General features: G+C 45.7%; 1 protein-coding gene across 1 annotated transcript; it reads left to right on the top strand.

Moving 5' to 3' along the window:
- The first annotated feature begins 2169 nt into the window (after positions 1–2169).
- LOC137558392 (granzyme A-like) lies at positions 2170–45254 on the top strand. The gene is made up of 5 exons (XM_068271738.1): positions 2170–2240; positions 23537–23684; positions 25876–26020; positions 41937–42200; positions 44937–45254. Exons 1-5 carry the CDS (start codon positions 2192–2194, stop codon positions 45093–45095), a joined length of 765 nt encoding a protein of 254 aa, XP_068127839.1. The 5' UTR covers positions 2170–2191; the 3' UTR covers positions 45096–45254.
- Positions 45255–62694: the final 17440 nt, after the last annotated feature.

The raw sequence follows: 62694 nt of genomic DNA, 5'->3' as shown, positions 1-62694 counted from the left end.
CCATTTACTATCAGTCAGTCTGTCCTCTAAAATCCTGGACTGCTGCCAATTATCAGCATCCCTGCTGCAATTGTCCTAACCCTGCAGAACTCGGGACATTCTGCAATCACAGGGAGCAATGGCAGCTGGTGGGATGAATATAAGAGTTCCTATCCATCCTCTTAAAATAACTTACCAGTATGTTTTTGAGAGGCAGGAGGAAAACAGAGTTTGTGGAAGAAACCCACACAAACATGGCAAGAACATACAAACTGTCAGGTATAGCAGTATTACCTCATCAGTGGACAGTGCTGCTGCCGCCGCTTCCGCGTCTGACGTCACCCTGGCGGTGGCCGCATCCTCTCAGACATCTTGCACAGCCCCTGGCAGGACAGGTCTCTCCTCTGCACATCAGATTAGGTCAGCACGCTTGCGGACGGGGCGGCAGGACTTTTATAATCTGAGGAGACGGGTCAGCTGATCTTGTGGTCAGCTGACACCAGCCTGCCAATCACACGCGGCTGATTGGTTCAGCCCTCTGGGCAGGCGGCTTGAATTTGCTTTCTGTATTTAAGCTGGGAGATGTCATTTGCTCATTGTCTGTTGTTGCGAATACTTCGTGTTAGCGCTCAGATGTTTGATAGCTGTAATAATAACTTCATTACTGTATTATTTATCTGTGTATGACTCTTTGCCTGCTCTGAGTATTCTTTCTGCCTTGTGATTCTGTACCTCTGCCCATCTGATCTTGTTGCCGACTTTTGCTTGAACTCCACTTTGATTCTGCCTGCCGATTCTGTACCTTGTCTGCCCGTCTGTTGCCTACCTGATTTGTCTGACTATTCTCTCTCACCAGTGGGCCCTCGCCGCTGATGAGGTTACCGCTGTGGTTCTATCTGTAACCTCCATCGCCACTGGTGAGGTTACCGCTGAGAATCTATCAGAAACTTACTGTTTGCACCAATCACTACACTTTGTGTAATTAAGCTAGTGATCTTCGTCACGTCTTACACACCATTTGCTTACTATTCTGTATTGTTGGTGATTCTGCAGATCACCATATAATCAGATATAGTATCTGTATTATTGGTCATACTGCAGATCACCACATAATCAGAAATCTGTTATCCTGCTGACACTAATTGTGACACTAATTGTACACAAACTACATGCAAACAGTGCCCTGTCATGGAATCCGAATAGGACCAATCAAATTCACTGTGCAATGATTTGCAATTGATCCAAATGACAAGCAGTACACATTTGCATAAAATTAACATAAATGTTGTATGGAAAGCAAATAATTAGTATCTCATTGAGCATCTCTTGTGCCCATCTTTATTTGGAGCCCACAGATGGTATGGATGACTTCTAAAATCAAAGTAAAGCGGCCATTTATAATAAATGGCACACCAAGTCAGTTACGATTTTACTTACAGGACCACTATCATAAAAAAAAAAATGTAACATTTAAAATCCATAATATAAATGTACATTTCTTCCAGAGTAAATTGCATTATAAATTACCTTTTCCTATGTTGCTTTCACTTACAATAGACATTAAAAATCTGACAGATCTGGCAGATTTTGGAGTAGTCCATGTCTTCGTGGGGGATTCTCAGTGTTACCTTTATTCTTTAGAAAAGCATTTCCAAGAAAGGACCTATACAAAAGATGTCAGCCAACTTCCCTTCTCATTTGAATGTTATTTTGGCCTTTGAACTGACCAACTGCCTATTAATAGGTGCTTTTGTAAATAAAGAAATACTTGAGAATCCGCCACAAGGAGATAGACTAGTCCAAAACCTATCTGATCTTTCAGATTTTCACTACCTACTGTAAGGGACAGCAACATAAGACAACAGTCATTTATAGTGCATTCTAGTCTGAGAGAAATGTAAAATTTAAAATGCTGCCTGTATGCATATATAAAATAAAGTTTTTCATGACAATTGTCCTTCAAGTTGTTCTCTCCTCTGAATGAGGCAGTTAACAAACATTGTGAAATGATTCCTGTTAAGAAATCTCCCTCTCTGGTGATTTAGGAATGAGTGTCTTGGTAGTGGGCGTGAGAATGTATGAAAACCACCGTTATCATTATCAGTGCGTGACAGTCTGATGATATCATACTGCAGTGAGTGCATGGAATATATATATATATTAACAACACCCCTAAGCTATTCATAAAGTGCAGCATTTGTCCTGCTGAAGTATGAAACTGTTACTCCTTCTGTCTTCAGCATGCTTTCTCCTCTGCAAAGGTAAGGGAACGCCTACAATATTAAATAGAAAATTCACTGAATAACTATTAGGAGCAGCAATGAGCAGCTATCTGGGAGTGGCTGGATAGTGTACTGGTTAAGGGCTCTGCTTCTGACACGAGACCTGGGTTCCAATCTCAGCTCTTCCTGGTCAGTAAGCTTTGCAACCCCATGGACCACAGTAGGCCAGGCTCCTCTATCCTCTACTGCCCCTAGAAGCTTGTCCAAGCTCATGTTTGTTGCTTGTATGATACTATCAGGGGAGGACTGGCCAGGGGGGAAGGGGGGCAATTTCCCCCCAGGCTGCCTCTCATTTAATGATTTAGGGCTGGTACAGTGCCTGGTACATGTTTTTGTATAAGGCCACTAGGCTGGCCGAGGGAAATCAATGCCTAAATACAGAGTAATTAGAGGGTGGGCAAGTTGGTAAATATAAACAGCATGATGCAGAGCAGAGGCTTGCCTGCAGGGTCCATGGAAAAATATGTCTGATTTCGGGTGGAAATTGGTTGAAAGTATCGATCTGAGATGCAGTGAAATCTCGGGATGATGTGGTCGATCCAGTGCGATAATCACAAACAATGAATGCGACGGAAACCCTGGCCGTTGTAACTCAAAATGTTTTATGTGTCCCCCTGCCCCCCCCCCCCCCCCCCCATTGCCAGTGCATTATACTTTACCTGTCCCACTGTCCCTCATGTGTCCTTGCTGTATTTACCATGTGACTTTTGGCATATAGCACGTTGGGCACGTGTGTGATGTAATTTGGGCCTGGGCTGCCGTGAAAATGGGCCTCTAGTTTGTGTTTTCCCTCCAGGCCAAAAGGTCCCAGTCCTCCCCTGGATACTATATAGCCATCTCATTCCCTTCTGCCCCCTCCTCCTTTTGCCCCCGATCTTTCTGAGCATCAGGGTCTTCTCCAAAGAGTCCTGCCTTCTCATTGTGTGTCCAAAGTATGTCAGCCTCCTCTTCAGCATTTCTCCTTCCAATGAACACTCGGGGCCATATGTAATTCACCTTTTCATCTGAGTATTCTCGAAGGTGATATTTTTTAATTTGTCAATAAAATTCTTTTTAAGCCACCAGCAAGAAAGAAAATACTCAAAATAATTTTGATAGTACTTTTACACTTCTCATTACTTTTTCAGTTGAAAAGTGCTGGAAAATTATTTAAAAAAGAAGATGAAAAATTATCTCCTAGGAGAAAACATAGGAGAAAAGTGGAATTGCATATGGGCCTCAGAGTTAATTTCTTTAAGGATTCATCGCATTGCATTGGTGATTAATAAAAGGGGGCATGTGGGATGCCAGAGCTAAGGATGTGTGCACAGCAGATGAAGAAGAATGAGATAAAACCCAAATATTGGGCATCTACAATGGGAAGTGCAAAAAATGGAGGGCATCAAATGGTTGTCCTGTAAAGGAGAAACATGGACTGTTACAATAATAAAGTACTTAGCCTCACCAACTTTTATCGTAATAAAAAATAAATCCCCTCTCCCTCTAGTAATGCAGGGGCTCTTTGAGATTGCTCCAGAGTAAAAAGCTGCTCTATATTATTGCTACTGCCTGCAGAGCTGGCACTTTAAAGGGATACTGTAGGGGGGTCGGGGGAAAATAAGTTGAACTTACCCGGGGCTTCTAATGGTCCCCCGCAGACATCCTGTGTTGGCGCAGCCACTCACCGATGCTCCGACCCCACCTCCAGTTCACTTCTGGAATTTCTGACTTTAAAGTCTGAAAACCACTGCGCCTGCGTTGCCGTGTCCTCACTCCCGCTGATGTCACCAGGAGTGTACTGCGCAGACACAGACCATACTGGGCCTGCGCTGTGCGCTCTTGGTGACATCAGCGGGACCGAGGACACGGCAACGCAGGCGCAGTGGTTTTCTGACTTTAAAGTCAGAAATTCCAGAAGTGAACTGGAGGCGGGGCCGGAGCATCGGTGAGTGGCTGCGCCAACACAGGATGTCTGCGGGGGACCATTAGAAGCCCCGGGTAAGTTCAACTCATTTTCCCCCGACCCCCCTACAGTATCCCTTTAAGTCTGCCAAGAGAAAAGCGCTATATACAGGGGTGAAGCTAGAAATCACTGCCCCACCCCCTGCAAAACTTTGGATGGGGCCCCTTTACACCCCCGCCCCCTCTTGCTTTCTGCACATGTAAACTAAGAACCAATGTTATTCGATTGGCTTGTAAACACTTGAATGTGTTTTCCCCATGCAGATAAAAACAGACAGCAGTCAAGCACTGCTCACATTTTCTTTTACATTAGATTCTGTGATAAAACGTGCATGTTTTCACACCTACAGACACACATGGTGTTCAGAAAAATGTATAGGGACTCTCTACAAATCATTGTCTGCAAAACTTTGTAGGATTCCTTATCAGTGGTTGAGCAGATGCAGTCATTAGAACAATTGGGCAGAGAGCAGAAATTTTTTTCTCTCCATGCCCTTAGTTGTCAGTCTCTCGGGACAGGGAAAATACACTTCTCCCTCATTGGAGCCCCCTGCAGCTGCATCCCTTGCAGGGTATATTGTTACGCCCTGGCTATATAAATGTTATTTGTCTTGTCTTGTCAATGCAATACAACTTCTGCCTGAAGTAGGCATGTAGAGGCTGTTTTTGTTTCCCCATATTCCTTTGCCATGGACATCTAAAAGGCGTTTAGCACAGCATTTTGGCTCAGTGCCAACTCTATACTTTATTTGAAATAAACAAATAATTTTAAGATATTGCAGAATTATGCAAATGCTAAGGTAAGTCTATGCAGCTTGAAAATGGACCAAACAAATACTTTCACTGAAAGATTTGGTTAGTCCATTTTACAATAGTTACATACCTATTTAGGTTGAAAAAAGATATATATCCATCGAGTTCAACCAGAAAACAAAGTATAACACCAGCCCAGGGCCGGCGCTACCGTAGAGGCAAAGGAGGCAGCTGTTTCAGGGCCCCAGAGCTTGTAGGGGCCCCTAGTGGCTACAAGAGGAAAAAAAAAATTCAAATCGGCCTTATAGTTTTTGAGAAAATCGATTTTAAAGTTTCAAAGGAAAAAAATACACATTTAAAAACCTGCCAACTTTAATGGTTAATAGAAAATCCACCTTAAATTATAGAAACCCTAAATTTGCAGAATATGTTAAGGAGATCATTAGTAATAAGAGGAAAAAACAATTTTTCAAAAAGACCTTATAGTTTTTGAGAAAATCGATTTTAAAATTTAGAAGGAAAAAAGTATACTTTTAAATGCGGTAAATGTCACTTTTAGTAGCTAACATAACGGTAGTGTAATTTTACATGCATCAAGCGAAAGTAGTGATGCTCAAATACCCCTTTTTAAAATTCGAGTTTGGTCGAATTCGAATAGTAAATTATTCGAGGTCAGTCGAATATTCGAGTCGAATAATTTTTACTATTCGATTCGACCTCGGACTTCGAGCTCACTATTCGAGTCGGTATTCGAGCTCACTATTCGAGCTGACTATTCGAATTGTCCTTAAATAGCTTCCAACACTTGTTTTGAGGGTGAATGATGCAAGAAACATCTTTTTTTCCAAGTAACAACAGCAAGTGATTATGTGGGGATGTTCCTTTAAAAAAAAATGTGGAAAGAGAAGTTGTGTCCTAAATTTTGTTCAGTAGTGTTACTGTATATACTTGTTCTTCTTCTTCTTTATCTTTCTTCTTCTTCTAGATCTTCTTCTTCTATATCTTCTTCTTCTTCTTCTTCTTCTTCTTCTTCTTCTTCATCATCTTCTTCTTCTTCTTCTTCTTCATCATCTTCTTCTTCATCTTCTTCATCTTCTTCTTCATCTTCATCTTCATCTTCTTCTTCATCTTCATCTTCTTCATCTTCTTCTTCTTCATCTTCTTCTTCTTCTTCTTCTTCATCTTCTTCTTCTTCATCTTCTTCTTCTTCATCTTCTTCTTCTTCATCTTCTTCATCTTCTTCTTCTTCATCTTCTTCATCTTCTTCTTCTTCTTCTTCTTCATCTTCTTCTTCTTCATCTTCTTCTTCTTCATCTTCTTCATCTTCTTCTTCTTTTTCATCTTCTTTTTCATCTTCTTCTTCATCTTCTTCTTCATCTTCTTCTTCTTCATCTTCTTCATCTTCTTCTTCTTCATCTTCTTCTTCTTTTTCATCTTCTTCTTTTTCATCTTCTTCTTCATCATCTTCACGTATTTCTCTTTTCAATTTTTTTTTAAAGAAATGCAGCTATTTTTGAGCGTAACAAATAGCTGGTGGGCGCACGCATGTTGGAAGCGCCATTGTATGTGCTCCCTGGCAGTGGAAACACAAAGACAGCAGGAGGTAAATTCAGCAGCAGGAGGAGGAGGATGAGTGTGTGGCAGCAGGCAGTCAATGAGGCAGGCAGCTCGCCGTGACATAATAGCCCTGGTACCTAGCGGTGATACCAGGGCTGTAAATAAACACAACAGGAGGTCCCAGACAGCGGTCGTGCAGCCCACATTGTGTCCAATACACAACTGGGACAACACAGTTTTCAACCCGGGCACCTCAGAAAAATTAAACCTTTTTTTTTTTTTAATGGTTTTTTGGTTTTTGGTTTTACAACCAATATAGCTATTGTTTGACGTAATAGCTGGTGGCAGAGTGGCAGCAGAAGAAGGTAATTCTGTGTACCCTGGCAGTGGGAAACACAGACAGACAGAAGCAGCAGGAGGAGGAATGGAGGAGTAGGCGAGCAGCTATTGTTTGACGTAATAGCTGGTGGCAGAGTGGCAGCAGAAGGTAAATCATCTGTGTACCCTGGCAGTGGGAAACACAGACAGACAGCAGCAGCAGCAGCAGGAGGAGGTGTGGAGGAGCAGTGTGAGTGTGGCAGCAGGTAGGCAGCGTGACATAATAGCCCTGGTACCTAGCGGTGATACCAGGGCTGTAAATAAACACAACAGGAGGTCCCAGACAGCGGTCGTGCAGCCCACATTGTGTCCAATACACAACTGGGACAACACAGTTTTCAACCCGGGCACCTCAGAAAAATTAAACCTTTTTTTTTTTTTAATGGTTTTTTGGTTTTTGGTTTTACAACCAATATAGCTATTGTTTGACGTAATAGCTGGTGGCAGAGTGGCAGCAGAAGAAGGTAATGCTGTGTACCCTGGCAGTGGGAAACACAGACAGACAGCAGCAGCAGGAGGAGGAATGGAGGAGTAGGCGAGCAGCTATTGTTTGACGTAATAGCTGGTGGCAGAGTGGCAGCAGAAGGTAAATCATCTGTGTACCCTGGCAGTGGGAAACACAGACAGACAGCAGCAGCAGCAGCAGGAGGAGGTGTGGAGGAGCAGTGTGAGTGTGGCAGCAGGTAGGCAGCGTGACATAATAGCCCTGGTACCTAGCGGTGATACCAGGGCTGTAAATAAACACAACAGGAGGTCCCAGACAGCGGTCGTGCAGCCCACATTGTGTCCAATACACAACTGGGACAACACAGTTTTCAACCCGGGCACCTCAGAAAAATTAAACCTTTTTTTTTTTTTAATGGTTTTTTGGTTTTTGGTTTTACAACCAATATAGCTATTGTTTGACGTAATAGCTGGTGGCAGAGTGGCAGCAGAAGAAGGTAATGCTGTGTACCCTGGCAGTGGGAAACACAGACAGACAGCAGCAGCAGGAGGAGGAATGGAGGAGTAGGCGAGCAGCTATTGTTTGACGTAATAGCTGGTGGCAGAGTGGCAGCAGAAGGTAAATCATCTGTGTACCCTGGCAGTGGGAAACACAGACAGACAGCAGCAGCAGCAGCAGGAGGAGTTGTGGAGGAGCAGTGTGAGTGTGGCAGCAGGTAGGCAGCGTGACATAATAGCCCTGGTACCTAGCGGTGATACCAGGGCTGTAAATAAACACAACAGGAGGTCCCAGACAGCGGTCGTGCAGCCCACATTGTGTCCAATACACAACTGGGACAACACAGTTTTCAACCCGGGCACCTCAGAAAAATTAAACCTTTTTTTTTTTTTAATGGTTTTTTGGTTTTTGGTTTTACAACCAATATAGCTATTGTTTGACGTAATAGCTGGTGGCAGAGTGGCAGCAGAAGAAGGTAATTCTGTGTACCCTGGCAGTGGGAAACACAGACAGACAGCAGCAGCAGGAGGAGGAATGGAGGAGTAGGCGAGCAGCTATTGTTTGACGTAATAGCTGGTGGCAGAGTGGCAGCAGAAGGTAAATCATCTGTGTACCCTGGCAGTGGGAAACACAGACAGACAGCAGCAGCAGCAGCAGGAGGAGGTGTGGAGGAGCAGTGTGAGTGTGGCAGCAGGTAGGCAGCGTGACATAATAGCCCTGGTACCTAGCGGTGATACCAGGGCTGTAAATAAACACAACAGGAGGTCCCAGACAGCGGTCGTGCAGCCCACATTGTGTCCAATACACAACTGGGACAACACAGTTTTCAACCCGGGCACCTCAGAAAAATTAAACCTTTTATTTTTTTTAATGGTTTGTTTGGTTTTGGTTTTGCAACCAATATAGCTATTGTTTGACGTAATAGCTGGTGGCAGAGTGGCAGCAGAAGAAGGTAATTCTGTGTACCCTGGCAGTGGGAAACACAGACAGACAGCAGAAGGGCAGTACACAGCAGCCCACTGTAGGTGTAAAATGTGTGGCTGCAGGCGACGTAATAGTCAAAGTGAACCAGGCTGGCTTAGTGAGCAGGAGCCAGGAGGTGGTAAAGGGTGGTAAGGCACATTAACGATGGTTCCGGCAGCCAGTTCATGTCCCCCTCTCGCCGACAACAGGGGCCAGGAACTCGCCTTCCACCCATGCCTGGTTCATCTTGAGAAACGTCAGTCTGTCCACAGACTTGTGAGACAGACGTGAGCGTTTCTCGGTGACCACGCCACCAGCTGCACTGAAGCAGCGCTCGGACAGCACGCTGGAAGGGGGGCAGGACAGCACTTCCAGGGCGTACTGCGCCAGCTCGCTCCAGATCTCCATGCGCTTGACCCAATACTCCATGGGATCAACAGGGGCATCGCTGTCAAGCCCGCTGTACGACCCCATGTAGTCAGCCACCATGCGGGTCAGGCGCTGGCTGTGACCGGAGGAGGATGCTGCTCCATGCATCTCCTCTCTAGTCACTGCTGCCGGAGCCTCTACAGTCCTGTAGAGCTCGTGGCTGAGAGACAGCAGGTCTGTGGGGCGCTTGCTGCTGCTGGATGCAGGCACCTGCTGCTGCCTCTGTGCTGGCTGCTGGACAGTGGGGGTGGAAGGCTGGGGGAAGGCTTCCTCCAAGCGCTCAACAAGGGCCTGCTGCAAGCTCCTTATTTGTTGCGCTGGGTCTCCTCCTGCAGGCGGCAGGAACTGGCTCAACTTCCCCTTGAGGCGTGGGTCCAACATCATGCTGATCCAGATGTCCTCCCTCTGCTTCATCTGGATCACCCTGGGGTCCCTGCGCAGGCACGTCAGCATGTGCGCTGCCATTGGGAAGAGGCGGGCCACGTCTGCTGGCACATCGACGTCAGTGCTGTCCTCATCCTCCTCCTCTGCCGCCTCATCCTCTCTCCACCCCCGCACCAACTCAGCTGCGCTGTGCTGATCCCCCTCATCAGCAGCCAGGTCAGGGACCTCCACCAAGTCCTCCTCCTCCTCCCCCTCAGAGGTGGACTGCGCAGCTGGTTGCCGCTCCTGCTGGTCCAAGGCTGCCGCTCCCTGTTCCAGCAAAGCATCGAGGGCCCTGTTCAGCAGAGAAACCAGGGGCACCCACTCGCAGACCATAGCATGGTCCCTGCTCACCATGTTTGTGGCCTGCAGGAAGGGAGCCAGCACAAAGCACACCTGCTGCATGTGCCTCCAGTCATCATCGGGGACGATGGACGGGATGTTGCTGGTCTTGTCCCTTCTCTGAGCTGCGGAAACAGTGGCCAGGGCAAGGTACTGGTTGACAGCGTGCCTCTGTTCAACCAGACGCTCCAACATCGCCAGGGTGGAGTTCCAGCGAGTCGGAACGTCAAGGATCAGCCGATGGCGTGGCAGATCCAGCTCCTTTTGCACGTCTTCCAGGCTCGCACAGGCTGCAGCCGAGCGCCGGAAGTGACGCACAACATTCCTTGCCGTTTCCAGCAGTTCGCCCATCCCCTGGTAGGTGCGCAGGAACTTCTGCACCACCAGGTTCAGCACGTGGGCAAGACAGGGGATGTGGGTCAGGTTTCCCCTGTCTATTGCGGCAACCAGATTGGCCCCATTGTCGGCCACCACCTCTCCGACTCTGAGGCCTCTGGGGGTCAGCCAAATCCTCTCCTGCTCCTGGAGTTTGGCCAACACATGGGTTGCCGTCAGCTTGGTCTTCCCAAGGCTGACCAAGTGCAGCAGCGCTTGGCAGTGGCGGGCCTTCACGCTGCTGCTGAGGCGGGGGGTTTGGCCAGGTGTGCCGGAGGATGGCAGAGGATCGGAGGAACCTGCTGCAGTTCCCCTGACCCTGCGGGGTGGCACCACCCACTGTGTTGCTGCTGCTGCTGTGCCCGCTGCTGCTCTCCCATCCTCACCCCCTTCCACCAAGCTGACCCAGTGGACAGTGAAGGACAGGTAGCGGCCTGTCCCGAAGCGGCTGCTCCAGGAGTCCATGGTGACGTGGACCCTTTCACCAACCGCGTGCTCCAGCCCTCGCTCCACATTGGCCATCACAAAGCGGTGCAGTGCAGGAATGGCCTTGCGGGCAAAGAAGTGTCTGCTGGGGAGCTGCCAGTCTGGGGCTGCGCAAGCAAGCAGCGCACGAATGTCGCTCCCCTCCTGCACGAGCGTGTACGGCAGGAGTTGGGAGCACATGGCCCGTGCCAGCAAGCCGTTCAGCTGCCGCACGCGACGGCTGCTGGGAGGCAGAGCCCTAACCACCCCCTGGAAGGACTCGCTCAAAAGGCTCTGGCGTGGCCTTTTGCTGGCACGGGAATCAGCAGACACAGCGGAGGAGGCCACTGAGGACTGGCTGCCAGAACAGGCCTCAGTGTCGGCGGCAGGAGTTGCAGAGGGGGGAGGAGCAGTGCGTTTCCGCACTCCTGCTGGTGCTGCTCTAGGAGCAGGAGGGCGGGTGGCTGCTGTTGCTGCTGCTGCTGCTGAAGGCTGTGCAGTGATGGGTGTGGTGCCACTGCCAGCACCAGATGCCTTCAGCCTCTGGAACTCCTCATGCTGGTGGAAATGTTTAGCCGCAAGGTGGTTGATGAGCGAGCTGGTGCAGAACTTTAAGGGGTCTGCACCTCTGCTCAACTTCCGCTGACAGTGGTTGCAAGTGGCGTACTTGCTGTACACAGTGGGCATGGTGAAATATCGCCAGATTGGTGACTTAAACATCCCCCTACGGCATGGAAGCGCTGCTGCCTGTCTCCCTGTGGTGGTTGGGGGGGGGCTTGGGGGGCTTGGGTGCGGCTGGTGGTGGTACTGGCAGATGCTGCTGCTGCTGCTGCTGAGCCTGAGACACCAGCAGGCTGTGGGACCTGCCTACTGCTGCTGCCAATGCTTGCAATGATGCGCCTCCTTGCAAGGCCCACAAGAGCATCCTCCTCCTCCTCCTCAGAGCTGCTGAGGACGACATCCCCTGGAGGTGGTGGCACCCAGTCTCTGTCTGTCACCGGGTCATCATCATCCTCCCCCTCCTGAAACATGTCCTGCTGGGATGAGGACCCCCCAAACTCCTCTCCTGATGCATGGATGGGCTGCTTGACTGTCGCCACAGTCTTGCTGTCCAATCCCTCATCCCCCAAAGTGCCCATCAGCATCTCCTCCTCAAGATCGCCAACAACAGCAGACAATTTACTCATGATGCCTGGGGTCAAAAGACTGCTGAATGACAGGTCGGCGAGTGACGGTGAACTGGCCTCCTCCCCAGACCCTGCTGGGCGGCTGCTGCGAACAGGGGTGGTGGTGGTGGTGGTGGTGAGGGTGGAGGCCTCGGATGCAGAGCTGATGGCGGGCTGCTCATCCTCCGTCATGAGTTGCACCACAGTGTCTGCATCCTTTTCCTCAATGGGACGTTTCCGACCCAACTGGAGGAAAATGGGAGCAGGTGCTACACGCTGCTGCTGCTGTGTCTCTGCAGCGTGAGTTGCAGATGCTCCTGCTGGGCGGCGCCCAAGGCGTCCATGGCCAGTGGCTATGGGAGGAATGTTAGCCACTGACGCTGCTGCTGCTGCTGCGGAACTGTGCATGGTGGCGCGCCCGCGGCCGCGGCTTGCCACAATGCTGCTCCCTCTCCTCCTGATTCCCTTGCTGCCCTTCCCCTTGCCCAAACCGCGCTGGCTGCCACTTCCAGACATCTTCAATGTTTTGGGCGTATAGAGAAAAGTTTTTTAAAAGGGCGGCTGAAAAGTGGGGTACTTTAATGGAGTGGGATGGTTGGTGAGGTGACTGAGTGAGTGTCCCCTAGTACAGTAAGTAAGTAGTAACAGTCAGGAAGTACAACTAGCAGTTACAATAATCAGTAGTAATCACAAGTAAATTTAGTGTGTGTACACTCAGACAGTGAGTGCACGCACGCAGGAGCTAGTAGCCTATGGACAGTGACTGAGTGTCCTAGACTCCTAGTACAGTAAGAGTAAGTAGTAACAGTAAGTAGAACTAACTAATTACGATAATCAATCAGCGATCAGAAGGAAATAGAGTGTGTGTTGTGTGTGTACACTCAGACAGTGAGTGCACGCACGCAGGAGCTAGTAGCCTATGAACACAGTGACTGAGTGTCCTAGACTCCTAGTACAGTAAGAGTAAGTAGTAACAGTAAGTAGAACTAACTAATTACAATAATCAATCAGCGATCAGAAGGAAATGGAGTGTGGGTGTGTGTACACTCAGACAGTGAGTGACCGCACGCAGGAGCTAGTAGCCTATGGACAGTGACTGAGTGTCCTAGACTCCTAGTACAGTAAGAGTAACTAGTAACAGTAAGTAGAACTAACTAATTACAATAATCAATCAGCGATCAGAAGGAAATGGAGTGTGGGTGTGTGTACACTCAGACAGTGAGTGCACGCACGCAGGAGCTAGTAGCCTATGAACACAGTGACTGAGTGTCCTAGACTCCTAGTACAGTAAGAGTAAGTAGTAACAGTAAGTAGAACTAACTAATTACAATAATCAATCAGCGATCAGAAGGAAATGGAGTGTGGGTGTGTGTACACTCAGACAGTGAGTGCACGCACGCAGCAGCTAGTAGCCTATGAACACAGTGACTGAGTGTCCTAGACTCCTAGTACAGTAAGAGTAAGTAGTAACAGTAAGAAGAACTAACTAATTACAATAATCAATCAGCGATCAGAAGGAAATGGAGTGTGGGTGTGTGTACACTCAGACAGTGAGTGCACGCACGCAGGAGCTAGTAGCCTATCAACACAGTGACTGAGTGTCCTAGACTCCTAGTACAGTAAGAGTAAGTAGTAACAGTAAGTAGAACTAACTAATTACAATAATCAATCAGCGATCAGAAGGAAATGGAGTGTGGGTGTGTGTACACTCAGACAGTGAGTGCACGCACGCAGGAGCTAGTAGCCTATGAACACAGTGACTGAGTGTCCTAGACTCCTAGTACAGTAAGAGTAAGTAGTAACAGTAAGTAGAACTAACTAATTACAATAATCAATCAGCGATCAGAAGGAAATAGAGTGTGGGTGGTGTGTGTACACTCAGACAGTGAGTGACCGCACGCAGGAGCTAGTAGCCTATGAACACAGTGACTGAGTGTCCTAGACTCCTAGTACAGTAAGAGTAAGTAGTAACAGTAAGTAGAACTAACTAATTACGATAATCAATCAGCGATCAGAAGGAAATGGAGTGTGGGTGTGTGTACACTCAGACAGTGAGTGCACGCACGCAGGAGCTAGTAGCCTATGGACAGTGACCGAGTGTCCTAGACTCCTAGTACAGTAAGAGTAAGTAGTAACAGTAAGTACAACTAACTAATTACAATAATCAATCAGCGATCAGAAGGAAATAGAGTGTGTGTTGTGTGTGTACACTCAGACAGTGAGTGCAGTGCGCACACGCAGGAGCTAGTAGCCTATATGAACAGTGACAGTGAGTGTCCCTACGGGTACAGTAAGAGTAAGTAGTAAGTAAGTACAACTAAATAACAATAATCTATCAGTAATCAGAAGGAAATAGAGTGTGTGTACACACAGACAGTGAGTGAGTGCACACACGCAGGAGCTAGCTAGTAGCCTATAAACAGTGACAGTCAGTGAGTGTCCTACTCCTAGTACAGTATAACTACAATACTATTAGTAAAGGACAGCAGAAATACTGGTATAGATGAGAGAAATAAACAGAGGACAGCTGCCCACAGAGGCAAGGCCCCCCTGAGGCCTAAACCTGTAAGCTTGCAGCAGCTGCCTGTCTCTAATGTAACACACAAGCTACTAACTAAAATACAATGTCTATCTAACTAACAACAATATAGGTGTATATGGCAGGTGTAGGTGAGCAAAAACGCTAGGTAAATGATCACAATAGAGCACTTGCTAAGCCAAAGCACAAAGGAGCAACTCTCTCTCTGTACAAGTCTCAGGCAAGCATGGAGAAACGGAACATGGCGGCCGCTATTTATAGGGTAGGGGCTGGCCAGGGTCCCCCTCTGTGATTGGCTGCCGTCAGAGGGCCTGGGAGCCCTCTGATTGGCTCTAAGGACATCAATCTGGGCTATGACGCTATTCGAGCTCGGTACCGAGCTCGAATAGCGCCGGGTTGCTCGAATAGCTCGAATAGTGAATGGGCTATTCGAGTGTACTCGGATAGCCCATTCGAATAGCTCCAGCTATTCGGAGCTCGAATACCGAGCTCGAATAGCTGGAAAAGAGCTCGAATATTCGAGCTACTCGAATATTCGAGCTCTGCTGAGCACCACTGAGCGAAAGCGCAATAAATTTCTTGACGGGGTTTCCAGGGGGTCTATACGCAGCCGCAGCGCTTTGGCCAGGGATCGCTATACAGCCGCAATATGGCTGTATGAAGATCCCTGGCATTTCTTCCTATTTTCCCCCAAAAAAAATTATGTTTAGAGTGTGGGAATTTTTTTTTTTTTAATTATGTGGGGTCCCCCCTCCTGAAACTTTTTAACCCCTTGTCCCCCATGCAGGCTGGGATAGCCAGAATGTGGAGCTCCGACCGATTGGGACTTCACACCCTGACTATACCAGCTGCAAAAAAGGTCCCCTAATGCCGATTTTTGTTCCGGGGTATATGTTGGGGGGGCCACCCATGTTTATTTTGCCCTGGGGCCCCATTGTTGCTTAAACCGGCCCTGCACCAGCCTGCACCCTCACATATCCCTGTTGGTCCAGAGGAAGTCGAAAACTCCTTACAAGGCATGGTTCAATTAGCCCCAAAAGGGAAAAAAATCCTTCCCTAAAAATCCCTGTTTCAACACTTCCGGGAATCACCTGGTATAACAGGTAAAACTCGAAAAATGAGAATATGGTGCAAAAGTCCATTTATTTCAGTAATTAAACTTAGAAGGTGAAACTAATATATGAAATACACTCACTACATGCAAAGTGAGATATTTCAAGCCTTTATTTGTTATAATTTTGATGACTATGGCTTATTACAGCTTATGAAAACCCCAAAATCTCAGACCATTAGAATATTGAGAAAATGTTCAATATTCTAGGCGCAACGTGTCACAACTCTAATGAGCTAATTAATCCAAAACAGTTGCAAAGGGTTCCTATTTCCTATAATAGTTTCACCTTTTAAGTTGAATTACTGAAATATATGGACTTTTGCACAATACTCTAATTTTTTGAGTTTCACCTGCATAGTCATGGATGTCTTTCAACGCATGGAAAGCATCTAATCCCCCTTTAAACGCAGACACGCAATTTTACATAACTACCTCCTGTGGTAATACATTACACATTTAATCACGCTTACTGTAAAGCTATGTACCCATAGCTTTTCCCGACGATTTTCCTGGCGGCCGGTGATTTTTTGAGCCACAAGCGGTTGTTTCCGTGTTATTGCACTGTGGATACAGGCGCACGACCACATGAACGTTGCTTAGCGTTGCACCACATTAACAACCATCACAGTGGATTAAATAGCTAACATCCCCGATGACTCCGGCGCAAGGTGTCGCAATTTCTTGCAGTCTCGTTCGCTCCTAACTAGAGTTGGGCCGAACGGTTCGCCGGCGAACGTGGTTCGCGCGAACTTAGGTGGTTCGCGTGCGGGTACCGCACGCGAACGTTTTGCGGAAGAAGTTCGGTTCGCCCCATAATGCACCTGAGGGTCAACTTTGACCCTCTACATCACAGTCAGCAGGCCCAGTGTAGCCAATTAGGCTACACTAGCCCCTGGAGCCCCACCCCCCTTATATAAGGCAGGCAGCGGTGGCCATTACGGCCACTCGTGTGCCTGCATTAGTGAGAGTAGGGCGAGCTGCTGCAGTCTCTCATATAGGGAAAGATTAGTTAGGCTTAACTTCTTCCTGGCTGCATACCTGTTCTGTTCAGTGAGCCCTCAGCCCACTGCATACCTGTACTGTGATCCTGCCACTGCATACCTGTTCAGTGATCCTGCCACTGCATACCTGTTCTGTGAACCCACCCACCACCACTGCATACCTGTTCAGTGATCCTGCCACTGCATACCTGTTCTGTGAACCCACCCACCACCACTGCATACCTGTTCAGTGATCCTGCCACTGCATACCTGTTCTGTGAACCCACCCACCACCACTGCATACCTGTTCAGTGATCCTGCCACTGCATACCTGTTCTGTGAACCCACCCACCACCACTGCATACCTGTTCAGTGATCCTGCCACTGCATACCTGTTCTGTTCAGTGGACCCGCCACTGTATACCTGTTTAGTGAACCCGCCACTGCATACCTGTTCTGTTCAGTGGAGTTTGGTGTGTCAGTGTGAAGCAGTACCTTAATTACACTACCTGATTGATGTATACACATGCAAGATGTTTTAAAGCACTTTAGGCCTGTCATTTAGCATTCAATGTGATTTCTGCCCTTAAAACGCTGCTTTTCGTCAAATCCAGATTTTCCCCGGGGACTTTTGGCGTGTATCCCACTCCGCCATGCCCCCCTCCAGGTGTTAGACCCCTTGAAACATCTTTTCCATCACTTTTGTGGCCAGCATAATTATTTTTTTTTTTCAAAGTTCGCATCCCCATTGAAGTCTATTGCGGTTCGCGAACTTTAACGCGAACCGAACCTTCCGCGGAAGTTCGCGAACCCGGTTCGCGAACCTAAAATCGGAGGTTCGGCCCAACTAACATGTCCTAACATGTGGCGTTGTGTGACGTTGTGCATACCTGGAAGAAGTGTCGCTTGACGACCGTTGTCAAGGGGACGTCGTTGGACCCATTGGGTGGTGAGTATGGAGCTTAAAAAGAACCTAAAGTCAAAAAAAAAAAACCGAGATGAACTCACCTGGGGCTTTCCTCAGCCCCCTGCAGACGATCGGTGCCCTCGCAGCTCCGCTCCGATGCCTCTGGACCCGCCGGTGGCAACCTCCTGGCCGCAATAGCAGCATAGGGGGCGATATACAGGCTGGGAACGCGAACAATCACTCGCGTCCCCATGCCTGTCGGCCGGTGATGGCGAAACCGGAAGTCGTCGCCGGCGGGTCCAGAGGCATCGGAGCGGAGCTGCGAGGGCACCGATCGTCTGCAGGGGGCTGAGGGAAGCCCCAGGTGAGTTCATCTCGTTTTTTTTTTTTTACTTTAGGTTCTCTTTAAGGTACCCTTTCCTAAATGAATGGCTAAGACTTTTTTTCTCCATGCGCAGATCATGTCCCCAAGTATTTTGCAGAAGCCTAGGGACATTAAGCTTATATGCCAAGCTTTCAAATTGCCCTTTGCTGTATTTATACATGATAATTAGATACCTTCTAAGTCATCTTTTCACTAAGCCCATAGATTTTCATAATAATAATTTTCTAAGCCACCACCAGGGGTTCTTAGGGTTAGGCACTACCACGAGAGGGTCCTGTGTGAGAGTAGAGAGAAGTTAGGTCATAGTAATCACCAGGGGGGTCTTAGGTTTAGGCACCACCAGGGGGTCTTAGGTTTTGGCACCACCAGGGGTCTTTGGGTTAGGCACCACCAGGGGGGGTCTTAGGGTTAGACACCGCCAGGAGAGGGTTCTGTGTGAGACTAGGGAGAACTTAGGTCATAGTAATCATCAGGGGGTCTTAGGTTTAGGCACCACAAGGGGGGTCTTAGGTTTTGGCACCACTAGGGGGGGTCTTAGGGATAGGCACCACCAGGGGGGTCTTAGGGTTAGGCACCACCAGGGAAGGGTTCTGTGTGAGAGTAGGGAGAAGTTAGGTCATAGTAATCACCAGGGGGGTCTTAGGGTTAGGCACCACTAGGGCGGTCTTAGGTTTAGGCCTCGTTCACATCAGGGCCGTTTCTGTGCGCTTTTCACAGCGCACTGCCCTGTGCGTTCAGCAAGGTATTGATTTTTCCATGTAACTAAATGTAGCTGGTTCACATCTATGCGCTGCGCTGAGCAGCGTTACAGAAACGTAGTGTTGCAGGCATTTCTGTGCGTTGAGCTGGAAAGCGCACAGCAATGCAAGTGAATGGGTCCGCTTTTTTAGCGCATAGAAGCGCGTAGAAGCGCATAGAAGCGCATGCGTTTTTTACCCCTAATTGGAGAAAAAAATACATTTACATACAAAAACAAAGTTTTATTGACAACTGCTGCTGGTACAACAAGCAAAACGTGCTTTAAAGAAGCGCAGCGCAACGCACAGAAACGCGGACGAAAGCGCGCACAAGCGCATGCGTTTTTTACCCTGCGCTTTAACACGTTTTTCAGCGCAGCAGATGTGAACGAGGCCTTAGGCACCACCAGGGGGGTCTTAGGGTTAGGCACCACCATGGGGGTCTTAGGGTTAGGCATCGGTAGAAGGAGGGTTCTGGGTGAGAGTAGGGTTAGGTTTAGTAGTAATAAGACAAACTTGAACTCAATATTTTGAATCACTTAAATCACTAACACTAAAAAAAAGTTTGATTGATGGAAAGGTGTTATAATTGGACTAAAAAAATCAGCCACTAAAATTTTTATGTAATGAAAAGATATGATTAAGATTACAACTAATGTTCTGTACCATTTAATTTGTATTTTACATGTATTTTTACCATAATATGTTATTTAAAGTTTACATGTATTACGTTATGTATTTTTAATGATTTTATTTACAGAGACTTTTAGCTTTGGTAAGACACTCTATTTAACATTTCATAGGAAGATTTTAAACTTCTTTGTAATTTTCTGTTTAATGTCAGATGTAAACACTATTAAACATAAACTACGGTATGTGTCTCTAGAATAATAACAATTGTTAAGAATTAATTTTAAAAAAGTGATAAATAAAACAATATTTATTTGTAAACCAATATTTGTATACTTATTACTGGAGAACAAGGAATTTGGCTGTATCCTGCGCCCTTTTTTTTATAGCGCCTTTATTTCATGCACGTTCCTAAACAGTTTTTCTCTATTGCTTTGGGAGGCAGTATGCCAGCAATCCTAGTAAATGAATGGCTGCTCTGCTCTGTGGTAAAATAATGTTCTATGGAGAGAAGAGAAGGAGCAGCAGGGGCAGGGCTGGGGCTACCATAGGAAAAAATGGGCAATTGCCCCAGGGCCCCAGAGCCTGTAGGGGCCCCTATCTTAACTGTTGCTCCCCAGGGACTCTGCAGAGTCTGTTAAGTTGGGAGGTGATTGGGGGAGGGTCAGCAGCCAGCTCAGGGGCCCAGGAGGGAAATTTGGCTGCAACAAAGGGCCTCTAATGACGCTTTTTGGTTGGGGTGTCTGTTGGGGGCCCCCCAGGCTAATCTTGCCCTAGGGCCCCTTGTTACTTGAACCGGCCCTGAGCAGGGGTGTGGTGTAAGAGAACACAATAGTAATCAACCAAAAAAATCAATATAGACATAGCTCCCAACTGTCCCTCTTTTGGAAGAACATACGCTTTTTGGAAACCACATCCCACTTTTTCTACCATATTTGTTACTCTTTCAGGGCTAATGTACAGATCACTGTAAGTATATGTAGTTTCTACTGTAAAATGTATTTTATTGCTTCCAAACTTTATCCTTTAAATTAATTTCTTAAATTAAAATGTTAAAATATAGAAAAAACTAGCAATGATGGAAAGGAGCAGTGTGGTCTGAATTCTAAAATGACATCTTTTCCTTATGAATTTTTAGTGGTTTTCTGGCTAGGGGTGTGGTGGGGGTATGATAAGAGATGTGGCAGAGGTCTGTCTTTAAAGAGAATCTGTATTGTTAAAATCGCACAAAAGTAAACATAACAGTGCGTTAGGGGACATCTCCTATCCCCCTCTGTCACAATTTTGCCGCTCCCCGCCGCATTAAAAGTGGTTAAAAACAGTTTTAAAAAGTTTGTTTATAAACAAACAAAATGGCCACCAAAACAGGAAGTAGGTTGATGTACAGTATGTCCACACATAGAAAATACATCCATACACAAGCAGGCTGTATACAGCATTCCTTTTGAATCTCAAGAGATCATTTGTGTGTTTCTTTCCCCCCTGAGGGGTGAGTTCATAGCAGAACCACAACACTGAAGAACTTGGCAGCCTTCCAGACACAGGCTGACAAGTCTGACAAGGGAAAGATACATTGATTTATTACAGAGACTGTGATAGTACAAAGTGCTGCAGTAAGCCAGAACACATTAGAATAGCTTTTGGAACTTGTAGGATGATAAAAAACAGGATGCAATTTTTGTTACGGAGTCTCTTTAAGTGTCCCTCTTTCTCATCTCAAAAATTTGGGAGGTATAGAGGAAAGAGAAATAGAGGAAACGGGACAATGATAGAAGGAAAAGAGGAGATGGAGAGGGACAGGACAGTGAGTCAAAAGAGCAAAGTTAGAGTGAGAGGAGTAAAGGAGATGGGGTGAGATAAAGATAAGAGTGAGATGGAGAGAGACAGAGAGGCAAAGGGAATGAGAGAGGGGGGGAGAAAGAGAAAGCTGAGGTGAAGGAGAGAGGGCGAGACATAAGGGAGGAGAAAAAGAGAGACAAGGATAAGGGCCAGTTCACACTTGTTTAAAAAAAGTATCCATTCAGGACTTTTTTAAGCTTCACTTAAAGTGAACCAGAGACGAAGCACCCTCATGTATCTTTCCATATATATTAGTGGGAACATTAGAGAAAACACCTACCATGCTTTCTGTTTCATTCTGCACTGCACAGCTTGCTTCTAATCAGCCCTGATAAAATCCCAGACTGAGAATTTAGTCTGGCTTTGCTCAGGAATATTTATAGCTCAGTATGTGTTCTCTCATGTCTTTTCAAGTCCAAGCCTGCCCCCTGCTGGCTCTGCTCAGGAATCATTATAGCTGAGTCATTATAGCAAAGCCAAACTGAATGCTCAGTTGGGGATTTTATCAGGTCTGATAAAAAACAAGCTGTGCAGTGCAGAATGAAACAGAAAGCATGGTAGGTGTTTTCTCTAATGTTCCCACTGTTCTATATGCTAAAATACATGAGGGTGCTTCATCTCTGGTTCACTTTAAACGCAGAGAGCGGATCCTACGTTAAACATGTCTAGCCACCCATCGCCGCTGCTCGGTCCCTCCTACAAAGCCAGTATTAGTATGGGGATCTTCATTGGGCTGCAAAAGGCCAATGGGTATCCTCAGCAACAGGTAGAATTCTCACTGCTTCATGTTGGACCATTTAAAATGCTCCCTGTTGCTAGGGAGAATATTGGCCTGACGCAGCCTATTGCCATGCTTCTGCTGGCCTCAGGGCTGAATAGATGGACCGAATGGTGGTGGTGGGACAGGGGAGCGGTGATGCATACCGGCTTACATGATGGGCGCAGGAGTGCACATGCGCTTACCAATTCTGTTCTGCATCTGCTCAAGTGTGAATTGGCCCTAAGTCTGTTGTAATGGGAGACATAATGTGAGAGGCAGAGAGAGAGAGAGAGAGAGAGAGAGAGAATGAGAACTCAACTGAGGCAGAGGAGTAAGAGGTGACAAAGGTGAGCATAGCCAGTGGCATAGCTTAGGAACTATGTGCCTCAGTGTGAGTTTTACCTTGGGCTCTATACATAACTATTGATATGGGGCACCACACCTGCCAAGGATGGCTACAATGTCTGAGAGGTGTAAGCAGAGGAGGGGAACAGTCTATTAATGGTTACAACTAATCAAAGCACACATAGAGGTGATCATTACCAGCAATGGCTTATGGATCACCCTAGCACCTGCTATGGGACCCATAGCCGCCCGTAAGCAAGAGGGGACCTGTCCTGGCAGCTTTTTTTTTTTTTTAGAAACCCACAAGCCCCCATTAAAATTCCCCCGGCAATGCCCCCCGGAGCCTACATCATGCCCACTCACTCTGCCGCCGCTCAACCCTGCAGTTCCGGGCATCGCCGAGTGCCACGGTAACATAACACAGAAGCTGGTCTACTGTGCTACTTGCAGCTGACCAACTGGCTTCCATGTACTGTTGACATGGCAATGCTGACACTTGGCTGGGCACAGAACTGTAGGGTAGAGCGGCGGCAGTGTGTATGGGAAAGATGTGGGCTCCGGGCAGCATTGTGAGAACGTGTGTGGGCCGTGGAGAGAGCGCAGGGCGTAATTGTAGGACAGCAGCCAGCAGGTAAGGAGGTAAGGGTAGCAGCTGCACTTTCACCTCTCAAGTGTGTGTGCACTCAAAGCAATCCCGAGCCAAAACTTGGGATTAAAATAAGACACTCACCTGAAGAGAGGGAAACCTTGGGATCCTATTGAAGCTTCCCTCAGTGGTCCCCCGTCGCTAAGCGTGGCCCCCCATCAGGGTGGCCCAGCTCCTCTTCTTACAGTGTGCCGCACAATAACCACGCGAGCACAGGCACATGTGTGGGCGGACTCACGTGGCTACTGCGTGGCCACGCTGCAAAAAGAGGAGCTGCACGGTCCTGATATGATTAGCCACAATGCGATGTCGCTAGTCTTCCAGGGGGCCGTGCTCAGCGATGGGCGCATCAAAGCAAGGAGGGAAGTTTCCAGAGGTTCCTGAGGCTTCGTTCCCTTTAAGTAAGTATCTCAATTTGTACCCGAGCTTTGGCTCAGGTACACTTTAAGTTTTGTATTTTGGGTACCTTGCTACTTAGAAGAATTTGTATCTCAAGGCACATGGCTTCTTTATTCTGGTATCTTAGGGTAAATAAGAATTATGGTAGTGGGCACTGCTAAATACACATATATGCCATAGGAAACTGTGCTGCTACAGCGGATGAATATAACTCCAGTGATCTCCGAATTTCACAAATGTTCACTTGACTTATTAACAGGTGCAGAAATAATACACGGCCGTGAAGCTACTCCACACTCCAGGCCTTACATGGCGCTCATAACCTTCGAAACACAGTTTGAACAAAAAATATGTGGAGGAAGTTTAATTAAAGACAACTGGGTGCTAACTGCTGGCCACTGTCAGATGTAAGTATAAGCCTAAACTAACTGCTGGCCACTGTCAGATGTAAGTATGAGCCTAAACTAATTGCTGGCCACTGTCAGATGTAAGTATGAGCCTAAACTAACTGCTGGCCACTGTCAGATGTAAGTATGAGCCTAAACTAACTGCTGGCCACTGTCAGATGTAAGTATGAGCCTAAACTAACTGCTGGCCACCGTCAGATGTAAGTATGAGCCTAAACTAACTGCTGGACACTGTCAGATATAAGTATGAACCTAAACTAACTCCTGGCCACTGTCAGATGTAAGTATGAGCCTAAACTAACTGCTGGCCACTTTCAGATGTAAGTACGAGCCTAAACAAACTGCTGGCCACTGTCAGATGTAAGTATGAGCCTAAACTAACTGCTGGCCACTGTCAGATGTAAGTACGAGCTTAAACTAACTGCTGGCCACTGTCAGATGTAAGTATGAGCCTAAACTAACTGCTGGCCACTGTCAGATGTAAGTATGAGCCTAAACTAACTGCTGACCACTGTCAGATGTAAGTATGAGCCTAAACTAACTGCTGGCCCTCTGTCAGATGTAAGTATGAGCCTAAACTAACTGCTGGCCACTGTCAGATGTAAGTATGAGCCTAAACTAACTGCTGGCCACTGTCAGATGTAAGTATGAGCCTAAACTATCTGCTGGCCACTGTCAGATGTAAGTATGACCCTAAACTAACTGCTGGCCACTGTCAGATGTAAGTATGAGCATAAAGATGTTTCAGAAGCCTAGATGAAATAAAAACAGACCAGCCAGGTTTGGGATAGGAGGAGGATGGGGGAGGGGGGTTGGCATTGCTAACTTTTACCACCAATCATTAAGACTTCATTCAGCACTGGCCATTTTGGCACAAGATGAAAAAATCTCACCCTGCTCCTGCACAAGCTCAAGGCGTGTGCCGATTACTATTCCCCCTCTGAGTTGTAGCAATTTGGGGGACTCGTAATTCGGGCACCAGCTATTGCCAATGGCCAAATCTTTTACTGAGTTGTGCGGAGCCCAGCTGAAACTCTGGACACTCAAATCAGGGACGAAGCTCTTGCGCTGAAATGATCGACGTAGCACTGCATCGAAATCAGCTGGCTCAATCCATAGATGGTACACTACACTAGCACTTATTTATACTTACCCGGGGCTTCTTCCAGCCCCGTGAGCAGCGCTGAGTCCTCCTCGGCTCTTCTGTTAAACCGCTATGACTCCCAGTCATGCACGGCCTGGCCACAGGTGCACCCCTCGTCAAGCTCCCATCCCCTGGAGCATTCTGTGCCTGTGCAGTACTACTGCAGGCACATCAAAGGAGAGAGACCCTCCGTCGGTTGGGCGTAAGTGCCTTTAAGATGCTGCTGCTGTTCTGCATGGAGAGGAAGGAGAGCACCAGAGGGGGACCCTAGGAAAGGGAGGGAGGAGAGAAATCGGGCCCCCCTCTGGCAAACAGCTGCCCCCCCCCCCCCCCTTCCTCTGCCGGGTGCTGTGCGATCATTGGGGGGGGGGCGCTTTGCATCCTCAAGTTTTCCTCAGGCGGCAAAAAGTCTAGAACCGGCCCTGGTCTTGATGCCCCGTTTTCCTAGCCAGTCAGGCGTACTGCAGATGCGCGGCCCATCCACGGGCGCCCTATCGTGGGAGCTTTCTGCGACTGCACAACGAAAGAGCGTGCACAGCCAGACTGTGTCTGCCCCGACTGACCCTGCCTGGCGAAGATAGCGGTGGCATCTACCAGAGCATCTAGACGGAGGAGGAGGACGGCAAGGGATCGATTAGACTGAAGTGAGCTGGAGGAAGCCCCAGCTATGTATAAGACTTTTCGATTTACTCATCTCAGGTACACTTAAATAACAAGATGTTGCTTCTGTTCAGTGGCCAGTCCAGTCACACATCTTGAATTCCTCTTGCAATAATACTTGCATTTTTATGGATGGTATTTATGGAATTTTTCACTTCCTGGTGACGGCGATTATATGAAATCTTCCTAATTAGGACAAAGACAACCATAAAACATGACAGGTCGCAGATCAAATGATTCCAGGCTCTATCCAAAGCTTTAAAAAAGTGATTTGTCTGGAATTTCACATAAACTATGCAGCATCGGTATATACGGGATATTCTCACTGCTGTGGATATGTTAAGGATTAATAGTGAGCTGATTTTCCATGTGTGTTTCTCTGTCCAGGCCTGGTGCTTTCATCGCTGTATTTCTGGGATCGCACAGCAGGGGAGGAAATGAACGCTTAAGGCAAAAATTTACTGTGCTTAGATCTATCGTTCACCCAAACTATAATAGATCAAATCTCCACAATGATCTCCGGCTAATCAAGGTAAAATGATTAAAACTTATTTTGCTTTATTTATTTTTTTCTTTTGTCCCAGAATGGTTAACAGTGGATTTAATAGTTTCAGGCCGGTATCACACTGCTGACCTGCATTACTGGAGCGTAGTGTTGCTCGGATACCCCCCAATCACAAATTCGAGTAAATCCGGCAACGGCAGAATCAAAATATGCCGTGATCGTGATCCGGATTTTAGTCAGAGCTCCGGATTCGACTCAGATTTTAGCCATGATTAAATGTAGAATCCGTGATCACGGCCGTGATCACGGCCGTGATCACGGATTTGACTTTAATGTTAATAGCAAAGCCTCCATACATGCTATAATCACCAAAATTGCATGGATTATAAAGATGATCAATGGCTACAACTTAAAAAAAATTTTTAAAAAGACCCAATAGTTTTTTGAGAAAATCGATTTTAACCACTTAACCACCACGCGTGCGTATATCTACGCTCCTTTTAACACCCTTTCCCCACCAGGAGCGTAGATATACGCACCTCCCGCCGCTACCAGCGCTGTCCGCACTCCCGCTCGCTCGTGCGCGCGCTCCCATGCTTGTGCACATCGCCGGCCGCTCGCCCGGAGATCAATGAACGGGAAAACCGTTCCCGTTCACGCTTACAGGTCGCATAACCAAAAAATTACTATGGCCATCTTGTGGCCAAATAGTAAAACTACATTCAAAACATTTTTCATATACAAATACATACTTTTACACTATAAACTAACTCATTACCTCCCACACTAACCAATTTATTTATTTTTTTGTAATAAAAAGAAAAAAAAATTACAATAAAAAAAAAAAAAAACATAAATAGTAACCTTAGGGACTGAACTCTTTAAATATTTATGTCAAGAGGGTACAACACTGTTACTTTATAAACTATGGGCTTGTAATTAGGGATGGATGCAAAACTGAAAAAAATGCACCTTTATTTCCAAATAAAATATTGGCGCCAAACGTGATAGGGACATAATTTAAACGGTGTAATAACCGGGACAAATGGGCAAATAAATTTCATGGATTTTAATTACAGTAGCATGCATTATTTAAAAACTATAATGGCAGAAAACTGAAAAATAATGATTTTTTTCCCACATTTTTTCCTATTTTCCCATTAAAACACATTAAGAATAAATGTTGTGAAGCGGTATTGTCACCATAAAAATCAAATTTCAACAGCAACTGGTCTGAGTGTATTAAGTGATAAAGTCGCTAATCCTGCATTCAAAACTCTTTTCTGCTGTTATGGTTTGGAGTTATTACATACTATAGGAGCACTGGCCCTAGTGCCAAACAGTGCCAAAAAGTTGAATGCTGGGAGTTCTTTTGAATGCTGGGAGTTCTTTTTATCTATAATATATTCCTCCTCTTCCATTTATTTCCCTGCCTAGCTGATCACTTGTGTTTACAAGCAAGGCTGAGGTGACTCAGTGATTGGATGTGTAAATAAAAAAAAAGACTCTGGGAGGAGGGCAGCTAATGCATACACAATGAGCAAGAGAAGGGAGGGGGAAAACAAGAGTCAGGGAGGATATGATGTCAGCATTAGCTTGGCAAGATGGCCACTGCCTAGAAAAGGATTTTCTGCTTTTCCTTTGTAAAATTCACAGGAATCATTACGTGGATAGCACAATACATCTGTTATGTAAGTAGAGGTAGTATTTATCTACTTATATATGTGTTTTTTATTTCTAGGTTCGCATGGGTGTCGCTTGTTCTTTAACCCCCTTGGCGGTATGAAAAATACCGCCAGGGGGCAGCGCAGCAGTTTTTTTTTAATTTTTTTTTTTTTAAATCATGTAGCGAGCCGAGGGCTCGCTACATGATAGCCGCTGCTCAGCGGCATCCCCCCAGCCCCGCCGATCGCCTCCGGCGATAGGCGATCAGGAAATCCCGTTCAAAGAACGGGATTTCCTGGAGGGCTTCCCCCGTCGCCATGGCGACGGGGCGGAATGACGTCACCGACGTCGGGACGTCATTGGGAGACCCGATCCACCCCTCGGCGCTGCCTGGCACTGATTGGCCAGGCAGCGCTCGGGGTCTGGGGGGGGGGGCGCGCGCCGCACCGGATAGCGGCGATCGGGCGCGCGGCGGCGGCGATCGGGGTGCTGGCGCAGCTAGCAAAGTGCTAGCTGCGTCCAGCAAAAAAAAAATTAAGTAAATCGGCCCAGCAGGGCCTGAGCGGCACCCTCCGGCGGCTTACCCCGTGTCACACACGGGGTTACCGCTAAGGAGGTTAAAGGATACCCGAAGTGACATGATGAGATAGACATGTATATGTACAGTGCCTAGCATACAAATAACTATGCTGTGTTCCTTTTTTTATTTCTCTGCCTGAAAGAGTTAAATATCAGGTATGTAAGTGGCTGACTCAGTCCTGACTCAGTCAGGAAGTGACTACAGTGTGACCCTCACTGATAAGAAATTCCAACTGTAAAACACTTTCCTAGCAGAAAATGGCTTCTGAGAGCAAGAAAGAGATAAAAAAAGGGGAATTTCTTATCAGTGAGGGTCACACTCAGGGGCGTAACAATAGACCTTGCAAGGGATTCAATTGCAGGGGGGGCCAGAAGCCACTGGGGGCCCCATGGGGAGAGAAGTTTCTATTCCCTGTCTTGGGAGACTGACAACTAAGGGTGAGGAGAGAAGAAGCTTTCTGCTCTCTGCACAATTGTTCAAATGACTGCATCTGCTCAGCTCAGCCACTGAAAAGGAATCATACAGAGTTTTGAAGACAAAGATTTGTAGACAGTGTGCAGCAGGCTCTTGTACTGTATTGATGCTGGAGGAGTCTGCAAAGCCAATTCTGCTCCATCAGAGATGGACAGAGTGAGTGTAATAAGCTGAGGCTAGAAGCACACTCATCTGTCGGTTTTCTGTATGCATTTTCTGCACACCATGTGTGTCTGTATGTGTGAAAACATGCATATTTTATCACAGAAGCTAATGTAATTGATACAGAAAATGCCTGCTTCATTGCTGTCTGTTTTTTCTGCAAAGGGAAAACACATTCAAGTGTGCACTAGCCAACTGAATAACATTGGTTCTCAGTTTACCTGTGCAGAAATCGAGGGGAGGGGGCCCCATCCAAAGTTTTGCAGGGGGACCCCGCAATTTCTAGTTACGCCCCAGGTCACACTGTAGTCACTTCCTGTCTGAGTCAGGACTGAGTCAGCCATTTACATACCTGATATTTAACTCTTTCAGGCAGAGAAAGAAAAAAAGGAACACAGCATAGTTATTTGTGTGCTAGGCACTGTACATACCCATGTCTATCTCATCATGTCACATGCACTTGAAACAAAAAGAAAAACCGAGAGCCCAATATAGTGCAGAAAGTCTAACAATTGTTGGCGAAATAATTAACAGATGTGGATATACTCACAAACACGGGTTACCACATAGGCAACCACTTGAACTGCAGGTGGGGAGTATTAGAACCTGACCCCACTCAGGTTTAAGAAGTCGCTCTCTGTAGATAGAAAGAAGGGGACAGTCCCCTCCACCCCAGGTGGACTATATACTGTGCAAATTTGGACAGAGGCGCCAGGCAGGTTAAAATGATCTAAAAACAACTAAAAAGGAGGAGTACAGGTGGACTTACCTCCTGAAATGATGGACAATCAAGATTGTTCAAATCACAAATAACAATTTATTTTGGCACTCCGCAACGCGTTTCGCAGGTATAACCCGCTTCATCAGGCAAGGAGTGCAAGCTCAAAAAGGTCCAATAGTGGCAATGCGCCTCTGTAACACTTTGGGTATCCTTTAAAGTTTCAAATGAAAAAAAGTATTTGTGATTAAAAACTGGCAAAACCCGCTGACTTTAGTGGTTAATAGTAAAGCCCTCTTACATGATATATACACTAGATTTGCAGGATATGTTAAGTAGAATCCTGGGAACAAGGTGAAAAAAAATGTTTCAAAAAGATCTTATAGTTTCTGAGAAAATAGATTTTAGAGTTTTAAAGGAAGTTTCAAAGGAAAAAAGTATACATTAACTGTCATTTACCGCAGGGGTCCCAAACCTTTTCTGGCCCAGGTACCACTTTCTGACCAAATTTTTCTCCGGGGACCGGGGGGGGGGGGGGGGGTGGTGTTATTGGGTACGCAACCTAGTGGACAGTGTCGTGCGCAGCGGGTTAATGGGGGGCTGGGGGGCGGCGACATAGCTAGCATAGTTGACCCAGTATAGGGAGTTTAGTTGCCCCAGTATGGCTAGTATAGTTACCCCAGTATGGCTAGCATAGTGCCCCAGTATAGCTAGCATAGTGCCCCAGTATAGCTAGTATAGTGACCAATATAGCTAGTATAGTCCCAGTATGGGTAGGTAGTGCCCCAGTATAGCTAGTATAGTGCCCAGTATGGGTAGGTAGTGCCCCAGGCCAGTATAGCCAGTATAGTGCCCAGTATAGTGCCCAGTATGGGTAGGTAGCGCCCCAGTATAGCTAGTATAGCTAATTCTGCACTAAGCGAGAGTCCAGAATCTTTTCAATCTCATATTCTGGTTGGTCATCAACCAACACAGGGGGGGGGGGGGAAGAGGAATCCACGTGCACTGCTGGCTTCAATAGAGACATATGGAATGATCTCACACCTCTCATACTGGCTGGGAGATCAATCTCGTAAGTGACATCATTAATTTTCTTGGACACTGGGAATGGTCCTATAAATCTAGGACCCAGTTTGGGTGACAGTTGCTTCAAGGCCAAATGTCGAGTGGATACCCACACCAAATCTCCTGGAGAGAACTTCCACTCTACGGACTTCCTTTTATCTGCCTGTCTTTTCTGGGTCTGGAAAGCTTTCCCCAGGTTCTTCTTAACCATATCCCAAATCTCCTTTAAAGCCCTCTGCCAATCCTCCAGGGCCGGGAATGGTGTAGATGCCACCGGCAATGGAGCAAACTTAGGTGATCTTCCCGAAACTACCTGGAATGGGGAAAATCCTGAAGAGGAGCTTTTCAGGTTGTTGTGTGCAAATTCTGCGAACGGCAAAAATGTTACCCAATCGGATTGCGCATCTGCAACATAACATCTGAGAAATTGTTCTAGGGATTGGTTAACTCTCTCGGTCTGGCCATTGGTCTGTGGGTGGTAGCCTGATGAGAATGCAAGGTCCATATCCAGCTGATGGCAAAAGGCTCTCCAAAACTTAGAAACAAATTAGACTCCCCGATCTGACACTACATTTTCCGGAATGCCATGCAGCCGGAAAATGTGCTGGATGAAAAGATCAGCCAATTCCTGGGCCGAGGGGAGTCCTTTCAAAGGAACAAAATGAGCCATCTTACTGAATCTGTCCACTACCACCCAAATTACCGTCTTGCCCTCAGACGTGGGGAGTTCTCCCACAAAATCCATGGACAAGTGGGTCCATGGTTCACTTGGGACTGGCAAGGGTTGTAAAGTACCAACAGGAGCCTAACGAGAGGGTTTACTCCTAGCACACACTGCACACTCTCTTACAAACTCCTTGCAATCTGTTGCCAATGTAGGCCACCAAGCACATCTGGCCAGTAAATCCTGGATGACCAGTATTCTTGTGGGAATGAAACAGTTGCAAGAGTTGTAGATGGAAAGGCAGTGGCACAAACATGACCCCATCAGGCTTCCCTTCTGGAACATCCTGTTGGTAAGGACTCAGAGTGACTGTCCAATCCTTCCAGGTCTCAGTGGTTGCCAGAACTAACTTCTGAGGTAGAATGGTCTCAGGGGCTGAGGGCTGTACTGTCTCGGGCTCGAAACACCTGGACAAGGCATCGGCCTTGATGTTTTTACTACCAGGGGTATACGTAATTACAAATCTGAATCTTGCAAAGAACAGGGACCACCGGGCCTGACGGGGGCTGAGTCTCTTGGCGCCCTCTATGTACTCCAGATTCTTATGATCTGTATAAACTGTGATAGTATGTTCTGCACCTTCTAGCCAATGTCGCCATTCCTCAAAAGCTGATTTGATGGCTAAAAGCTCCCGGTTGCCTATGTCGTAGTTTTTCTCTGCGGGTGAAAACCTACGAGAGAAGTAGGCACATGGGTGGAGTTTGCCCTGCAAGCCTGATCTCTGAGACAATACAGCTCCCATCCCCACCTCTGAAGCATCAACCTCCTAGATAAAGGGGAAGGTAACATCAACATGTCTCAATATAGGTGCGGAACAGAACAGCTTTTTCAGTGTAGAAAAAGCAGCATGGGCCTCTGCTGACCAGTGGTGAGTATCAGCCCCTTTCTTGGTAAGACTGGTGAGGGGCGAGACTATTGTAGAGTACCCCTTTATAAACCTCCTGTAGTAGTTGGCAAAGCCCAGAAATCTCTGGAGTGCCTTCAGTCCCACAGGCTGAGGCCACTCCAGGACAGCAAAAACCTTCCCTGGATCCATAGAGAGGCCAGATGTAGAGATAATGTACCCCAAGAAGGCAACCGAGATTACTTCGAAGAGGCATTTCTCCAGTTTAGCATAAAGCAGATTCTGTCTTAACTTCTCTAGAACAAACCTAACATGCTTGCGATGTTCCGAGAGATTGGATGAAAAGATCAGTATATCGTCCAGATAGACTAAGACGAACTTCCCCAACACCTCCCTGAATACCTCATTAATCAACTCCTGGAAGATAGCCGGAGCGTTGCACAACCCAAAGGGCATCACCAGATATTCGTAGTGCCCGTCGGGCGTGTTAAAGGCCGTCTTCCATTCGTCACCATCCCTAATATGAACTAGGTTGTATGCACCTCTCAGATCTAGCTTTGAGAAAATCTTGGCGTTGGTAACCTGAGTGAATAAATCGTCAATCAAGGGTAAAGGATAACGATTTTTCACTGTGATCTTGTTTAAGCCTTGATAATCAATGCAGGGACGAAGGCCTCCATCTTTTTTTTTTACAAAAAAGAATCCTGCCCCTGCTGGTGAACGAGAGGGACGGATGAACCCCTTAGCCAAGTTTTCTCTGATGCATTCCTGCATAGCTAGTTTCTCAGGCCCAGACAGATTATAGAGGTGACCCCTGGGAGGCATACAACCAGATCCTAAATCGATGGGACAGTCGAAGGTACAGTGGGGGGGAGGTTTATCTGCCGATTTGGGACAGAATACGTCAGCAAATTTTGCGTATTGTTTTGGCACACCTTTAATCTGAATCTTGGTGTTTCCCAGGGTTACTTTCGCCAAACAATGATGATAACAATGGGTAGACCAGCTCGTTAGCTGACCTGAAACCCAATCTATCTGAGGGGAGTGAAGTTGTAACCATGGCATGCCAAGAATGACGGTGGAGGTTGCCATACACAGGACCAGAAATGGTAGATTCTCCTTATGTAGCACCCCAACGCTGAACCTCAAATTCGGGGTTCGAGACAGAGGATGTCTACTTTGCAGAGGAGAGTCATCTACTGCAGTGACCAAAACCTGTTGGTGTAATGGGAGTATAGGAATCCCCAAATTTTTTGCAAACTCGTAATCTATAAAGTTAGCCGCTGAACCAGAGTCTATGAAAGCTTCAGTGGTAACAGTCTGGCCCTCCCATGTGACAGAACAGGGAAGGAGCAAACGATTATTGTTTAGAGGTAAAGACTGCGCGCCTAGGGTATTACCTCTGACTACACCTAGGCGGCAGCGTTTCCCGACTTCTTGGGACAATTCTGCACCTTATAACCCTCCTCTGCACAGTATAAACAGAGCTGTTCTGTTTTCCTGCGATTCCTCTCCACCCATGTCAATTTGGACTGTCCAATTTGCATTGGCTCTGGCGGAGGTGAGACGGGTGGAGGAGAGGCGTAGGAGACATACCTTACAGTGTTCTTACCCCGGGTTTGTTTCTGATACCGTAAACGGCAATCAACCCGTACTGCTAAAGCGATTGCCTCATCAATAGTCTTTGGTTCAGGGTGTCCCAACATCAAATCCGAGAATGCGTCTGACAACCCTGATAAAAAACAGTCTAACAGTGCAAATGACCCCCACCTAGCTGACACAGACCACTTCCTGAATTCAGCTGCATAGACTTCTACCGGATCCTTGCCTTGACGCAAGGTCTTAAGCTTCCGCTCAGCAGTGGAGGCAATGTCCGGATCATCATAAATTATGACCATGGCCTTAAAAAATTATTCAACTGACGTTAAAGCCTCATGCCCTACCTGAAGGCTATATGCCCAAGTTTGAGAATCCCCTGACAAAAGGGTCTTAATAAATGTAATGTACGTAATAATAAATGTTCTCTGTGCCTCAGTTCCTGATAAATTGGGTCTTAGTTCAAAATACGACATTACTCGATTTTTAAAGTTCTGAAAGTTAGATCTATGACCAGAAAACCTTTCGGGTACAGACATGCGTAAGTCTGTAACTGGAGGAGATCGCACTGCGTTTACAGCCGTCTGAAGGACCTGTATGGACCCAGACAATGCAGTGATCTGGGTCTGATGACCGTCCAGCACCCTGATGAAATTTTCCACCGAGGTGGTGAGTGCATCAAGATGGCTGTTAAGTGCGTCCATTTTGTTTTTCAGGTCTGCCGTTCTGTAACGATTGGTGTCAGCACACAGAGAGAATCTGATTGTTGATGATCTGCAGAATCATCAACAATACAGATGTATACTTGATTATGGATGATCTGCAGAATCACCAATAATACAAGTATGACTAACCTCTGGACACCTAATGAGTAAAAGTGTTTGATGAACTGTAGGCTATCTCCCGAGAAGCGGGGCAGGTGGCCCTGGGCAGTGCAGAAACTATCTCCTTGATAGTGAGGACCTGGTAACCAGGGATAATAATATCAGATGGTAAACTGTGCTGCAGCCAGGGGACTCCAGAGGAAGAGACCACTGGCTGCTAACAGGCCGGACTCTCTGAGGAGCGGGAGTCCTGGTTACAGCTGACACCTGGTGGAATGGTGTCACTGCTAGTACAGATAGACTGAGCACTTAGGGAGAGTGACAGCTTGGGTGGCCGGGCAGGCCAGGTCAGCAACACACGAGCATATGAGGTACAGAGACAGAAGACTGATTCGGTAGCCGGGTACAGGCAGGGTCTGGCAACAGGTTGGTAGATATGCAGAGGTACCGAATCAGAAAGCAAGAGAAAGGTCGACAGAGCAAATAGTCATAACATATAAATATAACAAAGTCCTAGACTGGGTCGTGAGCTCCTTGGTCTCGACACCTGGGAACTAGTCTAGAGTATAACACAGTAATGACACAGTGTCCCTAAGCTTGGGTGTGAGGTCCTTGGTCACAACACCCTGGAACTGGCCTAAAGTATAACACAGCAATGACACAGTATCCCTAAGCTTGGATGTGAGGTCCTTGGTCACAACACCCTGGAACTGGTCTAAAGTATAACACAGCAATGACACAGTATCCCTAAGCTTGGGTGTGAGGTCCTTGGTCACAACACCCTGGAACTGGTCTAACATATAACACAAGCGTAATCTGGCTAAGTGTGAATTCCCAGGTCCTCCTGGTTCTAACACACTGTGGGATCTGACTGGTCTGAGTGCTCACACGTTAGTATTCGCAATGGCAGACCACCAGCAACTGACAGGCAAGATGTATATATAGTGCAGCGCTCCTCAGCGCCACCCAGCCCCACTCAGCCAATCACCCACTGCGCTGGGATCAGCTGATCGTCCTGATCAGCTGATCCCTCTCCTATTGGTATAAAGGTCCTGCCTCCTAGCGCGCGCGCGCGTAGCTCTCCATCTGTGTGCACTACTAGGCTCAGACAAACCAGACGCATGCTGCTGTGCGGAAACCGCCGGTCTGAACGCGGAGACAGCCGCCCCGCTGCCAGACCGCGCGGCGGTGTCTCCGCAATCCATTACACGATCATTGTTTAAAAAAAAAGTTTCCCAGCCTCGTTGAACTTCCTGTAAGCGTACTTCCTACGCTTACAGGACGCATTTACAAAAAATTACTGTGGCCATCTTGTGGCCAAATAGTAAAACTTCATCCAAAACATTTTTCATATACGAATACATACTTTTACACTATAAATTAACTCATTACCTCCCACACTCCACAATTTATTTATTTTTTTGTAATAAAAAGAAAAAAAAATTACAATTAAAAAAAACAACACTTAGTTACTTTAGGGACTGAACTCTTTAAATATTTATGTCAAGAGGGTATAACACTGTTACTTTATAAACTATGGGCTTGTAATTAGGGATGGACGCAAAACTGAAAAAAATGCACCTTTATTTCCAAATAAAATATTGGTGCCAATCATTGTGATAGGGACATAATTTAAATGGTGTAATAACCGGGACAAATGGGCAAATAAATTTAATGGATTTTAATTACAGTAGCATGCATTATTTAAAAACTGTAATGGCCGAAAACTGAAAAATAATGATTTTTTTCCCACATTTTTTCCTATTTTCCCATTAAAACACATTTAGAATAAAATAATTCTTGGCATAATGTCTCACCTAAAGAAAGCCTAATTGGTGGCAAAAATAACAAGATATAGTTCATTTCATTGTGATAAGTATTGATAAAGTTATAGACGAATGAATGGAAGGAGCGCTGAAAGGTGAAAATTGCTCTGGTGCTCAAGAGGTAAAACCGCTCAGTGGTCAAGTGGTTAAAATCGATTTTCTGAAAAACGATAAGGTCTTTTTGAAAAAAAATCTCTCCCTTGTTCCCACTGTACTCCTTAACATATCCTGCAAATGTGGTGTTTATATCATGGAAGGGGGCTTTGCTATTAACCGCTAAAGTCGGCGGGTTTTGGCGGTTTAATCATGGCCGTGATAAAGGCTAAAACCGTGATCACGAGCCGGATTTGGACCACAATCGAGAGGCGATTACGAATTCGGTTCACGATATCGGATAGTGAAAAAATACTCGTGAATCACGGCTATTCCGCGATGACGAGGTCATGATGAACATCGCTGCTGGTGTTATGCAATTAGATGATTGGATCGCACTGCAACCCTAAAAAAGGCCATTCATTAATACGCAGTAATCCTTTCTGGCAGTATGCTAAACAGGAAGTGAGGCTACTAGCGCTCGCATCCTGTGGCGAAAATACAGATTGTGGGAAAGTGTATTGAAAAAATACGCTTTTGCGCATGCATGTTGCAACTCGAACGTGAAAACTTTTTAAAAAGTTTGCATTGCCATAGATTCACATGACTTACATGACTTCCAGTCCCCCGCCCCCAACGCGTTAGCAGTGGGGCGAAAAATTTCACTTCTGGCACATCGAGTCGCACCGTACCAGTGTAAAAGGCCCCATATACTTTCATTGCCTTAGCGTTACCGCAGGGTAATACAACGCAATGTAAACACCCCAGTGTAGAGGGGCCTTAGGGTATTAGTGCCAGTTGCAAAGATAAGATCCCACAATGCTGCTGGCTTCATTGTCTCTGACAGGCCTTCTCCGCTAGCAGCATTTTGCGATGCAATTCCGAACACTGGCAGATCGCAAAATATTAGGTCCTGCCAAACACTACTGGAAACTGAGGGGGAACGTTTCAATCAGTGCCCGATCACAAACCTCGGCCCTGCTGTATTTTTCATGCATTTGCACTCCTGTACAAAGTATAGGAGTACAAGAAAGGGGTATTTTTTTAAAAATTGCTGGTAGATGATCATTTTTCATCTTCTGTTTAAAATAACCCTTCAGCGCTCTGCAAATGGAAGTGTCAAAAAGTAGGTGAAAAAGTACTGTCAAAAATATTGGCAGCCGTAAGAGCCCTGCGCATGCGCGGTTCAGTCTTTAGAGAACTGCGCATGCGCAGGGCTCTTACAGTGGCGGTTGTGATGACATGACAGCTACGCAGCGGGGGCTTCACCCAAAGTCGGCCCGTTACCGGAGCTGCCAGCGGGACAGTGGAGGGGGCCAGGAGGATGCCGGGACCTCGCGGGCTACGGTGGTTGGAGGAAACCCCAGGTAAGTACAGTTTTCTTTTTTAATACACAGCTCAGGGTCCCTTTAAAGAGTACCTGAGATGAGTAAAAAAAGTTTTCATAGCTGGGGCTTCCTGCAGCCCCCTTCAGGCTGATCGATCCCTCATCGTCCTCCTTCGCCGCCGCCTGAATCCTCTGCTATGAATCCTGGTAATTTCACAAGTCGGCGCCAGTCGGCACAGGCGCGGTCTGGCCACTCGAGCTCCCCGTAGTGCTCCTGCACAGAACTCTTCCAGCTACGCGATCGCGATGGGGTGTGCTGAAGAACATGTGCAGTAAGACTTGGGAAATTACTGGGACCCATAGCGGAGGAGGACGGCGAGGAACTGCTCAGCCTGAAGGGGGCTGGAGGAAGCGCCAGGTGTATATAAAATCTTTTTTTGGCTCATCTCAGGTTTACTTCAAAAGGCTATTATTGAGAAGGTGTGAAAATATCACCTATGAGAAAACTTCAGAGAAAATGTTCAGCTCAGCAGTCTCAACCTACACATGCCCATTTGAACTCTGCCATGGTGAACAAAAAAGACCACCTTGGGCAAGAATGAAGATTCGATCCTGTATGTATACAGTGGCCGCCTGACGTCTGCTAAAGATTCGGCATGCTGGATCTTTAGTGATACTCAACACTGAACAAGCAACAATCGCTTTGTACTACTGGCTCCCCCGTCCATGGGATTCTGCTTTGTTGTGAGCCACTAGTTCTCCTTCCACTCCCCTCCATAGAAACTAATGCTTCGCTAGCCTGGAGGCTAGTGACACATCTGTACCGTGTAGGCTCTCCACTGTCGCCCAAGGAATTGAGTACTGATCCCTGCTGGGTGACCGAAATCCCCCCGTGTTCAGTTTTTCTGCTTGTATTCTCCTTGCTCGTTGTGTTGAGTAGCCGATATGCACAAACTGAATTGCCTCACAATTTTCAGCCAAGGCGATCTCTATCGTCCACGATGTCCAAGTTCAAACCAGTGTGTGTATATTGCATGAGACTACTGAGCTGCAGTGCTGAATACTAAGAGTTATTCTCTCTTAGCAGAGGGAGGAGGTGGGTGGTATCAAGTGATCTGTTCTGTCCTGTAGAAGAAATTCCTTCTCTGTTGGCAGCAAGGTGCTAAAAGATGCAGCCAGCTCGGTATGGTCAATATATTTATTGCAACAAAACTCTGTGCATTGCTAATTAATGTAAATTTACAACAATATGAATCCAAGACTGAGAGGCTGAACCAAAAATGTATACCAATCATTTCCAGAATATGGTTTATAAGGCACTGGTGGTCCATGGGCATTCACCAAGTGAAAACTAGTAAAGAACCAAATGGATCCAAACTATTACAAAATAAAAAACCAGTCATATTCATTGTACAGCACTACTCTTCAGGAGGCTAGGCTGGGTGTATGGGCGTCCGCAGCATAGGGCAAGAGGGGTCAGGCACCCTCCACGGCCAACAGCCGCCCCACCACCTGCCCCGTCGCCACCAGCTGCCGTCACTTCCTCTCCGTATGCAGGGACCTCAGATCAGGGTGACTGGAGAGGTGGCAAGAGGCAGAACAGGGCACACGCTACCCACAGGGCATGAATATTTCAATGCAGAAGAGGCATCATTGGTCACTTCCGCATGTGAAATGTACAGGTCCAGGCGGATAGCGTGCATCCTGCTCTGCCTCTCGCCGTTTCTCTGATCACCCTGATCTGAGGTATAGACTGTGAGTAGCCCAGGCAGCCCCCAGCCCTGCATAGCGCCCAGTAAAGCTCCCAGCCATGCAAAGTGCTCAGCAAAGCACCCAGCCATGAAAACTACCCAGCAAAGCCCCCAGCTCAGCAAAGGCCCCAGACCTGCAAAGCGCATAGCCTTGCATATCCCCCAGCCCAGCAAAGCCCCCAGCCCAGCAATGCAAACTGCCCAACAAAGCCTCTAGCCCAGCAAAGCTCCCAGCCATGCAAACTGCCCAGCAAACCCCCTAGCCCAGCAAAGCCCCTAGCCCAGCAAAGCCCCCAGCCCTGCAAAGCACCCAGCCCAGCAAAGCTCCCAGCCCAGGAATGCAAACTGCCCAGCAAGGCTCCCAGCCATGCAAACTGCCCAGCAAAGCTCCCAGTCATGCAAACTGCCCTGCAAAGCAAAGCACACAGCAAAGCACCCTGTCCTGAAAAGCAAAGCACCCAGCAAAGCACCCTGCCCTGCAAAGCAAAGCGCCCAGCAAAGCATCCTGCCCTGCAAAGCAAAGCACACAGTAAAGCACCCTGCCCTGCAAAGCAAAGCACCCAGCAAAGCACCCTGCCCTGCAAAGCAAAGCACCCAGCAAAGCACCCTGCCCTGCAAAGCAAAGCGCCCAGCAAAGCACCCTGCCCTGCAAAGCAAAGCACCAAGCAAAGCACCCTGCCCTGCAAAGCAAAGCACCCAGCAAAGCAACCTGCCCTGCAAAGCAAAGCACCCAGCAAAGCACCCTGCCCTGCAAAGCAAAGCACCCTGTCCTACAAAGCAAAGCACCCAACATGACCTAAAACTGGGGGGCACTTGTCACAACCTAAACTAGGGGGGTCCCTGTCAATAAACTTGGGGGGGTCCCTGTCCTTACTTAAACTGGGGGGGTCCCTGTCACTTCCTAAACTGGGGGACACCTGTCACCACCTAAACTGGGGAGGTCCTTATCACTAAACTTGGGGGGTCCGTGTCACTACCTAAACTGGGGGGGCACCTGTCTCCATCACCTGTGTCCGAGGCGCTCACAATTTAATCCGTACCATAGACCTAGTCTAATGTCCCACCATTGCTAAGTTGTTGTTTTTTACATTCAAAGATTTTATTGATTTTTTAAGAATATACAGTGTCAAACATTAACAAACGTTTTTTACATTTAGAGGAAAAATCTCATTACAAATAAGCATAGATGAACCACTATTGCTAAGTTTATGTAAATCTGGCTCCACCCGTGACCGCACTCACATTGTGGTCCATGGCCATGCCCATTTTTCATGCGCCGCACGAGTTTAGCAGTATGGTCTGCAGTGGTGTAACTACAATTCATGGGGCCCCCAGCAAAACTTTGATGGGGCCCTCGAATGTTCACACCCCTTCCCTTGCCTTACCATTGGTGTCCTTCACAGCCTTGGGGCCCATCTCATAGGGGTCGTAAGTTTAAGAAGTGTGGCCATATTGATCTTCACAACCAGAACAAGTGTAGCTACAAAAACACCTGATCTGAAATATAATCCCCTGTATTGGAGGAAGGGGAGGTTAGTAGTTGGGGCCCCCACAGCTCTGCCCCCCCTGCAATTTCAGGGGCTACTCCCCTCTAGTTATGCTCCTGATGGTCTGAAATCTTTGAGTTTGGCCAATGCTGTAAAGACAGGCTTCAGGATAATTGTAAAAGTAAAAGTTCGACCAGCCTCAGAAAGTTTAACATCATATTCAATTTAAACTGAAACTACAGCTAAAAGTTCTCTGCTCCAAAAGATTAACCACACCACAAGAATGTATAATAACAAAAAAATGCAGGAAGTGGTTTATGCATTTATTTTCACCTTTTTCTGAAGCCTTACCAGTCACTGTCAAGGTCTCATGGCTGCCAAGATTTTTCTTTAATTAATCGGTGCAGGTGCAGGATATGAGGCTAAAGCAAACACAGCAGAGAGCTTCTGTGTGCTCTTTTCACTGATAGTAAGAAGAAGAATGTTAATATTCCTCACTGCAGTTTTTTGAATGAGCTAAATATAACATATCCATGCAATGGCATCTCCCCGTACTGTAGTATGGGGGGAAGATGCATTTTTTTAAAATGTTAATGTTGGGTGCCAGGAAGGGCTCAACATCGGGGTAGGAGGCTAGGGGCAGGCATCAGAAAGAGGAGTTAGCAAGTGTAAGCGCCCACTATTTGTAGTTGCATTTTACATAGCAGGCAGCCCCTTCTGTTCTGCCCACCTTTGATTCCTGATTGCTGCTGCTACCTCTTGTCCATTTGTGCTTATATCAATATTTAATGTTTACTTTTCTTATAGTTAAGAGGAAAAGCAACTCTAAACAAAGCTGTTAAACTTTTACCATTACCGGAAACTTTTGAGGATGTCAATGGGGAGAGTGTTTGTGAAACTGCTGGTTGGGGAAAGACTGAAAAGCTGGATGCAGCAGATCATCTGTTGGAGGTTAATGTCACCATCTTGGACCGAGAGAAATGTGTCGCTCACTGGAATGAGAAAAAAGTGCTTATTACACAAAACATGACCTGCACCAGTGTGGGGCCCAGTGGACAAGACACCTGTACAGTAAGTGTAATATAGGTTTGCTCTTTTACACTAACCAGTAGGTGATGGGAGAGGTGGTCAGTCATGGGTGCCCACGGATAGGAGCAAAAGAGCTCACTTGGCCCGCCAGGGAAGACAACTACATACTTCCAGAGTAAGACTCTTTCAGACAGACAACCGATCTGCATGCTTGTCGGGCAGTGCTGCCCACGAGCGCCATCCAGGTGCAATTTAAAGGGTACCTGAGATGAGGTAAAAAAAAAATTGAGGTAAAAGAATGAGGTAAAAAAAAACATGGAACGTAATGTTTAGCGCTTGAATTGTATATGAATATTTTTCTAAAGGTTACCCTGGACCTTAGACCTGCTGAGAGCGCACACATACTGGAATTATCTATTGTCTGTTTCTATACACTGGTTATAGAGACTCATATTGTGGGACTTGTGCAATATGTAAGAGACTCTGCTGTGGATGGTTAGATATATATGTAGTCTTGCATTGAAGTGCTTGCATAGATATTTGACGCAAAAAAAAAAAACAATTGATTCTTACCTGGGGATTCCTCCAGCCCCATGTACACCGCTGCCTCCTTCGCTAATGCCACCCTCCAACCCCCGCCACTTCATAGTGTGCAATCCAGTATTGTGTTAGTCCGGGTTCACTTTAAATGCAGCCCCGTTCCTCCCCCCAATGAATCACACCTTAGCATGGTTACCGGCGCACTGAGTTGCAATATGGCACTTTTTTGCCGCTGGTAATGCCAGACGTTGCCATGAGAGGAATTAAAAATGCTGCCATTTGGCTGCCTTTTGATTGTGTCTGAAAGGCGCTTGGCAGACAGGATGCTGAACTGCCTGACAAACAGGAAGTTCAGCCATCCATCTGAAAGAGGTCTTGGTGGAGTTGTCCCTATTTATACTCTTTACCAGTGTCCCTGTGTTGCCACACCTCCTCCTTGCAGCTTTCATCTACCAGTGGTGTTTCTGTGCAGCAGAGAACAGTAGCGGAAATTAAACTATGAAGTACATCTTATCTCTTGGTTGATACTCATCTTGTTTTTTTGTTAGACTTTGTTGCTGGTTAGAAATTATTATATAGATAACTCGAAAGAAGTATAAAGGACCTAAAGCATGAACTGCTATCATGCAATGCTGTAACTAGAAATCCTATGGAAAAAAGTACTAAAACATGACTATATTATTGTTCATGGAAAAATAAGACATCCCCTGAAAATAAGCCCTAACGCATCTTTTGGAGCAACAATTAATATAAGACCCTGGCTCATATGCAATTCACTTTTTTCACCTGAGTTTTCTCCTAGGAGATCATTTTTCATTTTCTACTTGAAATAACTTTCCAGCACTTTCCAACTAAAAAGTACCAAAAAGTAGGTGAAAACAGGTACTATCAAAATTATTTTAAGTCTTTCTTTCTGATGGCTTAAAAGGCATTTTATTATTATTATTATTATTATTTAAAAATATCACCTAGGTGAAAACTCAGGAGAAAAAGTGAATTGCATATGGGCCCCTGTCTGCCTTTGAGGGAAACATGGTACGTAGAATGAAGCTCTATGGCCTCGATTCATAAAAGTGCTGTCGGGAAGGTAACGTCGAGCGGGGAAACACCGCTGTCGGTATTTCCGCATTCAGGGTGGTAATTCATAAAAATTTTGCTAGTTGTGACAGGCGTGCGGAGATACTCCGCTGTAGGCAGGCGTTAGGCTGTCGGGAGACATGCGGAAACAGGAGAAGCAGGCGGAGTCCCTCCGTGCGGTGTTCTCTCTGCAGCTGCTTGGAAGGTCTGTCCCATTCACTGCAATGTATTCCGCACGCTTCTCGCCACATCAGAGGTAGCGGTAATACCCGTCCGCATACCGCTACCTCTAATCTTTATGAATTGACTACTTGTTACTTTTGCTATGATAATGACCGCGCAAGGCGGTGATTTATCACTCTGCTCGCGAATGTCGGCTTATTATGCGGAAAAGGCCTTTATGAATACAGATTTTGCTGTGTGGTCGGTAAAGTGAGCCGTTTTCAGCATTCCCGCATGCGGGAATGCTTTATGAATCGAGGCCTATGTCTCTTGTGACCATGAGTTAGTGGCATAGCCATAGACTTCAATAGGCAGGTGAATTTTAAAACCCACAAAGACTGTTCCTGACCACAAAAGTGAAGGGAAAGTTGTTTCAAGGGGTGTAACATCTGGACGGGGATGCCGGAGGGGGATCCATGGCAAAACTCCCACCAAAAATTACGGAATTGACGTAGTCGTGTTTTAATTGCTAAAGGGCAGAAATCACATTACATTCCTACAAATAACGCGAACAGCGGAAAAACAGTTTGAGCCATCTCTACTTTACACCCATAATAAGTGTAGCTACTAAAACACCTGATCTGAAGGATGGACCCCTTTATGAGAGAGCTGCTCCCCTGTAGTTACACCCCTGCCATGAGTAAATATGCCTATTGTGCCTTTGGCCGTGCCTTAACTTCTACCGTAGAATGTATATAAATGGATCTATTAGATGGCTGCAGTTTATTGACTTCAGCAAAGCCAATAATACAGTAGAATCCAAGTTGTCTCCTGACTGGCCATTGCCGCTCGAGGCCCAAGCTATTTTTTTACATGAGCTCTCATGGAACCAGAGAGTTCACTTATCTGGCATCAGCCAATCCCCATCTGTGCCGTATAAGTCAGAGACTACTATATGTAATTGTTTTCCTTTTTGTTATTGTTTCTTGCTTTTACCAGGGTGATTCGGGTGGTCCCTTAATCTGCAATGGAGTTTTCAGAGGAGTGACATCATTTGGCCCGAAAGTGTGTGGCCAAGATCACGAGTCATCGGTTTTCACTCGCCTGACCAAGGCATACGTCAAGTGGATAAGCGAAACAATCGCCAAGAGATCCTAATTATTATATTCATGCTTGTTTTGTTATGCAGTTGTTACAATTCATTTCCATGTGAACAAAAGGTAGTATGAAAAATATATTTTAAGAAAAAGAATAAAATAAGTAATTGCAGATAAGACAGTTTGGCAAGATTTTACACTTCTCTAACCCAAGTGATAGCTCTTTAAGCTTTGATTACATAGCTTATTCAACTAAGCTCCAATTTGTTTTGGTTCCATTCCCACTATTATATATGGACTGTACCATGTCTGTTTTTATAAAAAGCAGGGAAGTATGCACTAGTATGTTTTATGAATCAGATATTTTTTTTTACCTCTCATGTTACATAAAAAAATACTCTAGGCAGTGGCATAATGTATAGTTATCAATGCACGGCACATGACACTCAGGGGCTATGTATATGCTTGCAGACAGTCCTAGCAAAAATGAAGGGATTTTACTCTAAAATTTCTAAATATAGATTGAGAACTACTCCGAACGACAGTTGAGTGACATGAATCATTTAGGGCCCTTTTGCATTTTGATCCGGTTTTCATATGGCTCCTGATTGGCTGATCACAAGGGCATGTGGTAACGTTGGAAATTGTGGTACCCTTTTCACACTTGTGCAATTCCATTTTACCTAAATGCCAATGCAGTGCATGGTGCATTTTACCTATGCTGGTGTTAAGGTCAAATCAATGGGAGCACAGGAAAATGGCGTCGAGATTGTGCTGCTCTGCATTTTTAATACAATTCAACTATTTGCTATTTTTTACCAAGGCTTTTTCTCTTCCTCCTTTGGAAGGGCATATGCAATTGTACTCATACAAGTGCACAATAATTCCATTGTAACGCAAACACACAGTATAGTTAAAACTGCATTAGCATTGCAGTACTAATGCAATAATGTCAGGAACCAGCCCCATGGCACACCTGCAGAAACGGTTCCCGACTGGTGGTTTGACCAGATCGCGAGGGAAAGCAGCCTTATTCAAGCTAACACAAGGCTGCCACCCCTCAAAAACACTTCTCACTGCCACCAATAGCTGCTGCTAGACACTCCAACAATGCCCACTCTGCTGTAGAGTGGCCTGCACTCAGTCCAGTGTTTTCATATTTGGGTCAGCTTTGCTTTAGGCCAAATACGGGAACACCACACACACAATCACACAGTACCAAGGCACAATCAGGCACTGAACTTGTATCGCAAGTTACACTGCAGTCTCTTCCCAGACTATGAGTTTTTGCTAGTACATCAGAAGTCAATAAATATTTAATATTCCAGAAAAAAAGTGGAACAGTGCAGAAAGTAATATATACAAAAGATTTACAAAAACAAGGTAAAAATTACAAAGACACACAACAAGACAGTTTGCTCAAAAATAAAAACGGGAATAAAACGTTATCAGCATGAAGGTCTGAACGTTGTTTGCAGGAGACCGCAGCAGCTGGTTGGACCAGGGCAGTTCTAGCGTATTTGCTATCTCCAGGGAACTACTTCTCTGGACAGCTTTAAAAAAAAGGCTAAAAACTCACCTCCTTTCCCGAGCCTTTGAGACTGCATAATGCAGAGTCACAGCGCTTTGAGTCCCCAGGGAGAAAAGCGCTATAAAAATATTATTGTTATTGTTATTATACGTGGAGAAGGGCCTTAAAGTGTACTCGAGGTGATATGTGACATGATGAGATAATGTTTATGTACAGTGCAAAACATATTAATAACCAGGCTGTTTTTCTTTTTTTATTTTGCTGTCTGAAAGAGCTAAGCTTGTTGGAATATAGTAAACCTGACTGATTAAAACCATAAAAGTTTTCCTGGAAGAATACAACTTCTGAGGGCAGGAGAGAGACAGAGAAAGGTCAAAAATGCATGTATTTTAAATCTGAGACTCTTCATAGACTGCCATTGAGCAAATACAATGAAACATTCAATCTTCTTTGTAAATATTTAAATATAAAATAAAATCATGAGATATCTAAAAAAAAGTATTTTAGGAGTAGGAGGATAAAGACAATTGTTTATCTCATCAGTTTATTTTTACCTCGGGTTCACTTTAAGTCTATTCTGTAAAGCGCTGCAGAAAATGTCAACACTATACAAAAGCATAATTATAGTAAAAATAATCATTAAAGGATACCCGAGGTGACATGTGACATGATGAGATAGACATGGGTATATACAGTGCTTAGCACACAAATAACTATGCTGTGTTCCTTTTTTTCTTTCTCTGCCTGAAAGAGTTAAATATCAGGTATGTAAGTGACTGACTCAGACAGGAAGTGACTCCAGTGTGACCCTCACTGATAAGAAATTCAAACTATAAAACACTTTCCTAGCAGAAAATGACTTCTGAGAGCAGGAAAGAGCTAAAAAGGGGAATTTCTTATCAGAGAGGGTCACACTGTAGTCACTTCCTGTCTAAGTCAGGACTGAGTCAGCCACTTACATACCCGATATTTAACTCTTTCAGGCAGAGACAGGAATACAGCATAGCTATTTGTGTGCTAGGCACAGTACATATACATGTCTATCTCATCATGTCACATGTCACTTCAGGGATCCTTTAAAATACAGTATGCCAACTTGCAATAGATAACAGTGTTACACAAGCCATTTTATAAACCATTGTTATTAAAGTTAAAATTCATTGTTATTAAAAAAAATTACCTTTCCACTTAAATGTGCAACCATCTATTTTTTCCAAGACTGATATCAAATTCAATGTTTATTCTTTGCAGCCATAGCGATAGTAAAATTGTGTACAGAATGCTGTTTGTTTGTTTGTTTTTTGTACAGGCTGCCACCATATTGCCCTCTACCTGCATATGTCAGGTACTGCACACAGAAGCATCAGAACAGTTAGCAAGTATCATCCTTGGCTTACTTACATAAGTTTTGAATAGCAGTATATCTCAAGGTGGCCATTAATGATACAATCCCTTGGCCGATCAATTATTTTCCATTACTGAAATAATCATTTGGAAACGATTGGTTGTGCTCATTGAAGCGGTATAAAACCCTAAAAACATGTTTTCCTACTTTTTATATGCCATACGGTTATCATATTTGCTTTTGTGCATAAGTATTATTATTCATTTAGAAATGACTTTGCATGTTATTTATAACTGCTTTATTCATCTTCTAACGTAAGCAGAAATGCTTTCTGATTGTCTGTTTTCAGGAGAGCCTGCAGTGTCAGAGAAGTGTTTGTTTACATTCCTCACTTGATACAGTTAAATACAAGATAACATTATCTAAAGTTCGGATGCGTCCAGCTTTGCTGGCAGGGAACTTCTAATTCCTGTGTGTAACCCTTTGAATGCTGTTCTAGTAAAAAAAAAATGCTGGTTGAATATAATATGTAAATAATCTATTAGAGCAAAGAAGAAATGCTGGGTTTCATTCCGCTTTAACAGCCTTTAACAGCCTAATTCCTGCTAAAAATGTTATCACATTAATCAATCTGTTTTTCGGATTGATCTTATCGATCTGATCAGATTGGTTAGCGGGAATTTTGACACTAATGGGCACAACCAAATCACAGCAATAATAGATTACAAACGATCAGTCGTGCCTATTAATGGGCGAATCTCCAATAACCATTCTGATTGGCCACTTGACTGTATTGTTATGGCCACCTTAAGGGCTCGTCTACACTGACGGTTTCCGAAGTAACCATGGGCATTTACTCACCCTGAGAACACTGTCAGCGTGAACAGGGGCACCGCCAGCATACAAGCAAGCCAAGCCCCCGCTTGGGGCCTCCCGCTGCGGGGGGCCTCGCTTGCTGCTGGCGGCGGGCGTACGGGCACCAGGCAGAGCTGCGGGGAGAGAGACATTACTTTCCACTTACCGGTCTGGATCCTGCGCAGCTTCTATGTACATCCTGTCCTGGCCAGCGTCTGTCGCTATGGTAACAGCGCCCCCTGTGATGACGTGACCACATGTCATCACAGGGGGAGCTCTTACTGATGCAACGCGCACCGGGAAAGGCTGAAGATAGAAGCTGTGTGCAGGATGAAGGCAGGTAAGTGGAAACTTCACTCTGCCCGCTCCCCCGCCGCTGCGCACATACTGGGGGCATATAGCTATCTAACCTATAGTGGGGCATATACCTATCTAATCTATACTGGGACATATACCTATCTAACCTATACTGGGGCATATACCTATCTAATCTATACTGAGGCATATACCTATCTAATCTATACTGAGGCATATACCTATCTAATCTATACTGAGGCATATACCTATCTAATCTATACTGGGGGCATATACCTATCTAATCTATACTGGGGACATATACCTATCTAATCTATACTGGGGGACATATACCTATCTAACCTATACTGGGGGCATATACCTATCTAACCTATACTGGGGGCATATACCTATCTAACCTATACTGGGGGCATATACCTATCTAATCTATACTGGGGCATATACCTATCTAACCTATACTGGGGCATATACCTACCTAACCTATGCTGGGGGCATATACCTATCTAACCTATACTGAGGGCAACTATATGGGCTACCTATACTGGGGGGGACCTATAGCTGGCTACCTATACTGCGGGCACCTATACCTGTCTCCACGTTGGGGGCGCATTTTTTGCCCTTGCCCTGGGTGCAATTTAGCCTAGAAACTGCTAGTATTTGGCTCCACCCACATCACGTTTTGGCCACACCCACCTTTGTTTTGAGGTGTAGCTATCCATCGTGTAGTAGCGGCGCTTCGTGGATGGAGGCCTAAAGTTATGGACTGCTTGAGGCCACCAAAACCTTAGCTGCACCCCTGAGCGTGAAGAGACTAAAGCTGCCTGGCATGTACCTGCATAGGAGGACAGCGTGATCAGAGGCCATCAGAAGCAGAGTTTAAAAGCAGTTACCGCCCTTAACTTCTTTGGCGGTTATCACGAGTCAGGCTCAGGGTAGAAAAAATAGGCAGAAGCGGTAACCCTGAGTGTGACTCGTAGTAGCCGCCGGGAGCCTTGTGCAGAGCATAGAGTGCAGCGTGTGCTTTAACTCACCTCCCCGGGGATACAGATGCCAGCAGCCATTCTCCTTCCAGTCCTTGAAGTCTCTGCATCCTCGTAGTAACCGCCCAGAGCCTTATGCAGAGCACAGCGTGCAGCGGGTGCTTTAACTCACCTCCCCGGGGATACAGACGCCAGCAGTCATTCTCCTTCCTGTCCTCAGAGTCTCTGCACCCCTCGGGTGAGATCGCCACCGACAACAGATGGCGATCTCACTATAGAGTTACAGCTCCACCCGAAGGATGGGAGGGAGAACTGCAGCGCTAGATCCCAGGGAGGTGAGTAAGTGCTGGGCTGCTGCAGATCTCTCTGCACTGCAGTGTGATTTATTCCCGGTTTTAGGGTCTAAAAGCCTGCAAAAAAATTGCTCTGCTTTTAGACTCTAAAATCCGGAAAGAATCATACCGTTCCGCCAGGGGTGTACAGTATACAGTGGGTTTTTAACATTGTAGCTTAGGAATAGCTGGGGTATGTAACAGCTTAAAAGCTACTACCACTGACAGTTGCATGAACAACAATATTCAGTAAGGAGGAGCCTGGAGGCATGCTGACATTTTGCCCAAACGAGGAGAGCAATGGCATAGAGGTGGCAGGCTGAATTCCGTGGTACAGCCGCGCAACCCAAAATGTACTGTAACTTTTGACTGAACTTTGTACAACAAAAATCCTTTAAAAGGACAACTGAAATGAGAGGTGTATGGAGGCTGCCATATTTATTTCCTTTTAATCAATACCAGTTGCCTGGCAGCCCTGCTGATCTCTTTGGATGCAGTAGTGTCTGCATAACACCAGAAACAAGCATGTGGATAATCTTGTCAGGTCTGACAGCAATGTCAGAAACACCTGATCTGCACATGACTACACATGACACATGGGAAATTGCGTATAACAAGAAAGGGTAAAAAACTGATACACATAAATCATCACTTTGTACAACAGTGTACAAACAACAGGGTATTTACCTTATAACAATTATACATATTTACTAAAGGCAAGCAATCAGACAAATCTCCTCCATCCCACCTGACCACAAGCTGGCCTATGGCCAATGCACAAGCTAGAGTAAGGTCAGGTGGGATGGGGGTGTGGCCAGTTACTTTGCATGGTGCTGAGTACAATACAGACTATAGTGGGAACCATAAATACAAACATAGTTTAAATACAGTACAATCAGAACATTCAGTCACACAGGTACAAAATAAATACATAGTTCATGCATGATATGAAAATATACAAACACAGCAGTACAGGTAAATGTTCATTTCAGAGAATAAGAACTGCAGAAAGAAGGACAACTAGGGGGAAAGCCCTGCCCTTGCAAGCTTACAATATAAAGCTGATTATGAAATCTAACAGCTACAGGACCCATCAAATCTCTCTGCAGCCTCAAATTCAAATAAAATAAAAACAACTCTGCAAAGAGAATATCAAGTGTACATAGTATACGGCCATACACTTAACCTCCTTGGCGGTATGGACGAGCTCAGCTCATCCATAACCGCCGCAGGGCACCACTCAGGACAGCAGTTTCCGTCCATACACGCCGGCGGCGCATGGCGTCTGACGTCAGACGCTATGCGCCGCCGGCGTGTATACGGCTGTTACCCGGCGAGATGGACGGTCACCGCGTGGAGGCCGACACCAGACAAGTAATGTATAACTACACACACTGCATACATTTATACATTGCGGCGTCGGGGCGGATGCGGCGGCTCAGCCGATTCCCTGATGATTTCATGCTAAAATCGGACGGGAATGGGCCTGTAGTGTATGGGCAGATTCGATTAGAGACAAATGTGTCTCTTGGTCGAATCTGCCCATAATCTTCTAATGTATGGGCAGCTTTAGTTGACAAGCCACAATAATGACACAATTGTTATAATACATTAAACAAAAACCTGCGCAAAGTGCTTCATGTTATCCTTTATCATAAAACAGCGTTCTCCAGTTTGCATATTTAGTGCCACAGATGGGATTCAGTTTAGGTGTGACTAAGCAGAACCAAGACCTTCTTTGCTGAACTGCCGTAAGAGAGGACGTCATTACTGGAGGACATCTGCACTACAATGGTAACTATGAGTAGTAGATACTGTAGGGAGTGGGTTGGAATTGGTTCCAATGGACATTAGGAGATCATCTCCTGATACATAACATAAGAAGTGGAAGATGCTGCCTTATGGGGCAGCCTCCGTAGAAGCGCAGCAGTGCGCGAAATGGCCATCAGGCATTTGTACCCAGCACCTGCTCTCACCATGTCTGCCACCTCTTCATCCCCTGATTTGTTTACCTTTTATTCAATTTATGGACAGTGCTTGTTTGCACCCATCATGTAACAGAAAGTTTTGAATAAAGACAGTGTTTGGTAGCAGTGCCAGCATCTTCCACTTCTTATGTTATGTCACAACTCTATGCACACTAGAGCATGCTACGCACACAAACCAGGAGAGGAAACACATTCAAGCCCCCCTTGCTCGGGTAATCGACTTGCAGTGCCAACCTGCTGCTACCACCCCAACTCTAAAAATCTACCATACTTTTGCTGGTATTGAAATTCTCATGACTGAAATCTGATCATCAAAAAACGCCATATCTGCAACAAAGACACCAAAAGCTAATGTTCAGATATTACAGCGTATGCAACAATGACTCTCAGCTACATCCATACATGGGAATACATCCATACATGGGAAATATATTACCCCTACCTCAATACGAAAGGCAATAATTATTATTTATATAGTGCCGACATCCTCCGCAGTACTGTACAGAGTATATATAGTCTTGTCATTAACTGTTCCTCAGAGGGGCTCACAATCTAATCCCTACTATTGTAGTCTACAATCAATTTTAGGGAGAAGCCAATTAACTTATCTGTATGTTTTAGGGATGTGGGAGTTGCCCGTGCAAACATGGGGAGAACATACAAACTCTGTGCAGATAGTGCTATGGCTGGGATTTGAACCTGGGGACCCAGCGCTGTAATGTAGATGCATGGTGCTTTATCAGCATTCTTTCTCCATAATCAATTTTCTTCCGAGAAGGATGTTGGTTCTTACAGTTACTCTGATTTGGGGTAATTCCATATAACAGCAGTGTTATTCCCAGCTAGAGAAAAGATCCGCTTGTGGTCTGGACTTAATGCAACATAGAGGACTCTTCCTCTGTGACCTGCAAATGTAAAGAACCTGATTTAGAAATAATGTTAAGTTTATACAGTAGGCCTATGAATGCATTGGCCGTTGTACTTTATCCATTATTACATAATGTACAGGATACTCCTTTCACTGTGTCTATCCAGCAACCTTGTTTCAATCATCACCTTGCCATAAGACAAAGTGATATTTCTCCTTAGGCAACAGACTATATAGTGTAGCTAAATCTTGTCCTTCCCCTTGATAAACCTAACCCTAACTCTGTGACTGAAAAAAATGCCAGTCTCCATTCATTCCTTCTCTTGCTGCACTGTGTCACTGGGAACAAAGAGCTGGAGGCATCCAACAAGTAGATCAGGGGAGGGAATGTACATCAGATACTTTGGCCTTGATTCATCAATGGGCTCTATTCATAAAACCTTCCCGCAAGTTTTCCGATCAAAACAGCGGATTTTCACGTCCATTTAGCAAAGTGGGCATTCATAAAAGCTGTTCCCGCATGAAAATCTGCGATCCCCCAGCAGAGCGAGAAATTTCCGCCTTCTCCAGTGTTTTTCTAGATTTATCTAGAAAAAAGTAACAAACTCTAGAAAAAAGTAACAAAATGGCCATTCATAAAGTTTAGAGGAAGCGGTATGTGGACGGGAAATACCGCTTCCTCTGATTTTGCGGATTACATACAAGTGAATGGGACAGACCTCCCAGAGAGCAGTGCACGGAGGGACTCTGCCGGCTGAAGTGTTTCCGCATGCCTTCCGACAGCTTACCGCCAGCTTTCAGCGGGAGATCTCCGCTCTTGCATCGCAGCTGGCAAGATTTTTTTGAATGACCACCCAGAAGTGTAAAATACCGCTGCGGTATTTTCCCTCCAGGAGTTTTTTCGCCACAACTTTTTTATGAATAGAGCCCATTGTCTTTGTGATAACTTTTTCCAGTTCATTAAATTACAGAATTCGAAGTTTATCGATTTCTAGTTTCTAGTATTCATCAAGGTTTTTCCGCATTCTGTGTGACTTCGATAAAACATGGTAACCATTCGGTAATGTGTTGATATTTCAATTTTACAGCGGTAATTTAACATAAGTGGAATTGTAGGTAAAAAGGCAGTCCTTTGAACACTATGTAGCAACATTCCGAATAGCGCTTAACACCTGGACCAGGATTCTGGAAGTGGCTTGGGACAATCCCACAATTTCGTCAGCTATGGCTTGATAGGAGCCTTTTCTAGAAAAAAATATAGTGCAGCTAGCAATTTAGTTAACCCTGGCACTGCCTGTGTTCTCTTACAAGATGATTCAAGAGAGGTGCCGATGTCCTGGTATAGCAAATAAATCAGTTCTCTTGCAAATTGATATGGTTCTAGACCTTATTCTTGCCCTTCTGCACCTTTGAATCACTCTCAGCTGATACATAACCACTTCAAATGGCTCCATCTTCTCTGTCAGCAATGATCTGACAGGAATAACGACAAAGCAGTGAAGGAGATAACTAATCCTAAATTTAACGCTAAACCACGCCCACTTTCATTTTCATGAATTGCACTTTTGGTAAATTTCTTCGTTTTTATCGCCTCATTGCCACACTATTACCGACTTCTCAATAACTGCTGTCGATAACTTTGATGAATACTGAAAGCTACTTATGGAATGCTATATTTTACCAAATTGATGGTAAATGATTTAATACGGTTTGATGAATCTAGGCCTTTGTATTGCTAACTATTAACTCACCTTCCATGACTCCATTCATAGGCATTTCATTTGGATGCATGATGGATAGCAGAGCACAATTTATTGGTTACAGATTATGTCCTATGATGCTACTCGGCTATACTATAGTCTAGCACTCACGCCACAATTAAATGCCTAAAGCTAGCAGCATATAGCCTTAGTTTGACAATTTTGTCTACAGTGGTAACAACCTGTACCTAAATCAAAGTTTTCCACCTTCCTAGTTTCCTTTGTTAGATACAGTCAGGTCCATAAATATTGGGACATGGACATAATTTTAACATTTTTGGCTCTATACAAAACCACAATGGATTTGAAATGAAACAAACACGATGTGTTTTGACTTCAGACTGTCAGCTTTATTTTAAAGGGGTTCTTTCGCGAAAAAAGTAGGCAGTTAAAAAATGTGACAGATGACAGGTTTTGGGCCAGTCCATCTTTTTAAGGGGGATTCTCAGGGCTTTCTTTGTTTTCAACAGCAATACCTGAACAACAGTTGCAAAATCTAACTGACATAATAGTGTGCAAGTGATTAGGGAGGCCGGCTGGTATCTTGCTATTTTGCCAGTTAAACTGCTGTTGAGGAAATGCTGTTGAAAACAAAGAAAGCCCTGAGAATCCCCCTTAAAAAGATGGACTGGCCCAAAACCTGTCATCTGTCACATTTTTTAACTGCCTACTTTTTTCGCGAAAGAACCCCTTTAAAGGAAAACTTAAGTCAAATAAAAAAAATGACATTTACTCACCTGGGGCATCCCTCAGCACCCCGAAGCTGGATGGTGCCCTCGCAGCCCCGCTCCGATCGTCCTGTCCCCGCCGGCGGCTACTTCCGGTTCGGCGACAGCCGCCGACAGGCTGGGAACGCGGCTTATTTTCCGCGTTCCCAGCCGCTGCTATCACCCTCTATGCTGCTATAGCGTCTATATATACGCCGCTATATGTCGCCGCGTGCCCCCCCAGACCCCGTGCGCTGCCTGGCCAATCAGTGCCAGGCAGCGCCAAGGGGTGGCCCGGGACTCCCAATGACGTCACAACGTCGCTGATGTCGGTGACATCATCCCGCCCCGTCGCCATGGCGACGGGGGAAGCCCTCTAGGAAATCCCGCCTGATCGGAGATCGCCGAAGGCGATCGAAGCGGGCGGGGGGATGCCGCTGAGCAGAGGCTATCATGTAGCGAGCCCTAGGCTCGCTACATGATTTAAAAAAAAATAAAAATGCTGCGCTGCCTCCTGGCGGAAATAATTAAACCGCCAGGAGGGTTAATGAATAGTAACTGAGGCTGGAATTAGAGTCACTGGCTTACCGTGTACATCAGTGAGTTCCTTTAAGCCTGGATACTGCCAGAGACTTAGTTGGTTTCTTGGTGTTCCGTGACTGGTAAGAAGCTCTCTTGTTTCTGGCAGCCAAAGGATAGAACAGATCTAATCCAAGAAAATAATAAAGCTTTATGAGTGATGACCCCATAAAGAATAATGGAAGAATATGCATTTGTACAGTAAGTACGCACACCCCTCTTTCTACCCCTCCATTCACTGCTCCTCCCCCAGAAAGATGTAAATTGTAAACCCTACCACAGAGGTGCTTATTAGAAATTGAGGTAAGGCAGGTTACTGCAGCGTACTTATTACCTAGCCACCGGGAGATTTGGGCACAGGGGAAAGCCAAGAAATGGCTTACCCTGCTCCTGCACAAGTCCCGGAGGCATTAAAAACTATTCCCCCTCCAGGCCGCCATGGATAGTGGGGAAAATACATAATTCAGCTTCCAGCTATTGCTGGCAGCGGAATTACAGTGTTTTTTCAGTGATTTGTGCTTTGATTTTGACGGCGTCCAAATCACTCACTGACTGCCGCTTTCGCCTTAATTCCTATTACGGCCTATGATGGTGCCAGCTGCACCCAAATTGTTTTTACAGCGCTTCGGTTACTGCCGCCCTCCCCCATTCTCTTCCTACCTCACACAACACACACATTCCATGTTGTCATTTGCATCCAACAGAGGCCACCTTCTTCTGCCTCACTGCTACACTATATGGTATGGGCCATGGTGAGGATCTTCTCATTTCCTGACAATAGAGAATAATAACTGTGACGCTGGAAGCCCACTCTCTTCCAAAGTGTGCAGAAATACGGTAGTTGGTGACATGTACTGTATATACAGGTAAAATCAGAATATCATGCCAAGTCCATTTACTTCAGTAATTGAACTTTGTTATTTCAAGTTTGCATTCCATTTTAATCTGAGTTTAGTGCATAGTTTGCGTCTGTTTTGAATACAAGGTGTGTATTTGCCTCTAGGAGGCTCTGCACGTCTCTGTTGGTAGTCATTTCAGATGCAGAATGATCAGGAGCACTGCTAATTTTTCCCTGTTCTGATAAAAATACTAATGACAATTTTTTAATATTGAAAAATGTCATACTGATCCATGTAAAGAGGGATTTTCATTATCATACTGTGTATTGGTAGTAAAGCCTTCCTATACTGGAACACTGGAACAGAGGCTGGCAGTAGAACTGCATACAGTGGGATGGACGGGCACATCCTGGTTTTTATGAATTATCAAAGGACAGATTACACATGCGTCACAGCTATACCCCGCCTCCTGCTCTTGCCACGTCAAAACTGATACGTAAAGGACCACCATCGCGAAAAAAGTAGGCAGTTAAAATCTGACAGAACCGTCAGGCCTTGGGCCAGTCCATCTCCTCATGGGGGATTCTCAGGGTTTTCTTTGTTTTCAACAGCATGTCCTGAACAGCAGTTGCAAAGTCTAACTGACAAAATAGTGTGCAAGTGAGTAGGGAGGCTGGCTGGTATCTTACTATTTTGGCAGTTAAACTGCTGCTCAGGAAATGCTGTTGAAAACAAAGAAAACCCTGAGAAACCCCTACTAGAAGATGGACTGGCCCAAAACCTGTCAGTTCTGTCAGATTTTAACTGCCTACTTTTTTCGCGATAGTGGTCCTTCAAAGACTCAACACCACTCCATACACACAGGAAGAGGCGGGAGCCTCATCATTTCCTGAACTGCACCAAGTTACAGAAGTCTACTGAGGATATGTCTAGACTGAGCAAAAGAAGATGCAAAATAATTAGAAACAAAACAGTTTACCTGTGAATTTGTGTTTTTTGAATGTATGCTTTTCCCGCTAGATGTGTCCCAGATCCGTATTTGTCCATCTGTCATTCCACCTCCAACAGCCAGAGTGTCTGAGAGCCAAGGACACCAGTCCACAGCCTGAAGAAGATAACACAGATCTCACTGCTGTGTGATTGGCTCTCATTAATTCAACTGATTGTAAAACTCAGGAGGCTGCTTTGTCATGTCAGCAATACAACGTATATACGAGGGTCGTCAAGATAGTAACATTTTTTCACTGCATAAACTGTAATCCAACATTGTCTTGCATTGTTAACTGTTGTATTGTTTATTTTGTATTGTTATACCCTGTATGCTGTTGTACATTGCCACGGAAGATGCTGGCACTATATAAATCAATAATACTAAATGGATTTGAGATAGAAGTGGCATCATCTACTCGTTTTGGCCTGAAGACTGTTGGTGAAGCTGGTAGGAGAATGGGATTACCTACTTTGAATATTTCTACCAACAGTTAGCCTGAAGATACACCAGAGATCGTTTTTCGGGTGGGTTATTTTTTTTTTTTTAAACGCTCCCATTGACTTGCATTAAAATTATGGTAAAATTGTGGCAAAATTGCTGCAATCATGATTTTTCGAGAAAACAGCTATTTTGCATCAATTTTACCATGATTTTAATGCAAGTTAATGGAAATGGGTTTTGTTACGAAAAGTACTTGAAAAATGCTCTTTGGTGTAACAGGGCACTTAGTCTTACCTTTACAGCAGTCGGGTGCAGGATGCTTTGCAGAGGAGAGTCAAGCCTGCTGGATCCAGGGTCATAAGGCCATATATTGAGGTACCCATCACTCGATCCACTGGCCAAGTGCTTTTCTGATGGTGACCACTTTAGGCTGCAAACACTGTGTTTGTGGTGCAGCGTTCCCATGTGGTGTTGTGCCACACGGACATCATGATGATGTATATGACCAAGCCTAGAGCCACTGTGGTTTAGAAAAATAACATTCATGTCTTACTATAACAAAAACAATACATTTTCATTTATAACAATGTGAGGCCTACTGGATCCACCACCTTATTTCAGTTCCAATGCCCAAATCTCCTCTGCAGTCTTCAACCTATGTGGCGTGTTTCCGGTCAGTCGAGGGATGACCAAGTGCGTTGTCCCAACACCCGGTTACACCCAGGCCTTAAGCGCACAAGGTATAGAGACTGAACGGAGCAAAGCAGTGGAACCAACAGAGCCACACTAAGCAGGTTCAGGCAATAATCAGACAGTCCGGTCGGCAATGGGTGAACAGAAATACACGGTACAGAATCGCTAAGACTAGACGAGTTTCAATATCAATCCTGGGTCATACATGGCAAATCAGAAATACACAGTACAGGAGGACAAGGCAGTATCTGGTCTCCCTGTGTCCTGTGGGGCCCAATGTGTCTGCCTCTGTCCTCCTTGTGTTCCTCTATGCCCCTTTGTGTCCCCCTTGTGTCCTCCTCTATGCCCCTTTGTCTCCCAGTCTGTGCGTACAAGCAGTACCCAATAGAGCCATATCAAATCATGCACTGCACTGATGTGGACCAGAGTATTAAAAAACAGCTGTAAGCATGTTGGATTGGCATGGTTCTGTCACTATACCCCAGCGGTTCTAGATTTGTGACGGACTTTCAGGGGCATGAAAAGATAAATTGCATAGTCAGGAGTGATGCATAATGGGAAACCACTCTTGCTCACAGATGGATTAGCATTGAAAAGGTGTCAAGTGGAGAAAAATGTGGCAGCTGCATAGAGTAAATACGGCTCAGCTAGTGCATGTCCATGAGTCCTGGTATTTATTTTTTCATTTTCAAAAGTGAAAGAACTCAGAGCAACAAAAAGTATTTCATTTCCAATCTTCCACTGGGGAAATAACAACTGGTTTTGGCTTGTTTCTTCAGATGACTATAATTCTTTTGTCCATCATTCCTGGGTTTATTGTCAGTACACAACACTAAATTTCCGCTTACCTGCTGAGGACGTGCTGATTCCAACTCAGCGCTCCAACCACAGACATGTGACCCAGCATGTTCCTCAGCCTCTTCCTGGTCTCCGTGTCCCACAGCTGGAAAATAATGGGGCAACCAAGCTTTTATTGACAGGAATTCTTATGAATCAAGATTTATAGCAAAAGAGGAGTAATATAACATACTTGAACCTCTCCATTACTGGTGCCAATGGCCAAACACGTTCCAGCATTCATCCATGATACTGACGACACGTATGTGGATGGTGGATGTACATTTATCACCTGGGCTATGCTATGGTCTCCTGCATTCCAGACATACGTGGATGACTTTAGTCCTAAGGCAACAAGGTTTTCAGAACTCCAGTCTAGCAGATTTAGATCTAAAGAAAAACATACACGCATCAATGGCAAGCCCATGAGTCAAGGCACTATTGGGTGTATTGACCAGCAACACAAAGCAAGCAGGATTTGGGGCATCTAAATATTTTATGCATGCTAGATTGGGAAAGTATAGCTCATTCTGCAAAGATCTTACTTATTAAACAAAGATCTTCCTGTCAGTGGTCTGGATTATCTATTATTGGTATCTGCCTATCAGTGGTCTGGACTGTCTATTATTGGTGTCTGGATCTGGATATGGTGATCTGGATTGTCTGGCTTTGGTGTCTGCCTGTCAGTGATCTGGACTGTTATTGGTATCTGTCTGCCAGTAATCTGGACTGCCTGTTATTGGTGTCTGCCTGTCAGTGATCTGGACTGACTATTATTGGTATATTCCTGGCAGTGGTCTGGACTGTCTATTATTGGTATCTGCCTGTCAGTGGTCTGGACTGCCTGTTATTGGTATAAGCCTGTCAGTGGTCTGGACTGTCTATTATTGGTATCTGCCTGTTAGTGGTCTGGATTGTTTGTTATCTTTATCAGCCTGTTAGTGGTCTGGATTGTCTGTTATGCTGGGCATACACGGCGCGTTTCTTCATTATCAATCGAGCCGCTGATGGCTCGATTGATAATATCCGACGTGTCCGATCACCGCAGGTATCGATTCCGCATTCGGGCGGACAATAGCGGCGAATCGAGCGGAAGAGAAGCGGCGCCGGCAAGGACCAGCGGGAATCGATTCGGGCAGAAGCGCAGGCACGCGACAGGAGTCGATCCGGAGGCTAATCGAGCCGCCGGATCAACTCGTGTATGCCCAGCATTAGTCTTATGTGCCTGCCAGTGGTCTAGACTATCTGTGAATGAACACAAGTAATGAAAAACGAGCTCCACACCTCCCAAGGATGTATGGGTGACTGCTTCCATGTAATAAAATCGCCTGGAATAAAGAGTGCAGAGGATTGCCGCTAGTAGAATATCTATAAAATTACCAATATTTTACTCCAGTCTACTGATACCTAAACCTTAACCCTCCCACTACCGATACCTAACCCGTGGTGACAACTAAATGTGGGATGTGGGAAGATACTAAATGGATAGGGTAGCATTACATTGAGGGTAGGATTATGTTATGGTTAGGGTAGAGGTATTGCGAGAGAGGAGTAGAGGGATAGTTAGTTAGGCACAAATGACATAATGGGGTTCAGACAGGACTTTTCAGCACCAACCACCTCCATACTGGTAGTGAATCTCTGTATATCATCCAGCAGGGCCGGATTTACCATAAGGCACTGTAGGCACGTGCCTACAGGCACCTCTTGATGGAAAGGCGGCTCACTCTCCTCCCCTAGTGCCTCCCTCCTTCACTATGCGGAGTCCCGAGCGGAGTGTAAATGAGAGGTTACTCACCCAGCTCTCTGCATTCCACTGACCAGATCTCCCTTCAGTTGGGGGTGCCTCTAGCTACTTAATGCTGAGGACAACTCTGGCTATCTAATACTACTACACCTGTAGTACTCATGACGGTTAAGGGTAGTAAGGGAGGAGTGACAGCTGGGCCAGCCAGCACACTTGCGGTGCGGTCCAGCAAGGGTTTGTAGGTTCATGGAGGGCAAAGTCTAGGGTGCCAGGACATCTGTGCCTATAGGCTCCTGTGATGTAAATCTGGGGCTGTCATCAAGCATTGCACTGTAGAAGGGTGGCAGAAATCTGGTTATATCCTCACAACCAGAAAGCCTGTCCAAAATGACTTCTGCATTCTAATTTGGGATTTTCAATAATAAAAATATAAGATAAAAAATAATGTGTAACTTACAGAGACTTACAGTAATCATTCCGCAGGCCAGAGACATGCAGTCTGACTTCTGGTTGAACATTCCCATCAGAACATTCCTCAAAAACCTTTTTGTTGCTTTGACAGCCTATAAAAAAAGATGCATGATTGTGAAATATTATTATTATCATTATTGATGTATATAGCGTCAGCATCTTCCGTGGCGCTGCACAATAGAAATAGTTTACTAGGCATGGCCCTGGCTAGGCGAACTCTCAGAGAAGCATGTGACCACAGAAGCATGTGATTGCTTTGATCAGCTGATAGACTTGTAAGGCTCTGATTTGCTGGTCATGATCACGTGTTAAACCAGGAATTCATCACTGCAAATCAGAACCTTCCAAATCAGCTCATCTAACTGATCACATGCTTCTCCA

Source organism: Hyperolius riggenbachi, chromosome 1 (assembly GCF_040937935.1).
Source record: "Hyperolius riggenbachi isolate aHypRig1 chromosome 1, aHypRig1.pri, whole genome shotgun sequence".
Taxonomy (NCBI): Eukaryota; Metazoa; Chordata; class Amphibia; order Anura; family Hyperoliidae; genus Hyperolius; species Hyperolius riggenbachi.
This window is presented reverse-complemented; position numbering and strand designations above follow the sequence as displayed.

Bases quoted from the DNA above. Each gene is read 5' to 3' on its own strand.
- LOC137558392 (XM_068271738.1), top strand. From the start codon at position 2,192: ATGAAACTGTTACTCCTTCTGTCTTCAGCATGCTTTCTCCTCTGCAAA. The intron at 2,241-23,536 runs GTAAGGGAACGC...ACTTATTAACAG, and splicing joins ATGCTTTCTCCTCTGCAAAG to GTGCAGAAATAATACACGGC. The intron at 26,021-41,936 runs GTAAAATGATTA...CTTTTCTTATAG, and splicing joins ATGATCTCCGGCTAATCAAG to TTAAGAGGAAAAGCAACTCT.